Below are 70,459 nucleotides of genomic sequence, written 5' to 3' on the forward strand. Positions count from 1 at the left end.
ACAAGCTTTCCATATTGCAGTAGAAAATGAGAAGGTGAAAAACAAATGATTTATATCTTATATCTGATGGATATTGCAGAGTACACAAATATCATCATTATGCAACTTTACACAATGTACATTAGCTTTAACATGTAGTGCATTATATATGTATAACTTTCCACATAAAAATATGGAACTTGAAAGGTATTTCTAACTTCCAGAATTTCAACTAAAAAGTAGTGTTTAGAGAAAGAGGTGTTGATGGAGAGTTAACGTTGCATAAATGATGATAAGTTGAAGCAGTTGAGAGTTGACCAGTTGAAGTAAGAGGCCAGATCAACCTATCTTGTGATTGCAAATTTAAAGGGATATTTAATATAAAATATACCTCAAGAGGAGTAGACATTTGATGAAGAAGTTGTACATTCCATTGAGTTGTATCTGAATTGATTAACTGAGACATCCATTTGATATCATTAGTATTGAGATCATCCCAATAATATAAAGCTGATGTTTCACTTGGAATCCAATTGTGCTTCCATATGTTTATGCTTATGCCACCACCAACCTGTCACTTACTAAATTGCTGAACAATCTGAATACCATGTACAATACTCTTCCAAATCCAACTAGAGTTTTTATTATCAGGAGGAGGTTCATATTTAAGATCATGATAAGAAAAATATTTGGACTTTAATAATTGGGCATATGGATCATTTGTATTGTGAATGATATTTCAGGCTTTAGCTAACATAGCAGAGTTGTAATGATGTAGTTTTTTCAAACATAAACCTCTTAATCTTTTAGGGAGATTCATCTTAGACTAAGAAATAAAGTGTCTATTCTAATGATTTGAGGATCCGTTCCACCAATAATTTCTCTGGATTGATCCATTTGATGTATAATTGTATAAACAAGTTTCAGCACTTGTATATGATACATGCTCATTGTACTAAAAACAAAATTCAGTTGAGTTGACTTACCAGCTTGGTTGATAATTTTACTACTCCAACCATGAAGTTTCGCAGACATATGCTACAAGATAGGATGACAGATCTTTGCCCTTAGATGATGCAAAACTAAAGGTATTCCTAAATACTTTTCACAAAGACCCATAATTTTCACATGAAGAATGTTAGTAAAATGTTTTCTGAAAGAAGGAGAAACCTTTTTATTAAAGAAAATGGTTAATTTTTGCAGATTCACTACTTTTCCAGATGCCTTACTAAACTGATCTAGAATATGTTGAAGATTTTCTAAGATAAGTTGGAGAGGCTTCAAGAAATAATAAGAACTCATCAGTGATAAAAGATGACTCACCTCAAGCCTGTTTTTCGTAATTCTGATTCCTTTTAAGTTTTCTCGTAAGATTTGTGATTAAATAATTCTTGAGAATGATTCCACAATGATAAATAAGAGATAGTGATAAGGGATCACCTTGTCGAATTCCTCGTTATGGAGTAAAAGAAGCAAATGGCTTTCCATTGATGAGAAGCGAAATGCTTGTTGTAGTAATATATTGTTCAACCAGATAAATCCAATCATGATGAAATCCAAGTTGCAGAAGAATATCAAAAACAAAGGTCCATTCAAGTCCGTTGAAAGATTTTGTCATATCTAACTTGAGGTCAATATAAGAAACTTTTCATTTTCTTTTCTTCTTCATGGTATAACTGAGTTCATATGCAATCATAACATTGTTTTGAATATGTCTACCAGGTACATAAGCACATTTAGTATGTGATATGAGGTTTGTGAGTAAAGATTTCAATCTGTTGGAGATGACTTTCGAAATGATCTTATAACTAACATTGCATAAACTTATGGTCCTGTATTCATTTGGTGTTTGAGGATGTAATGTTTTAGGTATAAGAACTTGAAAAGTTATGTTAATATCTTGAAGCATAAATTTATGAATAAATAAATTCCAACATTGTTGGTAAAAAGTAGACCAACATTGTTGGTAAAAAGTTATTTGAAATCCATCTGCTCCCGGTGAAGCCCATGGCCTGATCAGGAAAACCACTTCCTTTATTTCTTGTTCAGAAGGTGTTTGGAGAACAACTTTGTTATCTTCATCTGTATACAAATCTGAAACTGAGATAAAATAGAAGTATCAATAACAGGATTGGTAGTTGTCGATATATTGGAGAAGTGTTGAAGAATAGTATTTTTAGTTTCATCTTTATAATCATGCCAAATACCAAATCAATATTGAACTGCATCTTTCTTGTTGTAATTTGCAGTAGAATGAAAGTAAGAAGCATTTATGTATGCATCATGAACATGATTTCCAGCTTTTTGCATGAAAAAAAATATATTTATGTATTGATAACCAGTTCTCAAGAGAGTTAGTCAGATTGGTAAAAATAAGATGAGAAATGGGTAAATTTAAGCTGGTAAAATGTTGAAGTTCTTGATGTATTGACGTGATTCTAGATTCAATGTTGCCAAAGTAATATTTTTCTAAAGTTGTAGCATGTACTTGGTATAATTGAGTTTATAATTGAACTGATATGATGGAGATCCTAAAATTTTTTGAGTCCAATTACTGTTGATTGTATCAAAATATGAATCTTGAGAAAACCAACATCTATAAAGACGAAATGGTACATGTCTAGGACCAAAATCTCGACCACTTGATAATAGAATCAGTGAGTGATTTGAAGCAACAAGTGAGATATTCTAAATAGAGGATGTAAATATGTTCATACATAAAATAATGACTAAAGCTTTGTCAAGTCTAGCGGTAGTATGAGCGTTATCAGTTTTGTGATTAGACCAAGTTGTAGTAGATCCTGAGAACCTTAAATCAAAAAACCCAATTGCTGAACAATAGGCCTAACTAACATAGAGTGTTGATGAGAGCTCTGAAATTCTGAATCATTCAGTGTGATGTTAAGATCACCAACTAAAACCCACGACAAATCTACATGAGGTTGCATGTCTTGTCAGTATTGCCGTTGTTCTTGATTTTTCAGCTGGATCATGAGCTTCATACATACAATTTATTAAAATATCAGGAAGATGCGAATGAGTATGCAAAATGGCATGTATGATATGCCTAGTTGTGTGCATTATTTCAAGGTCAATACCTAGTTTCCACGCAATTGATATACCACCAGACAATTTTTTTTTTTGATCGAGAAAGAATTTGATGCTGGCGAGTTTCAAACTCAGGTCACCGGTATCATCACCCAGTGACTTTACCACTGTACTACAGTGGCACCTGCATATACCACCAGACAAGCCAACATAAGGTGCATGCTCGAAATTAGGATATTTGAATTGCTGTAAATAAAAAATGCATCTTAGAATCATGAGTTTTAGTTTCAGATAAAAATAAAATATCGGGGTTATATTTACTAATGCAAAAGTAAATGTAGTCATGAATAAAAGAGTTTCGAAAACCCTGACAATTCCATGAGAGGAGTTTCAAAAAAAAAATGAAAACAGAGTAAACCAAGAGTTAAAGCGAAAACGATTAAAAGCAAAAACCAGATAAAAATAAGACTAAAGTGATAGAGAATACCTGCTGATCAACATAATGGGGTTATGATTAAGAAATCCAGTCCTTGCATCAATGTCCAAAGAAGTTAGCTTGTGCTTCCAAATAAAAATTTCCTCTCATGGGTGCGATAAAAGACTGCTCATCATGTTGATGACTAGTTAAAGCTTGTGCAACTACATTGTGATGATGGCTTATTGAAGAGTGATTACTAGTAGTAGCCTGATCATAATCTTCATTGGAGATAACAATATTATTCATGTTTCTGTTCTTTTGCGTTGAGTGAAAGTACGAACAACCAACTCCAAAATTATAGCTTGCACGAACCAAAGCATTGTGAATATGAGGCATTGCTCTGTCAGCTAGTGCCATTGAAGAATCAGATTGAGAATCTATAGCAATAAAGTATGAGATATGCATTTGATCTAAATGACCAAGCTGAGAAAAAGTAGGCCTTGTCATAAAGATCTTCTTTGATGACCATGTTGCATAAACAGATTAGCAAATTCTTAATGGTTTCCATCCGGTAAAATAACTAGTTCCAAAATAGGACCAAAATCCCCCACAGTTCTTCCCGTATTAAGTCTTCGATTCTTCCGGTCTACACATAGTTTAGTGTTATGAGTTGGAACTTTACACTCACCACATATCTTGTAAGGATGTTCTTCAAAAAAGAAACCAACCCATCTTGTAACTCCTGCAGCATTAGCAGCATGAATACCTTTTATCATTGTGGTAGTTACTCTGAGCATAACCAGTTCTCCGAATTTGTTGTAAGTAGTGGGGTGGACACCATTAGGTTGAACTACAATAGTTTCTCCAATAATATTACCAAATAAACTAAGGATTTCTGGGTATGTGAATTCAGGGAGAAGATATTTGTATTCAGCCAAAAGGGGAGGTGGCAAAGTTCAATTTTTGATATGGATAAGAGGGATACCAGTGCCTAAGAACAATGAGATATCCATTAAAATTCCAAGCTCCACCAAACAAGATAACATATTTTATCTCTTGTTGAAAAAAAAATTTAATGGCGAAAATATTAGGTTCAAGAGATCTCACCATAAGCTGCCCCTAGTTATCCCGTTTAAGATGAGGCCATACAAATCGAGCAGCTTCTTCAGCATTTTACCACAACATGATTCCAGGAGCAGATAGTTTACCAGTTAGACAAATTTTTCAATTTTTAATACCTTGAGATAGAGTTACAGTATAGTGAGTTACAACTCTAGCCTTTTCAGGATGATCTGCTAAATTGTACCTTCCATATGTTGAGAGATATTATTAATATGATCATACATTGCAAGAAGGTGAAACAAAAATCACGGATATAGATAACTAAAAGGTGACTGGAGAATGTAATATGAGAAGGTATTTAAAGAAAAATCAGAGCAGGTAGGTGTAAAGGTGTTGATGAGGGTTCGATGATAACTGTTAAAAAGTATTGATAAAAGAGAAGGTGAGTAATATAAAGGATGAACATTTGTTGTTGCTGTTGAAGTTATTGTGTAATGCCAATAATTAAAGTTTGCAGGACCATTCTTGAAATACCATGTATCAATTGAGAATAAAAGTTGTTTAGTATGATAATAGAGATGCATTACTGCATAAGATAAGCCAACAGACCTGTAACCAATTAAATTTGAACCAACTGAATATGATATACATTGATGCAACCATAGATGCTGACAACCAGGCTTTAAGGCTGCATAACTCTGAGGAAGACAACAAAGAAACATAAAACACATCAAAATCAATAAACAAGGGATTAGAATCAAACAACAAAAAGATAAGAAGAAAACCCCAAAATTATAAGATCTGATTACATCGAAAGAAGAGTTGGAATCAAACAAATTGACAGCAAAAAATACATATGAAAAAACTTGGGATTAAAAAGATTAAAACAGGCTAAAATTGAAATGGAAAACAACAACAAAATGAACAAAAGAAGACGAGGTAATTGAATTAAGCAATTTTTGATGCAAAGAAAGAGTGAGAAATTGGTTTTGATTAGGGTTGACTAAGGTTGACTTTTTCTTTTGACTTTCAGATATAAGGTCAAGAGAGAAAAGGGGTTGTCATGAGGGTATTGTTAGGCTCTTTTACAAACCGTATATTAATTTTTTTAAGCATGAACAATACATTTACTATTGGAATAAAACATATTCTCTCCGTCCCAAATTAGATGAGCTAGTTGTAATTTGCACAATTCTTAAGGCAAGGATGAAAAAGGAGTATGTTCAAGTATTTTTTTACATTATATCCTTATGAATAATAACTAATAAAACTTAGAAATGATTTATCTCTTAAACTATACCACGGTTTTTGATAAATTTTATACCGTTGAAAAGCATTTTAAAATACCTACGTAACGAGTATAAACACAGTTATCAACTTATAAATATTTCTTATAATAACAATAGTTAATTAAAATGCTAGTTTTAAAAATATCCTCTTGAATAATGAGATAGCTCATCTATTATTGGGACAAAATTTAAAACCAACTAGCTCATCTAATTTGAGATGGAGGAAGTATTGTCTCCACAAAATAGAAAAATATAATTGAAGCATGTCGTTGCAGGGTATAGTATGCACGAATCTTACCGTGCAAAGATTTGATTCCAAGAACCTGACCGTGGGCCAATTTTTACACTCGTGAAGCGGAAAAATTCATGTCCCACTTGCTTGTAGTTGTATGTAGCTCCCATTGCAAAAGCGACTTTAATGCAACCCGTAAATACCTTGAATAAGATGGGGACCGTCAACCGTTTTCCAAGTCGGCTCTCTGGCCCTCTGGACATAAGAAAAAGAATCTCAGTATCAAATTAATTTTTACAGCTGAATGAACGGGTTCATGAAATTCAGTAACCCCTGTAACTGGTCGGTAAATTCCCGCATTTCATTTTCCATACCATAAAATCCATGAATCTGGACTCTCACGCCTCACATTATATCTACAGTCACTTGACATGTTGTGAAGATCACACTAGTCGAGCAGGTCACAATAGCTTAGTCGAGCAGGTCACAATAGCTTTCCGATCACAATCAAATTTAAATATTAAAAAAGAAAAAGGAAAAACGGATGTGAAACTGACGTGCATTGGAGGTTGATTTAGATATTTTTCTTTCTAATTTAGTTTTTTAATAAGTAAAAAAAAAAATAGAAGGAAAAAATTAATTAAAAAAAAATCGAACAGGAAGGCCATTTGAACTGCCCCACCACTTGAATTGATATTTATTTTTGGGGGTTTCATCATCAATAAATAAAATAAAAAGGAGCAAAGAACAAGAAGAAGAAAGAATAACCAGTAGATAAACCGACACACGAAGAAAGGATAATAAGAGAGGGTCCTCCGTCCTTGTTATTCACAAATTCGTTCCTAGGGAGAGAGAAGAAGAAGAGGAAATGGTAAGTAATTAAAGCTGTTTACTCATTCATTCATTCATTCTTAAGTACTCATCACTGCTAACAGACGTTACGATTTGACTTCCCATATTCTCCCTACTTACTCCATTTTCATTTTCTATTTTGTTTTTGTTTCTTGAAAACCCTAGTTTCTTCTGTAGGTTGGAAGTAATTTTTGAGGAAGAGATAATTTGATTGAGTGATTGAAAGGAGGAGGAGAAGAAAGTAAGATGGGGTTGATTACAGGGATGATAATGGGAATGTTAGTTGGGATCGGTTTGATGGTTGGTTGGTCTTATATGATGCGGAAAAGAAGTGTTAGCCGTATTGCTAAGGTTTGTTGTTTCTTCTTCTCCTTCTGATTTTGTTGTAGAAATGCTATTTTTATGGTGTTGAATCTGTTGGAAGGTTTTGACCTAATTTTTGACTCCCTGGCTGAAATTTAGGAGTTCTTGTTTGAAAATTTAGGACTCATATATATGACCTAAATTGTCTATGGATTTTCATGTTTGTTAGATTTGTTTGGTAACTTGATTTTGCTGATGAATTTTGTTCTAGTTTTTCTCTCTTCTTCATACATAAGTTTGATGTTGATAAATGTACATTAGAATTAGGTGAATATATATTTGTTACAACAAGCTGAAACTTGTGACTGTAGTAGCTCAACTGTAACGTGAATGAGTCTATTTAAACTTTGTAGAGATTAGATTATAGGTCTAACTATCATTTTCTGATAGTTTGTCCGTTTGGTTTCTGAGGATGCGCACTTGGTCAGTAGGTGTTAGGGATTGCCGAAATGGATGTACTCGATATGACCTAGAATTGACTCTTGACTATTTTCATGTTTGTTAGATTTTTGTTGGAGCTTGAATTTGCTGATGAATCTTATTTAAAATGTCTCTTAGGGTTGTTGATATTGTTTTAGTTTTTGTCTGTTCTTACAGTAGGATGATGTTAAAATAAATGTACAATGGAATTACGTGAATAGCTGTTAGAATGACCTGAAAGATGGGAGGGTAGGGCTCGAACTTTAATGTGGAAGTCTATTTAACTTGGTAATAGGTTTAACTATCATTTTCACGATCCTATGGAAGGATGTACACTTGGTCAGTAGGTTTCAGCAATTACCTATTGGATGGCAAAACATTGTTGAAATGCTGACAAAAGTATTTGACCAACAAAAAAAGAAATTAGAAAGGCTAAGAATGTGTTCCGTTTTACTTGTGACAGTTTCTTTCTCGGGATTTTTTTTTAATATTCTCTTGCTCTATCTTTTTGCAGGCAGTTGATATAAAACTTCTTGGATCTCTTACTAGAGATGATTTAAAGAAGATATGTGGTGACAATTATCCTGAATGGATATCTTTCCCTGTGTATGATCAGGTTAATTTTCTCTCTAAGATTTATTTTCTTGTTCATTTTATCTTTTGACTTGTCATAGAGTCAATCTTTAAGTAGACAGCTTAAATAGGTACAAATGTTGACCTATCTAATATTGGTATTGAGCATATATCAGGAGGGTGCGGGTGAATATGCTGTTTCTTATATGTTCTTTTTATGCTTGTTGATTCATTCAGGTGAAATGGCTGAACAAGGAGCTAACCAAAATGTGGCCATATATAGCAGATGTAAGCTCATCTGCTTATCCATTATAAGATGTGCATGTTTCTCGACCAATAAATTAATGTTTTATTGCTGTTTTTAATATACTAGAATGTCTTGATTTCAGGCAGCGACAATGCTCATAAGAGAATCTGTTGAACCATTACTTGAAGAATATCGTCCCCCAGGAATCACTTCAATGAAATTTAGTAAATTGTCCCTTGGATCTGTGGCACCTAAAATTGAAGGTATTGTGACAACCTTGTTCTGATGCCTCCATGATTCTCTTTAACTGTCCATAGGATTTGTGTCTACTTATTTAATATATTCTTTTTTCTGTTTTTGTAAATCACAACTCGTTCGTAAGCGTTCATGGTCTCCTTTATCTATCCCTAGGATATGTTTTTTTTTTTCGCTTCTCAGTAATTTAGTTGAGGTAGTTTTGGAGGAGATAAGTAGCGGGAATGGTATGTGGTCTAAGCTGTCATCAAAGACACTACCAGTTGTGGTAGTTGGCATTTATCTGGATTGTCTCTAGTATTGGCATTTTGCATTTACTAGAAACTTTGTGTGGAAGAAATTTGATATATGGTCATTCTCAATAACAGTTCTATCATCTATTTTGTTGAACTATGAGTATGATTCATTTCTACTAGTCTTAGCAAGTCAAATTTTGCATTTCATGATTCGTTTGTTCATCTTAATTAATGATGTAGGGATTCGTGTTCAGAGCCTTAAGAAAGGTCAAATAACGATGGATATCGATTTTCGATATGGGGGTGATTCAAGCATCATTCTTGCTGTAGAAGCAGCAATGATCGCTTCAATACCCATTCAGGTTTAGTGCATCATCCTCTTTTGAGAATGTTTTATGTTTTCACAGTGTTGTTTATTGCTTTAATGGGAGTTTGTGTTTGGTTCCATCTCAGTATTTGATGTGTTGGTAATGAGACACAATCAGCTTAAACATCCTCTTTCTTTTTTTTTTTTGCAGCTGAAGGATCTCCAGATTTTCACAGTTATTCGTGTTATCTTCCAACTCTCTGAAGAGATACCCTGTATTTCTGCTGTTGTTGTTGCATTACTTTCAGAGGTAGACACACACTATGCTAGATTTTGATGTTCTGCACATTTTTAGTAGTAATTTATATCTGTGTTTGTCATCTAGCATGTAGACATGTTTTGCACGTAATCCTGCATATGTCGATGGGGCTGTCCCAGCATGAGTTATGGCTAGTATTATATTTACACGTGATATGCATGGAATGATATTGTATAGTACTGTATGGAATTGTTGTTTCACACAGACACATCACTTGCTGAGGTGTCATACTTTTTATATTGTTAGATGGTAATATACATGCAGTTAAATTGTTGAAAGTAAAATTTTGAGTTTTAGCTTATAATTGTATGTATTGTGGTATGAAGTGATACTGTATAGTCATGTATGGAATAGTTCTTCCACACAGAGACAGCACTTGCTGAGATGTTTCTGTGTTGGCGGGTGGTCATAGGTCAAATTTTTATTGACTTGTAGTCAAAATGTTGAAAGAAATTTTTTTGTTTCCAACACTTGGATAACTAATCTTAGTTTGAAATTATAAGGAGAATGCATCTAAATAAAAATTTCCATTGGTTCTGGTTCCTCCGAGCTCTTGAAGGAAAAAGAATTCAGTAATCAATCAAAGACATTTGTTGGCATAATATTTGAGAACGAGAGGACATGCTTGGCCATCTAGGTTTTTTGGGGATATCCTAGGACACAATATTTGAGAAAGAGAGGACATGCTTGGCCATCTAGATTTTTTTCGGGTTATCCAAGGTTCTCTAGTGAAATTTGTTTTCTAGTTCTGAAGGATTATATTAAATTTGGCCATAACTCAAATTATATCTGTATTTTAAGGTGCTTTTGGCAGAATGAGAATTGGCAATCATATTAAAAAAATACATTGCTCTTAATGTAAGGTAACTGATAGTGGTTCTAAATGTTTGATCAGCCAAAACCTAGGATTGATTATACATTGAAGGCTGTTGGAGGAAGCTTAACAGCACTTCCTGGACTTTCAGACATGATCGATGTAAGTGTTATATCTGATTTTAGGTTTTACCATCTGTGGTTTCTGAGTATTTATATAATGTTGATGCTTTTCATATGACAAATATGAAGCCATTTGTATTCTCATCTTGTAGGATACTGTTAATACGATTGTCACAGACATGCTCCAGTGGCCCCATAGGATTGTCGTTCCAATTGGTGGTCCTATGGATACAAGGTAAGACTGATCTTATAAGCTTCTTTTACAAGCTGTTGCGGCTTTAGTTAAGTATTACTACATCTTATTTCTGTTTGTATCTCATTAGGTCGATGTGCATGTCTTTAGATCCTTATTTCGTTAACGTGCAGAGAATTGCATTTTCCAAAATAAAGGGTATATTTATTGTTCTTTGTACAGTGATCTGTGTTTCACACAAGAATAATATGTACTTACTATTCAATATGCAGTGATTTGGAGCTTAAACCACAGGGAAAGGTCTTGGTAACTGTAGTTAAAGCAAATAACCTGAAGAATATGGAAATGATTGGTAAATCTGATCCTTATGCCGTTGTTCACATTCGGCCCCTATTCAAGGTTAAGACAAAGACCATTGACAACAATCTCAATCCTGTGTGGGATCAAAGCTTTGAGCTGATTGCTGAAGATAAGGAGACACAATCAATTATCATTGAGGTTTTTGCTCTCTTACTTTATTTTTAATCCAAGTCTTTTAATTTTTCTATTGACCACCATGATTGCGTCCCAGATTTAGTTTAATTATGTTATCATCATATGCAACCTTCAGCTTTACACTCCATCCCCTTGGCAAGCAGCTTACCACCCCTTTAGGGCCTCTCGCCTTGCCGATAACCATCCAACCGAGGCGCCCACCGATCACCATGCTTGCACATACTATTATTTCACCACTGTCATTACAACTTAGCGTGCCTCAACGCTACCCACAGCACTACCACTTCACACTCCAAAACCACCATGCCTAGCACCAAGACTGACAGATATGATCACCTCATCACTGCTATGAGGCATGAGCCAACTATCAGCACCATGGGTCCATGATCAACTAGGTGTTACTCATTCATTTTGTCTGTCTGTAAATTAGCCTTAGCCTAGGTTGCAGTTTATCCTGCTGGACGGAACTTGCATACGTAGTAAATTTCACTATTTATATGCAGAACCCTTCTCCTTGTGCATTTATGGTTGGGCTTACGGCACCATGGATGTCTAGCCCAACCCCAGTCCTGAGTGAGGATGGCTTTCTTTCTGGTTAAAGTAGTCATGATATAATTTCGGCCTTCGCAAGTTACCTGTTTATTATTACCTTGCAATTTTGTTTCTCAGGCTGTCTCCCTTAGAGAATCTCTCGGCTGGTTGAATTTGTAGGGCAAGAAATGACTATTTTTCCTGATTTCCTTTGTTAACTTTAACAGTTCTTCAATTGGATTATTAACAAGAGGATATTGTTGTAAACCTGGGTAACAGGTTTTTGATAAGGATGTTGGACAAGACACACGACTGGGCATAGCAAAACTACCTTTGATTGATTTGGAATCTGGTAGTTCAAAAGAGATTGAACTGAGATTGCTACCAGCACTTGACATGATGAGAATTAAAGACAAGAAGGATAGAGGAACTATAACACTCAAGGTACACTTATGTTGGATCAAAATTGTTGTTAGTTCACTATATATGTTTTCAGAAGTCATTTTCTGTATGTCAAATTTGCTCTACTACTTGGATAGCAACATTCGAAGTCTACTACTATGTGTTATATACTTTTCAAACTAACAGGATAAGTCATGTACTGCTTTGTTGTTATCAGTCATTTTCTGTTTGTGTCATTTCATGGACCTTTTTTCTCATTGATCGAATTGCCATGGAGATTCATGTCAAAAGATGGTTTCATCTGCATTTTGGGTTTCCAAGATATAGACTGTTTTTGTGCCATTAGCAGTCATTTTATTGAAGCCACATGAAAATATCCTAATTGTTAAGGAATAAGGATGGTAATGCTTTCCCGTATAGGAGTTGCATCATTTACCCTCTTTCATGATAATAGAAGGATGCTTTCTGTAGAAAATAAGGAAAACAAGAATAGAAAATAAATTTATATTCTATTTTGATGCACCTTCAAGAAGTTTGAGAGAAGGAATATGATTTGCAGGTTGAGTACCAGGAGTTCACCCCGGAAGAGCAGATAGCAGCCATGGAGGAAGAAAAGAGGATCCTAGAAGAGAGGAAAAAACTGAAAGAAGCCGGTGTCATCGGAAGCACCATGGATGCAGTTGGTTCAGGAGTTGGACTGGTGGGTAGTGGTATTGGAGCTGGAGTTGGTCTTGTTGGCTCAGGGATTGGAGCTGGAGTTGGTCTTGTTGGCTCAGGGATTGGTGCTGGAGCGGGAGTTGTAGGGAGTGGATTTGGTGCAGTTGGGAGTGGCCTCAGCAAGGCAGGGAAGTTCATGGGCAGGACCATTACAGGGAATTCGAGTTCTTCTAAGAGGAGCGGATCTAGCACACCTACAGCTGAAAATGGAAATGCAAAGCAAGCGTGATAACCGTGTATATAACTAGACCTTTTAACGTGACTTGTTTAGTTTTTTAACTTTTGAACACGGAGGTGTGTGCAACAGATTTCTATTTTCAGTACATATATTTAAAACCTTGGTTTAGTCTGGAAAGCCAGAGATATTTCTGAAGTTCTGCTTCAATGTCTATTGTAAAGGTTTTCTCCCGCTCGACTTTTACCTACGAAAATTTGGAGATAGATTCTCAGTGTTCAGTGTAACCTCTGCTTCAAGATGCAAGATAGAAATTTTCTTCTGCTTGTAATCTTGAAATAGAGATCTGGACGCGCCCATCTGGAATTTTGACAGTGGCACTGTTTAAATTGGCACTATCTCTAACTTTAAATTGACACTATCTCTAACACATCTTGAAGACAAGGTGTAAAAGTATTTTTGTTACTGAACGTATTCAAACAGAAGGGGGAAAAACATAAAATATTCAACTAAGAAGACAAGAAAGTAAACTATCTGACTTTAAATCAGCGAACTGCATCATCATAAAGTATCTCGGATAGTTGCTCATTCTCAAAGATGTCCGCAGACTTGATATTTTTATCTTCACTGAGGTTAGCAAGGAACTCAGCAGCCTTGTTAAATATGCTTAGCTCAGCTTCCACGTGGTATACGGTAATACCCTTACGGCGAACCATGTCAAGATCAGTGATTATAGTATTGGTGAGTGAACAGATCTCTTGGAGATCACACAAGGCTTCCGGACGCAGATATGGCATCACTTGGCGTTCTCCTATTTTATTAGAGCTCCACGCTTCTACATTCGGATTCCAAATGCGTCTCATAAAATTGCATAGATTAAAAGAAGGGACATGAATGGAAAAGCGCGACAATTCATACTCCCGAGCAATTCCTACCCCAAGTGCAACTCCATTCAACCTAGAATGTAGACATAGTGGTGTCTACACCAGAGAGACGTCTGGACCTAGCCAGTATTGGGACATACCGGGAATCACGTAAGACTGCCCCATAGCCTTTACCTGAGATACCACATATATGAATAGATAATGCCCCCTTTTCAGATTCTATACATGACCTAATAACATCATCAGGAAGATTCCAAACCTTTGACCTCTCAATCCAATCTTGTTTTGAAATCATAGTAGGGTCATCATCAACTCTCAGAGGATGATAACTATCCATGTCAGGTACACGGTGCTGCTGATCATACGAAATCTCCTCTATTTTCAGCATATCACCATCATAAGGAATTACAAAGTCGAGATCCTCCATGGTCAGGAACACTGTTACTGATGGAAACCTGATCTATTTAGTGTTGCTCTTATTATAGGCCTGCCTAAACCCTCTTTCAACAAGTGATGTTGTTCATTCTCAATTATTGTTGTAGACTCTTGCTGTTCTTGGGGATCTTTATTCTCGCTTATTGTTTTAGACTCTTGTTGATCTGGATGATCTTTAGTTGCCGATTCTTCTTCTTCTTCTGGCTTTGTTTACCAGGGTTCCTCTGCTGTTGCATGACAGATTTTTCAGAAGTATTGCCCAAGATTGTCGATGTTGGATCCTGTTGTTCTATGTGAGTTTCGTCGTTGATTGCTTTTGAGGCTAGCTCTTGTTGTTCTGGATCAACTTGGCCCTGATCTCTACTTATGGTAACTGGCAGACCCTTTTTTTTCTCTTCAAGTTTACCAAATATGGACAGAGAGACACAGATCTACATATAATAAGATCCGAAGCCGCTGTAAATAATACTCCCTCCGTTTCTGATTCCAACCGCCTTCCTTCATGCCGCCGTCAAGAAAAATGAAAATGGATCCAAATTTTTTTGGATAGCTGAAATCTGATACATTCCGTTTCATTTCAGAAAACAGTGCAGTAACTTTTCAAGTTCAAATTTTCATTTCAGTAACTTTAGACGAGTCAGGGAGCCTACTATTCTCACTCACATCTATATTAACAAAAAAGAACACCACATTTGAAGTTCAAATTTTCATGACATGGTCAGCTAAAACAGAGTAACATAATCAATTCACTTGAAACTTTCTGATGATAAAGTTAGTTTCCTATGGACACTTGAATTTAAACTTAAAGGTAACAATAGTTAAAGCACCTAAGTTAAGTTAACACATATCTTCATGTAAGTACTTTTATGGCGATATCATTTCAGCAAAATGGATTTTGAGTCCTTCATCCAAAACTGCACAAAAAAACCCAAAAGCGATATCTTCTGTCCAAACACCTTTGTCATCACTGGTTGACAAGTCGAACTTCCGCAGTGAGTCAACCGAAACCAGGGGGGAACTCAGGATCATCATCGCTAATATAGCTTGGCTCCTTGCTATCTGCTGACGACCCAAATCCAGGTGGAACACTTGAACCATTGTTCAATTGCGGTGCATCATTTTCATGGTTGGGTTCTTCTTTCACTTTTACACCGTCTACAGCAAGTTGAGATACAACTGGCTGGGCCTCCTTGTTTTCAGCCTCACCGTTGTTTGATTGCGGATTGCACATATTGAACCCTGGAGGTCCTTCTGGTTCAATTTCAGACAAATTGTTTTCTCTTTCATCGGCAGAGATTGGTAGAGAACTATTGCTAACAACTTCATTGCCACGACTTCTTGGGCCAATGGGAGAAGATGACTCATCCACATCCTTCCTTTTAGGATTCATTAACCGGTTGTATACAGATTTAACAGTCTCCCTAATTTCATCTTCCAGTCCACCACGCGATCTAATAACACCCCAAAGAGCATCAGAAATATGGGTCATCACAGTACTCCTGTCAACCAAAAGTAGATCAATTAGAACACAATCTCCCGGACTTTTTGTCTGTTTGTTTGACAAAGAGGTGCCTCCAAGATCCAATATGTATACTCATTAAGTCATTCCGTGCACAAAAGCACTGAAAAACAAAGAGATGTCAGAACATCACAAGCTTACCCAATCTCATCAAAAACAGCATCTGATAGTTGTCTAGGCTTTAACTTCTCAGCTCCTGGACGATTGAGTGCTGCTGATTGCTTCACAGCTGAAATAATGTTGTTACGTAACTCTTCCTGCAGCAATGAAGTCATAAATATGTATTCAACTATTTACAAACTAGACACAACCTGCTAGTTTTGAAGTGAAAACAACAAATTTGATTTAGTGAACCAAAAAACTCAATAGACCCAACACAACCAAAGACCTGGTAATTTGAGCCTGGGCGACACCAAAATCTACATCAATATAACCAAAGAGTTTTCCAGTTTCTTTCTTTTCGCCTGCCAGACGAGATAATCAATATACAGTTCTAACAAAGATACAATATAACAAGAAACTTGACTCACATTTTCCTTGACCGTTCGAATGATCTTGACACGAATCTTATCAAAATCACCATCATCTTTGAGCTGTGAGATAACCTCGTCTGCACCAATCTTACGCTTGTTCGCCATTCACACTATTAGCCTACCTGTAAAATCAACAAACACCTCTCAGTCATCACTCCAACATCACAATGAATTGAACACCCAAAATTCACAAAACCTCCCCAACACCTCAGCCGAACTCAATAACTATAATTTGTTAAAACCCTAGTTTTCTCAAATCATATACATATACACTTAAACTATACCATATTCATCAAATTTCAAGAAACCTAACTAAAAATCAATACCATGCCAATTTAACCCTAATTTCAGGAGATCCAACTCTGAACAATGTATCGAAGAATCAAAATACTAAACCTTAAAAAGGTTTTGAAGAATGAAACTTACTTTGATGATGATCTTTAGCAACCCTTTCTTCCCATAAGGTTCATCCCTAGTTACTGAGAGAAAGAGAAAAATAACAGAAACGAAGTTGTATCGATATAGAGGCAAATAAATATAAGATGTCCTCTAAGGGTCTTTTAGTCATTTAATTTCCCAACGGTTCTTTCCTGGCGAATCCGGGATTAAATGGACGAGAGTTCGATTCCCGTAGGACATCAAAAAAGCTTAAGGTTGAAAGGAAGGTTTCCAAGAGAATTTTTTTTTTATATATGGGCGCCTGAAAGAAAAGTCAGTTTTATAGACAACGGACTTTTTTGGGATGATACGTGACAAACAATAAGTACACAGAATTAGAATTATCCGAGAATGACATCAAATCCAGAGTTTCTGACTCGTGAATAGACAACGCTTCCAGCCAAGCTTCGTTTAGAACTCTAGATCATTCAGATACAAATGAAATGCTACGTATCTAGAGACAACCATAAATACTCGGCTATTACAAGTTCAGCTACAAATGGATGCCGCTTGTCTAGCTGATATTGTAAGCTGAAACCAACCCTGGGGTTTCAAACAGATTTACATCTTCACTTACTAAGCGGCCAAATATTTCATTTACTTAAACAGGCAATTATATAGAGATTTGTTAATTATGTATTACATTAACAACAAAGGTTCTGAAACTGTAAGAAGTACTAGTAATAGCCATGATCCAAAATTCTATATAAATCGTCTAATAATAATAAGCAGATATACAACTTAGTTATCAGGTCATTTTTATTCACCAGAACTAATGTGCTATTCCTCTTTTTGATTTCAATAATCTATTACTCCAACGCGCCACCACCTTGAGATTTCTGACGCTTCATGTTTTGATGGATGGGCTCTTTCACCTGCAACCACCATCACAACTGAATAAGTATGATTATAGAAATGCAACAGAAAAAAGAATCAGGGGCTTGATATGATTTTAATTAGTTAACACAATTGTCTAGTAAAGACCTTACAAGTTATAACCAAGGAATTTAAGTTGGAAAGTAATATGCTAAACAATGAGGATTTATCAGATTAGGGTAGAATATACACCGTGCTAGTTTTCCTGGAGCGCTTTTCCTGACTGGGACGACTACAGAAGGTATCATCACCCTCACGACAGTTAGTGAATCCTCTCCCATCCACACCATTTCGCTTATCGCTCCCTGGTATACCGCTCTCCCTTGACACTGCAGGCTGCATATCAAAACATAGAACACAAAGTTAGAAAGGTGTTTGTACTAGAAGAGCTATAATCAAAACAGGTAACAGGAGGAGGAGTTAAACCTCATTTCTGCGAATGGGTGTGTTGTTTCCAAGTTGCTCCTGAATTCTAGACGATCCATTCTGCTGAGTATCAACTGATCTTTCTCGGGTTCTAGTAAGATCAGAACCAACAGAGTGGAGACCACCGCAGGTTGATATGTTTTGAGGTTCACTTATCTCCATTGTCTGTTTAATTCAAGAAAATACGTTATGAAATGTCTAATTCAATCACAGAATCAGGAACAAAGCAAAATCGTAATATGACTTATTATTACCGATAACTTAATCTCCAAAACATTCTTGACCTCAAGTAGCTTCTTGTCAGTCAACTCAGATCGAATGACACGTTTACCTGGGGGAAAGTATATACGATTATCATAGTGAAACTTGCATTCTCAGTACTCAACTTTACAGTTACATGCTTTATTGAGAAAACTGAGTAATCCTGGTTAAAGAAGTTGATTATGTTACCTAATCTTGGTTTACTCTTGGCTTCCACATATCCATCACAAGCCATCTTATCGAGCAGTTTACGCACAGTTGCCTGATTTGCCTCTCCTTCCAGCTTACTTTGAAGTTTAGATATTGTAACATAATCCAGTGGAAGGACATGATACAGAGCCTACATTTAAAATACAATAAGATTAGACATCACAATAGAAGGACTAAGGGGGATGGCTTGGGTTTTAAACTATGCCTTATCAAACTTGATAGATAAACTACTAAGTTACTATGGTGAAGTACCTTTGATTTACAAAGAAAGCCAACTCACCTTCAAGTACAAGTAGTCTTCATCATTCCCTCGCTGAATTTTCTCATCAACTTGGTTTACTTGTACATCCATCTCTTCCTTCACAACAATTGCCTGATTGGGTTTCTGAGGTAGTTTGGTTAGTGATAACATAAGCTTCAGACAATAATGAAGACCATGACAATTAGATATTGGAAACAATTATGAACTGAAAGAGAACTAACCTTCAGCTTGCTGATGGAGTAGGAATCCTTTCCTGTTCTTGACAGTATGTTTTGGTTTACAAGTTTATCCATGATTTCTGAGGAAATAAAAAGAATTGATGTTCTGAAACTGAAAGAAAACTGCTTTCTGCTAATGCTTCAACTGTACATACGGATTCAAGTTCTTTGCTCACCTTCAGTCAGAGCCTGCAAAACGAGAATAAATTGAAACCCTTAAATTAGTCCTTTACACCAAATTACTGGAGAATCAGACAGAGATATTGCCTAATCACTGGAACAATCCCACTTAGAAAAGTGTTCGTTTACGGCTCTGTTATGGTACTAGGAATCAAGATTGTTAAATATGACTAAGATTTGCTACAATTGTCAAAGTTGTGGCTAAAGGTGCCACAACTTTGGCTTGCTAGCTGCAAAATCTGACTCCATAAAGTCACTTGGATGAATATGACATTTTCTAACTTAGCAACCACATAGTGCACTTGGATGAGTTGATTGTACTACTTACCACTGATATGTCCGGGAAGCTAGAGAGAACATCAGTCAGTTCAACATTGTCAATGTGGCGAGAGCTAATCCAGTCTCTTACACGTGTTAACTGATGTTCATCCTCTTCAGCATCCTGTGTATCATCTGTAATAGATTTAAATCATTAACTCAAGGTGAATTTTGACTAAAGTTAAGCCACTGTAACTATATTAGGCCTTTGCTGTTAGTCATTCAAAACATCTAACCTACCTTCATGATCCGTCATGGAATTGTTTTCACGTGATCGAGCTTTATATGTCATCACAAGTGTTAGGTTTTATTGTGGCGAAAATGAAATGGAAGAGGACAGGGATGAGGAAAATGCTGAAATGGGAGATAATTACCTACAGGAGCTACAATGTACCCGTCGTCGTCATTTGCTGAATGGCTCATCTGACAAAACATTTCATTGTTTTCAAATTCTATTCTCGAGCTTCAACCATGTTTCCCAACACTTTGAATGAAAATAGAGGCTGTAACATGACAAATAAGTTACGCTATAAGTGTACCTCGCTATCTGAATCCGAAGGATCAGTTGTTGGCATTGAATCAACACCCAAGCTGATTTCCTCATCATCTTCCATGTCATTGTTTTCATCTTGACATGGATCCAGGATGCTTTTGACCTGCACAGTTTCAAACTTGGTTACTCATATTACTTGAAAGATCAAAAAAACCTAAACCTCAGCTTTCAGTCATGCACAATTCGGTGTTACCAATTTACCTTGAGAGCTAGTACGAAATGTTTGCTGTTAACATTTCCGATTTCCATTTTGAGAGGGTTCTTCAACCATGGATGGTTAGCTTCTTGTTCTGAGCAGCCTCTGAAGAATGGAGGCTCATAGTCTATAGGCTGCAGGTTTTGCAAAATATAACTCGAATGTTAGAACAGTATTTCCATTCAAGATTCAAAGCATTTACAAACTCTTAATTTAATAAACAAGTATATTAACAGTACAAATACTTTTGTTCATGCATCAAAAACCCCTAGGGACAGACTCAGGATGAGAAGACAATACATGTAAGAGTTGGACGAAGATAATCAAGGGGAATTCAGTTTCAGAAGGCATCTGTAAAATTTTAGTTACAGCAGAACATAGATAATGTAGCCCATGTTTACTCTACCACACTTTTGTGCCAGTTGTTTGCATATATTAGGCCATAAATTGTGTAATTTTACTTCAGTTGGACACTGATCACTGGTAGGGTTCTACAATGGTGCAAATACGGACTAGAAGCAATATTTAGACAAAACCAGGTAAAAGACAAACAAAAAGAATCAATAGCAGATGTAAACAAGGCCAAAGAAACTCACCGTGACATCCTCATAGTAAAGAAGCTTCATCAAAATTGTACGCTGAAACAAATAAAAAAAATGAACTTATAGACATGCAACTTATCTGATCACCTAATGAAACTTCCATATGAAGATCTTAATGAATTTTCGTACCTCTTCTGGCATACGGTCCAGTGTTCGCATTAATTGAACCAGAGTTCGGACCATTTTACAAGCAGAACTCCTGCCAAAACCAAGTAAAAAGTGTTTAAACACAGTCAGGCAGTCAAGCAAACTTATCCACTGGATTTCAAACCGGAAAGAGCAAAAAACAAAACCAAAATCTAACAACCTCAAATGCTCACTATTATACCTCATTTGGTTTGGTGTAACGTCTGTATTGCCATTAGACTTGAATGTTGCTCCTTTATTCTTATTTCCAGTACGACTTATGTTCATCATCACCTCTTCATTGTCAGAATTCGAATAGCTAAATGAAACTGCACAACACAATCCATTCAAGTATGAGTACAAACTTCAATTATCAATCTCCATCCAGAATTCAAAGCTACTTTAAGAGTACACAAAGTAAAATCCAACTCCAACTTATCAATGACAAAATCTAGCTCATCAAATGCAAGATGAGGTGAGATTTAACATACAAGCATATTCTTCTATCATAGGTCCATCAATAGCTTCAGATATGCAGAACAGAAGTGTCTTAAGGTATTTCTTCTGTAATGCATCATAAACACCTGAAAAACCACAACAACAACCACAAAAAATCCAATTTTAGGTAATCTTGCTTGCAATTAAGGTATTTGTACAAATCTCTTGTGTGTGTTCTATGTGAGACTTTATACCTTTTTCCATCCAATCAATAAGTCTTCTGGATTCAGCATCTATAGGCATGAGCTTCTTGATCTTCATCTCTATTACAAATCACAATAACTAAGTTCATCACATACATGTAAAAGACAAATTCAAATAGAAATAAAATAGTAAAAATTATTCGCGAAGAAATTCTGAGTGTTTGAAGTAGATCTGACAAGAAGCTTTAATTTACCTATAGCAGGAACTGATTTATCATTGAAGTAATTTTCAGGGAAAAGCCCTCTGATGTAGCTGATGTTGAATATTGCAATACGAAGCAGGTTTCTCGTCTGTTTAGGGAGATTCAAATCAAATAACCAACAACAGGAAGAAAAAAAACGGCTAGGTATCATCACCCTAAAATATCTAATAAACAATGAATTTGAGCAGAAAACCGATTAAAAAAACGTGTATCTTAGAATCAACGAAGCAATTCTTCATTTATTTCTATTTGAATTCACGGAATAAAAACCTAACTAGATCTGATGAAATAAAATTCCAGTGATAATATCTTAAACATCGTAGGAAAAAAACACTTAATTACCTCACCGATTCTAGATCTTCAATCTTAATACTTAAGAATAACAAAAACGGAACATATAATCACGTTTTCACAACGATTTCAGCTAGAAAAACTTCCTTTCTGAGAAATTAGTTCAAAGATCTGAGAGATTAGTCCAGAGAAATAAAGATAAATCGCAAAATATTACCAGTAATAGAGAATCCTGTTCTGTAATTTCTGCTTCCTTGAGTTTCTGTGCTACAACCTAAATCAAAAAGTAGATCAGAGATCGATGAAGAAGAAGAAGAACTGAACGAAGATGAAGAAAAAACACAGAAGAAAAGTTTCTAGGGTTTCACCATTTTTGCGTAAAGCTTGAAATTCGAAATTCAAAATCTGAAATGAGTATAGAGAGAAATGGCGGGATAAAACTGGAGAATGTGTTGCTTCACTGGTATCTATCAATCTATATAGACGAAAGTAAAATGAAAATGAAAATTTCGTGAATTAGTCGGTATTGTAGGTTGAGAATACACGTGGCACTCACTCGAGTAAGTGGGGAGATTGGGAGGGGTGGGACCTTGGAGTTTGCCAGCTCAACTGATCAAGTAAGCTTCCATCCGAAGGTTCAAGAAGCAGGATTTGACGGAATTAGGAATTACCAATAGGTACCATTATAGTGTTCTTAGTTAGTGGCAGGTTCACCCATTAAAGCCCACTAATCAGAGGTCCATAATTAAAAGAAAACATGAAAATGGATAAAATTTTGTAAGCCCAGGTCCTGTACACGTGTGGAACATATGAGGACGTATTTTTAAATACCGAAAACACCCTTAAGTATATAAAGCAGTAACCAAATCCATTTCTTCTTCATTTCTCGATATATTTTTCTTCTTCTTCTTCATTTTCTCATTTGTGGTTCGGTGAAAAGCTCCGGCTATGAAGATCTTCTGAGGTGTTGATCAATTCGTGAATTCAAAATAAGATTAATCGGTAGGTTCACTTCCTTACTGTTGGTATAGTTTAGGTTTTCATTTTTCCTTTCTTCTTCAAAAGCTAATTTTAATTTTAGGTTTTTTTTCTTCTCGGATTAGAGAAATTTTTATGTTTATAGCAAAATCTAATGTTTAGGTATTAGATCTGATGTTGATTCGGTTATATTCAAAGTTTTGTCATTGTTTTTGGATTCTATCAGCGTTTTTTAATTGATTTTTGGGTTCGATCCATGAGTACGTATATGTAATACTGAAATATTTGTTTTGATTCTGAGGTATTTCGTAAGTTGATTTACCTATACTGATCTTTATTTTAAGTTTTTTATTGATTCTATCTTAATCTGAGATCCAAATCTCTTGATTTCATGGGAAAAAGAATTCAAAATTCAGATTTTAAGGTTCCGAAAAGAGGAATTAAATTCAGTTTTTTTGTGTTTATGATCTTCATGCTTGATTCGTTAATTTTTTTACTTCAGTTTTGGTAAAAATACTTTAGATCTAGATAGATAGTGATGTTTTATGTTCATTTCATTATTAGATCTGATGTTTTAACTCGGTTTTGTTGGTCTTTGGTTTGTTTTTAGTTTGCTTTTGTGTATTAATCATCAGTACATATATGATGTACTGAAGGTTTTTGATGAAAATAGTCCAGATCTAGTTATAAAATCATGTTTTACGTTTGTTTCGTTTGTAGATCTAGAATTTTAGTTTCATTTTGTTGGCTTTTGGTTTGGTTTCAGTTTAGTTTTATGTATTAACCATCAGTACGTATATAACATACTGATTTTTCTGTGTTTACTATGCTTTTATATGTTTGGTTTCAGTTTTTGCTTGTGTATTAAACATCAGTACGTATATGACGTACCGTTTTTATGAATCTTGATCGTAATTATTCGATTTTTTGGTTAGATTTTGATGGTTTTAGCTTATTTGAACTCTCAATTTGATTTTCTAGTTATTTTCTTTCTTTATTTTCTCAAAATCACACTAATCATTCTTATTAAGAGTACTAAGAAGCTCTGTGCTGTAAGTTTTGTTGATTTGAATTGGATTGTTTTAGGAATTGTCATGATCTTCGTTGTTGTTGCAGTTTTTGAATCGTTTTTTTGGAATTGCTATTATGGATTATAGAGTGAAAATTGATAATAAATGTGCATATCTGGTGGTTCACCTGTTTCAGGTTATGCTAGATACAATAGGCCCTGAATTGCAAGTTCTTAATAAAAGTGAAAAATCGATTGCACTGAAGGCTGAATCATCGGTTGTTTTGACTCCGGATCAAGATAAAGAAGCAACTTATTGCCAATCAATTATGATAGATTAGCAAAGGTGTGCTGAAATTTTGGTTAAATCATAGTGTAATTTCAGTTTGGGCTTGGGAATTGTTGTCACATAATTCGAATATGTTTGCGTTCTGTTTATGTATATCGTAAAATTGGAAAACAATGATTAGGAAGAAGGATGACAGTGTAGATGTTCCCCTGAACCTTCCAATTGTTGTCTTTGCGATACCTGTGTGACTATGTTGTCCTAAGCTATATGATTCTGTGCAGGCAGTAAAGAAAGGAGACACCATCTTTCTAGGTCAATACATGTTCACAGGAAGTGAAACTACATCAGTTTGGCTTGAGGTAAGGCACTGAACTCTGACATTTGGAGGATTCATCAAAATTTTTTTACAGGCAGTTGATTTTTATTTCATGAATACGCAGTACGTATAAGGCGTACTGATAGAAACTTCTTTCGATTCTGTTTTATTCAGAGTTTTGTCACTTTTTTTTGTTTGATCCATGAGTACGTATGCGCAATACTGAAATATGTGCTAATTTATTTATAATTGATTCTAACAGATATGTACTTTACCTGGAAGCGGTGCAGCAGATATGTACTCGAATTGTAAGCAGCGGATATATACTCGAATTTGTAAGCAGTGCGACATATATGTACTCAGATTTGTAAGCAGTGCGGCATATATGTACTCAAATTTGTTAGCATATATGTACTCGAATTTGTGAGCAGTGTGCCAGATATGTACTCAAATTTGTAAGCAGTGTAGACACACACGTTTGGTAGTAGGGGGTATTATGGTCATTTCTATTTTTTTATTAATTTTGGACTTCCGGATAAAAAAAAATTCTGGTTGGACCTTACTATAAATAACTATATGGGCTTTGGACCAATCAACAAATTTTCCTTGACGGAAAGGCAATGAGGCATACCCGACCCGACTCCACAGGCGTCAATGAGTGAAAGTGCAAGTTCTACTTTTATCGGCTGCTTGGACAGCAGAAGTAGAAGGCAGAAGCAGAAGCAGAAATCAGAAACAAAATATTTTTGCTTCATAAAATACTTACTTTTCTGCTTCTATAAATGGTATACCCAAATTTTTGACTTTTTCCTTCCAGACCAGAAATCAAAAAGCCTTCTGGAGTGACAAACAATCCCAACTTCTCTGAAGGTAAGATGTGGCCAATACAGAATTAAATGGTGTTGCACATCTTTATGCGAGGTAGTACGAGAGTTCAGTTCACGTAGGAGCGTTTGTAGAGATTTATTTTTCCTTAGTTTTCGATAAATTATTAAGAAGAAAAAGAAATTTTACTTTTCCTTTGTTTTCGATAATTTTTTAAGAAGGAAAAAGAAGGGTGTATGTTGACAACCAGAAATTGAAGCGTAGCTTTCACCACAACAGCAGTACAATGGTGATAATAATACAATACAATTTAATGGACTCATGATACCCAGGGACGGAGCCAGAAATTTCATACAGGAAAGGTTAATAGACAAAACAAATTATTTAGGGGAGGCTTATTAAAAGATTTTACGTTTAATTAGTAAGAATTTTGAAGGATCACTAATAAAGCAAAAACAGGAGGGGCGGGGGCCACTCCTGAGCTCTACGTAGCTCCGTCCCTGATGATACCGCGCAAGGCAAGACAAATAAACACACAAAAGAAGGGCTTTAACACGATTTTCTTATAAAGTCGAGCAACGCTTCATAGTTGCGGTAAGAGGAGCCGTTGCAGCTAATACTACTACTCTGTTGTGCCATCTGTGAGACTTTGGTGGTTGATTTCATTAGCTCCTGCCTCTTATCACCATCCATCATGTCTCTAACGAACTTTTCCACAGTTGATCTGTTACAATTATCTTTCATGTCCATTCCAGTTTTCCATACCTCACTCACATACCTGCTATTTACCGGTTGTTCTGCGGAATGAGGCCAGCAAATCATGGGCACTCCAGCAACCATGCTCTCTAAAGTTGAATTCCATCCACTGTGCGTAAGAAATGCACCAACAGCAGGATGGTTTAGTACTTCCTCTTGCGGTGCCCATTCCACCATGTAACCTCTCTCTTTTGTAGCTTCAATCAGCTCGGCCGACATCTGACTTTTCTCATTGTCTTTGTCAGTAAGCGAATCCGGCCGTCTAACCCACAAGAATCTGTAACTGCTGTTAACTAGTCCATACCAGAGCTCCAACCATTGTTCCCTGCTAACCATAGCAAGGCTACCAAAGCTTACATAGACCACGGATTTCTCCGGCTGTTTGTCGAGCCAAGTCATACAACTTCTGTCTTCTTCATACAAACTAGCATTCGAGGAAACCGATACCGAAGAAGAAGAAGAAGAATTGGTACTACTACTTCTTCTTAGGGTACTCAACAGGGCATTCAGAGGTCCAACTGTGTATAAATTTGGCCAGTAAGAAGATCTCAAGCGCGAGATAATTGGAGCTTCGATTTCCTCAAACGTGTTAAGAATGTGAGCTGTAGCTCTAGTTGAATAAGATGTTTCTGTAATGACGAAATTTAAGTTGGGATCGTTTGCATCTTTAGCTCTGCAGAAACTTGGTAGATCTCTACACCGGAGAAAGTTTTCCATCCCCGGGACATTCTTTATCAATCGATCCATATCTTCATCTGCAACAACAATGTCGTGTAGTCAGCTTCATTACGTCTAGCTAATATAACTAGACAATTAAAAAGTTCACCTTTGAACGGTATTTCGCCGTTGTTTATAAGCTTCGGCAGACATAAGTAACACAAGGCACCGCAAGCACTGATGGTGCGAAAAGAAATGGACGGAATCCCCAGCTCATGTGCAACATCAATGGCAAAACCCAATATACCATCTGCTATGATACAAGAAACTGGACCTCGTGCGTCAGATCTAAACCGGTGATTGGAAGTAAGTAATTCCCGGAAACCGGGTTTCATAAATTTTTCTACTCTATCAAGCAAACCAAGAAAATCTGGGAAACTAGAGAAACCACTAGAATGAGGTTGATCAGAAAGACCGTCAGGAATAGCTTCAAAACAGAATCTTGGAAAACCGCCAAAACGGGACTGAACATCAGTGAAAGTAAGGTGCCGTGAGTGGTTCCTCTGGGTGTTTACAAAGGTCACACTGATTCCGGATATACAGAGAACTTCAGCTAATTTGAGCATGGAGTTAATATGGCCTTGTATTGGGAACGGGAAGATGAGTACATGAGGTGTTGTTTCGGCCATGATTCTTGTTTTTCCTTTGCCTTCTTTCTTCAGGAAAAATATCCAGAATCCGACCCTCAAGAAAGGAGTCAACGAGATGATGACTTTAAACAAAAACTAGTGGACACTGCCAATTTAGCCCCCACCATTGTTTTATGCTTTTATCCTTCATTTTTCTAAGAGAGTGCGAAATCTCATAAAACCGACACCGACAAAAAGAGTTGAGATACCCAAATTAAAAGAAGGCCAAATATTGATTGATTTAGTGCTAATACTAGTCGTCTCCTCATCGAGCTTTAGTAACGTTTTTACCTTCTCAGCATCTACCAGAAGCGCACGTAAGATCAAGCTCAAACGCGTGTAAGTTGATACACTAGTCTTCGTCATCAATCAATCATCATAGAGATTAAACGTATACACCGTAGATTCAGTAGCATTCATAATCAATTCATCAAATTTCCCAATCTTTATGCAAGCATGAAGGTATGGTAACTGATGCTGTTGTTGCAAATCAGAGTCCTCAGTGCCCTTGACAACTATTTTGCAAAGATGATCGGAGAAGTGCACCGCTAAAGAGTCAAAAAGATTATTGCCGAGCACTATAATCTGGTTTTGTTGCACACTGAGGTAAAGATATTTTACCAAAGCTTCTACTTTTGCAATTTTCCATTGAGCTTGCCATGTAAAATTTTCCTCTTGCGCCAACCATTCACTCCAAGTAGTTTATGTTTTTAGGAAACTCATAGGTCATATCCCTCTTTCAAAATTGTGATTTTTGGGACATACTATGAAGACAATTTTTCAAAAGATTATAATTGAGAACAAAATACATTATCCACACTAGCAAAGACGCACGTGCGATGCACTTGCCGACTTGTCGTTCCATTACAAAATATAGGGAGTAAACAAAACCGTGTCTGGAGTTGCAGCAAACCAAAAGCACTTATGATGAGTCTTGGCAGACTCTTCAGGGATGGATCTATACCAAAATATGTAGATGCGATCTAGAAGCAAGATAATTAACAGCAAATTGTAGTACAAAGAAAGAAATTGGAAAATTACGCACAGAAGCCATGATTTACACTCTATTTATTTCAATGAAACTCTGGAGTGTCTGTTCTACTAAAAGTACATATATTTGCTTATTTCGCTGTAAGTGTCATATGGTGTAAATTTCCAGAAACAACCTAATTTCGCTGTAGTATAATTTTCTGCCCTCATAAAGGAACCGTCAAGGAAGACTCGTCCCCCTTTGTAGGAGAAAAGTATGTTCTTCTGCACAGTCAAGAAATTATAATTCGCCATAATATTGACCATATCCACAGTTACTAACTTGTCTATAGCCTTACGTGTTGAGTTGATCACTGATATTCGTCATCGCAACAATGAAGTTCAGGACATATAACGCAACTAATGGTGTCATGTTAAGATTTACTATTTTTCTTTTGGCATGCATTTTTTTCACCCTTATTATTAAACACCAAAACACATTTTAAGAACTCAGCTAAAGAGAAAAGGTTGAAATCCATACATGCAGGAACCTAGCCAAACAACACCCATCGTCTTATAGCATCAGCTTCACTATCTTTCCTATTATCTGCAAAATGAAACATGGCATAGAGAGGCTATAGATAGCAGTTAAAACCTATAGACTGGGAGAACACTTAACATGTAAAGTAAATAATATGGCAGCCTGTTATCTAAAATACGATTTTCACACTTAAATGATCCAGCATACACGACTATATGTGAAAGTGTAAGTAGTCCAAGTAATGGATTTTCTTCTGCTCTAGATAAACTCGAAAACTTAGATTGCATTTAGGTTTAACATAAGCTAAGGTGGGCAATATTTGCAGTTTCCTGAAGCTGAGCGTATTGAGAATGAGCAATTGCTAAGACCATCGTGACATTTAGCATGTGCATTTTAGATTCTTCTGAACTAACATATCGAGAGTTGTTAAAATCAAAAGAATTTTGATTAGTTTAAAAAAAAATCACTTTCTTTTGATTAGTTTAAAAAAAAATCACTTAGAAATTTGGAGACAGAAAATAACCAACATAAACATATAGAAAAGAACTTACCACACAGTTTTATAAGAATGAAGTCAAATCAATGGACTCATAGCATTCCACTGGAATAGTAATTTTAATTTCATATGGACTGTGGAGTACTGCGGGATTCCTCGCCTGAAAAATTTAAAAATCAATTCGTTAAAATATAAGAACATCAACTAAAACTGGAGTTCATTTGAAATTCAAATTTTGTCTCATAGGAATTTTATCGATCACCGGATAGTCATAGCATTACAAAACCAATGAAGCGGAAAAAAGAGGTGAATTGTGTTCTAACATGTTCTACGAAGATAGAAAACGTTGTAGGTGATGCCCATGATGAAATCCAAATTTCAGTTGTTTAATTTTATTTGGATCCTGTTGGTGATTTTTTTCTGGGGGAAATAATAGTGTGATGGGTTAGATTTGAAATTACAATTCGATGGGTTTTTGAAAACAGCAAATGTCCCTCAAATCACCCCCAAATGTATCGCTTATAACTGCGATTTTGATTCAGTCGTCGGTGATCTTAATCTTGGGAACGAGTTATTGGGAATCCGTCTGCTTTTGATGATGACGCAACAGGAAAATATGAAACACGGAGGGGTAAATTGGTATTTTCCGTTCGAAAGACACCTTTTCTTTATTATATAGTAAGATGACTATTCACATAATATCTAAACAAAACGTTATCTTTCTTAGTTCTTCCTGGTTGTCAAATATGAATGAATGGTTTTCATCTTAATTATTACAAGTGACAGACAACCATGTCTATTAAAGTTATAATTCTCTTGTTATTTTCTTGCCTTCTTCTCAGAATTTCAGCTCAAACAGAAGCCGGAGCTCTAATAAAATGGAAAACCAGTTTAAATTCTCATTCTCTCACCTCATGGTCTCTTACGAATGGAAGCACCAACCCTTGTAAGTGGTCTGGTATTAAATGCGGCAGTTCAAACAGTGTTGTAGAGATAAACCTCGATAGTTCAGGTGTCGACGGAACGCTCGATCACTTCAATTTCTCAGTGTTTCCCGACCTTGTCTCTCTCAATCTCAATCTCAATAATCTGGTTGGTGATATCCCAACTCAAATCGGGTCTCTTCCAAAACTTACTTATCTTGATCTGGGAAGTAACAACTTCACAGGAAAAATGCCATCAGAAATCGGGAACCTCGTAGAGCTTCGTGTTCTTCGACTAACCAACAATACTCTTACCGGACCAATCCCGTATCAGGTTTGCAACCTTCAGAAGTTACGGCATCTTGATTTATCTGGAAACTTTTTAACAAATCCAGATCCAACTCGGTCTAAGGGCAGCATGTCATCATTGACTCATCTTGATCTCAATTACATTTCTTTGGCATCAGAAGTCCCACCTTTCATCTTCAACAGCCCAAAACTAGTCTATGTTGATATTTCATACAATCCTGACATAGGAGGTCCATTTCCAATTCAGTTCATCAAGACTTTGAAGAATATTCAGTTCCTTAATCTGATTGGTAATTCTTTACAAGGACCAATTCCAGCAGAAATCGGAAACCTTACCAAACTTCAAGACCTGAGGCTGAGTCGAAATCAGCTAAATGGTTCAATACCATCCGAGATTGGTCTGTTGGCCAACCTCAGAATTCTTAAATTGCATAAAAATCCATTGGAAGGGCCAATTCCATCTTCTATAGGAAACCTTAAGATGCTGCAAACACTAAGCCTTGCATATGTCAACTTGAACTCCAGCATCCCAGACGAGCTTGGCTTATGCACCAATCTTACCTTCCTGGAATTATCGTCGACCAATCTACAAGGTACTCTTCCGCCTTCGATGTCTTCCCTAATCCAACTCACTGACTTTGCAATCTCAAGTAATCAATTATCTGGTGAGATTCAACCATATTTACTGTCCAATTGGACCCAACTAGTTTCCCTTCAACTTCAAGGTAACTTCTTCACAGGAACTATTCCGACTGAAGTCGGTTTGTTGAGAAACCTCAATGTGCTATACATGCACAAGAATAAATTATCAGGTCCCATACCTTCAGAGATTGGAAACTTGTCGAATCTGATCGAGCTCGACTTATCTGAGAATTTTATTAATGGCTCAATTCCATCAAGTTTAGTAAACTTAACTATGCTTGAAGCCGTGCAGTTCCACACCAACCGACTCAGTGGAGTGCTTCCTGGAGAAATAGGTAACATGGAGAGCTTGATGATTTTCGACGTGAGCATGAACAAATTGCAAGGAGAGTTGCCTTCATCAATAACTCAGCTGCAGAAGTTAATACTCTTTCATCTCCATACCAACAAATTTACTGGTAGTATCCCCGAAGAGTTTGGTCCCGGGTCTTTAAAAAATGCAATCTTCTCTTACAACAATTTCACCGGAAAGCTTCCTCCCAACATTTGCATAGGAGGGAACCTTGTATACTTGGCAGCCAACAAAAATAATCTAGACGGACCAATTCCTGAAAGCTTTAGAAACTGCGCAAAATTATACAGAGTTCGGCTCGAGGACAACCTTCTTGAAGGAGACATCACAGATGCATTTGGTGTTTACCCAGTTCTGGAATTCATTGACTTGAGTAGAAACCAGTTATCGGGTGAATTGTCACCGAACTGGGGAGCATGCACCCAGCTTTCGTACTTCAGAATCTCGGAGAACATGATTTCAGGTGAATTCCCACCAGCTATCGCAAGCTTAAAATCTCTGGAAGATATTAGCCTTTCTTCAAATAAATTGTCAGGTCAGATTCCAGCGGATATGTTCAAGTCAGATTCAGTTATATTCAATCTAAATCTGAGCAGAAATAAGTTCTCAGGTCAGATACCCATAGAGGTTGGGAAATTAGCACGTCTGCGAAATTTGGATTTGTCCGTAAACAATCTCAGTGGGCATATACCTGGGGAAATTGGGGACTGCAAAGACATGATATCCTTGAAACTCAATGGCAACAGGTTAAATGGACCAATTCCATACCAGGTTGGGAATCTGGGGGCTTTGCAGTCTGAATTTGATCTCAGCCAAAATGAACTCAGTGGAGAGATATCACAACAGCTTGGGAATTTAAGAAATTTGGAGAGCTTGAATCTTTCTAACAACAAGCTATCTGGTTCAATACCCTCTTCTATACAGGGTATGTTAAGTCTTACATCTATTGATCTTTCACATAACGAACTTGAGGGCCCAGTTCCAGATGTAAAAGCAATCGAAAAAGATCCTGTCAGAGCCGTAGGAGGTAATCAAGGTCTGTGCAGCAATGAATTCAAGGGTTTGAGCCCTTGTAGAAGTACACCATCATCAGATAACCGCGGAAAAATCAATAAATGGAAATCGATAATTTCGGTAGTTGTTCCAGTTGCAGTATCACTGGTGATTCTGTTCGGAATTTTCTGCTGCTGTCATAACCGCAAAGGTGGCTCATATGAAGAAGAAAAACTAGATTCAGGTGGTGGAAGATTATTCTCAGTGTGGAACTACAATGGAAACGTGGTGTTCAAGGATATTGTAAAGGCAACAGAGAATTTCAATGACAAGTACTGCATAGGCAAAGGTGGACAAGGAAGTGTATACAAAGCAACCCTTGAAAATGACATAATTCTTGCTGTAAAGCGCTTCCATGATGCATCGTCATCATCCAGTGAATATGCATCCTCAGAGGCTACGCGCTACAAGAGTTTTGAATCTGAAGTAAATGCACTGACAAACATACGGCATCGAAATATTGTGAAAATGTACGGTTTCTCTTCGACCAAGGGATGCATGTTTTTGGTATATGAATATGTGGAGAGGGGTAGTTTGGCAAATGTGTTGTATAATGAGAATGAGGCAAAGATGTTGGACTGGTCAATGCGGTTTAAGATCATCAAAGGTGTGGCGCAGGCCTTGTCTTACTTGCACCATGACTGCACCCCGCCTATTGTGCACCGAGACATAACCGGAAATAACATTTTACTGAACCCGGAATATGAAGCTAAGGTCTCAGACTTTGGGACCGCAAGGTTGCTGAAACCAGATGAGTCTAACTGGACAGTACCAGTCGGCTCCTATGGCTACATCGCTCCAGGTACATTTCTTCTCCTTTGTCTAAATTTGCATTCCATATATATATATATATAAGGTGACAGTTTATTTCATTGAATCAATTCCTCTGCTACTGTTTTCAGAGCTTGCATCTACAATGAAGGTGACAGAGAAATGCGACGTATACAGTTTTGGAGTTGTTTCATTGGAAGTCTTATTCGGGAAACATCCTGGGGAATTCCTTTTGCACTTGCAATCTGAAGGACATGATCTATTTCTAGTGGATGCATTAGACAAGCACTTAACTCTCCCAACTGGAATAATTGCAGATGAATTGGTGTTAATAGTTACCCTTGCTTTGGCATGTACGCGTATATCTCCAAATTCTAGACCAACCATGGATTTTGTAAATCGTGAGCTGACAACAAATACAGTTCTTCCTTTGGATGAGAATTTTCACTTGCTCACGTTGCAGAAACTAATGAAGGTTTATTAATGTAAGCAAACTTGCTCTTATAGAAATATGAAAGCTTGCTCTATGTTTATTAATGTATTAGAAACTCAAAACCCCACCAATCATCCTTAGAGTTGGAAGTAGGTAAGGTGTCCGATGATTCGCTCATTGCATTATTCTTCGTCTTAATGTACTCTTCTAGTAGAAAATCTCTTAAAGCAGCTTCAATCTCATTCCATTGATTAAAATTAAAAGAAGGCCAAATATTGCTAGTGGTAATACTAGTCGTCTCCTTATCAAGCTTTAGTAACGCTTTAAACTTCTCAGCATCTACCAGAAGCGCACGTAAAATCAAGCTCAAACGCATGTAAGATGATACACTAGTCTTCGTCATCAACCAATCGTCATAGAGATTAAACGTATACACCGTAGACTCAGTAGCATTCAGAATCAATTCATCAAATTTCCCAATCTTTATGCATGCATGTAGGTATGATAACTGATGCTGTTGTTGCAAATCAGAGTCCTCAGTGCCCTTGACAACTATTTTGCAAAGATGACCGGAGAAGTGCACCGCTAAAGAGTCAAAAATATTTTTACTGAGCACTATAATCTGGTTTTGTTGCACACTGAGGTAAAGAGATTTTACAAAAGCTTCTACTTTTTGTTGGATTAACTTCAACATAGAAGTCACTAACAAGCTGTTTAGGACAAGATTAGGAAATTGATGTAATCCTAAGGGAATTAGAAGTCATCTAGTTCTAAGAAAAGGAAAGACATGTAATAAGGTAATAGGACTAGGAAAAGGAATTCATAGTTCTATATATATATGATCACCAAAGTTGTGGTTGATCATATGAGCAAGATTAGAGCTTGTGTTTAGTTTTGAGAGATTTTCTAAACATCAATAAACAGAGTTATCTTTATATAAGCTAAGTTTCATCTTGCAGTTGCCATTAATTGGTATCAGAGCTTGTTTCTGAGCCATGGCAAACGAAACCACCATTGTGGGTGCAAAACATTTCACGCCACCATCAATACAAGTTCCAATCCTCAACGCCACAAAGTACACAGTATGGGCCATGAGAATGAAGGTACTGATGAAAATCTACAAAGTTTGGGAAACAATTGATCCTGGTACATTGGACCCAGACAAAAACAATGTTGTCATTGGATTACTCTTTCAAGCAATACCAGAATGTCTTTTTCTACAAGTTGGTGAACAGGAAACTTCAAAGAAAATTTGGGATGCAATAAAGGCACGTAATCTTGGAGTTGATCGAGTTAAAGAAGCCCGTCTGCAAACCTTAATGTCTGAATTTGAAAGAATGAAGATGAAAGACACTGATACTATTAATAGCTTTGTAGGAAATCTATCAGAGATAACCTCAAAAGCTGCGTCACTTGGACAATCCATTGATGAAGATAAACTGGTAAAGAAGTTTCTCAATAGTTTACCAAGATCCAAGTATATTCATATCATAGCTTCTCTCGAACAAGTCTTAGATTTAAAGAAGACTAGCTATGAAGATATAATTGGAAGATTGAAAGCATATGAAGAGAGAATCCTTGATGAAGAAAACAATGGAGAAACTCAAGGAAAACTCTTGTACACAAACTCTTACCAACAAAACTCTGCGACAAGAGGAAGAGGTCGTGGAAGAGGTGGTAGAGTAAACAGAGGCCGAGGAAGGGGAGGAAGGTTTAACTCACAAGATAGAACAACAAGTCAGAATGATCAAAACCAAGGGAAAGAAAAGAAGGATAGATCAAACATTATTTGTTACAGATGTGATAAACCAGGACACTTCTCCTCTGTATGCCCTGAAAGAATACAAAAGATGGAAGAAGCAAACAGAATGAAACAAGGGAAGCAGATACAACTCTTTTCATGCACGAAGTTGTATTCTTAAACGAAGGGAAACTAATACCAAAGAACTACGAATCAAAGGATGGAGAAGAAGGAATCTGGTATTTAGATAATGGAGCCAGCAATCACATGACTGGTAAGAGACACTACTTTTCTGAACTCAATGAGAAAATCAAAGGACAAGTGAAGTTTGGGGATGGATCTTCTGTAGAAATTGAAGGGAAAGGATCAATTCTATTTCAGAGCAAGACCGGAGAACAGCTTGTCACAAACATCTACTTCATCCCAAACTTACAAAGCAACATTCTAAGTTTAGGACAAGCTACAGAAGTTGGATGTGATGTTAGAATGCGACAAGATTATCTAACAGTTCATGACCCAAGTGGAAGACTTTTAGTTAGAGTCTCACGCTCACAGAATAGACTCTACAAGATAAGTCTCATGATTGGAAGGCCATTGTGTCTGAATATGAGACTGGAAGATCAGACATGGAAGTGGCACGCAAGGTTAGGACACATAAGTTTCAGAACCTTAAAAATATGTCTCAGAACAAGATGGTTCGAGGGCTACCACAGATAAACGATGAATCAAGGATCTGTGAATCATGTTTAGTTGGGAAACAAACGCGTCAAGGTTTTCCAAAAGCAACAACATTCAGAGCCTCAAAGCCATTAGAGCTTCTTCATGCTGATTTATGTGGTCCTATTACACCACAAACCCTTGCAAATAACAAATACATATTTGTTATTATAGATGACTTCTCAAGATATATGTGGTCTATTCTTATGAAAGAAAAGAGTGAAGCATTTGACAGATTCAAAGCTTACAGATTATTCAATCCAACAAAGAAAAGAGTAATAGTGAGTCGAGATGTGGTATTCGATGAAAAAGCGAACTGGAAAGAAACTAATGATGGACCAAGTAGGGATCCAGGAATGTTTCACATGAGATGGGGTCAAGTAACTGATGAAGGCGAAGGACCCATAATCATCAATACCAATGGAAACAATGATGTTAATCAAGAAGAAGAAGAGAATAATGAAAACACTGAGAATAACGAAGAAGAAGAAGAAGAAGAAGAGGAAGAAGAAGAAGAGGAGATCGATGAAATAACTCAACCCATTCCACTGCGAAAATCAACAAGACAGATACAAAAGCCACAGTATCTGGAGGATTATGTTCTTCAAGCTGCAGAAGAATGTGAGATTGTGCTACTTTCTGTTAATGATGAACCAAGGAATTTTCAGGAAGCAAAGGTCTCGACTAAATGGACACAAGCATGTAGAGAAGAAATTATTTCAATCAACAAAAACAAGACTTGGTTTCTAGTTGATAAGCCAGAGGCAGCATCAAACTCATGGGAAATTCACCTCTAAGACGTTAAGACAGCATTCTTACATGGTGAATTGCGAGAAGATGTGTATGTTTAACAACCAGAAGGTTTTGAAGTAAAAGGACAAGAGCATAAGGTTTATAAGTTATCAAAAACTCTATATGGTTTAAGACAAGCTCCTCGAGCCTGGAATACAAAGTTATATCAAATCTTAAGAGAAATCAGATTTGTTAAGTTCTCTAAAGAAACATCAGTATAAGAAGAGAAGAAAAGGGAACGCTTCTTGTGATTGCAGTCTATGTGGATGATCTATTTTTGACTGGCAACTCCCTTAAGGTGATCAATGAGTTCAAGAGAGAAATGTCATCAAAGTTTGAGATGTCAGACCTCGGAAAACTCACTTATTACCTTGGCATAGAAGTCCATCAAGGAGTAGATGGGATTCAGATTAAACAAGAAGCTTATGCAAGGAGAATTCTGAAAGAAGCAGGACTTGAAACTTGTAATCCAACTAAGATACCAATGGAGTTTAGACTTAAAGTTTCAAAGGCACAAGAAGAAGCAGAGATTGATTCAACGAGTTATAGAAGAAATGTTGGATGCCTAAGATACTTATTACACACAAGACCAGATTTGGCTTTCTCTGTGGGAGTAGCAAGCCGTTATATGCAGAGTCCACGCAAGTCTCATGGTGATGTAATAAAGCAGATATTGAGATATCTAAGAGGAACAATCAGCTGTGGATTGAAGTATGGTCGAGGAGGATCAAAAGGAATTGTTGGGTATAGTGACAGCAGTCATAATATTGACCAAGATGATGGAAAAAGTACAACTGGTCATATATTTTATCTAGGAGAAGCACCTATTACATGGTGTTCACAGAAGCAAGACACTGTAGCCCTCTCATCCTGTGAAGCTGAGTTCATGGCCGCAACAGAAGCAGCTAAACAATCAATATGGCTTCAAGAACTGTTGGGTGAAATCAAAGGAAGAGAACCTGAAAAAGTTCTCATCAAGATTGATAATAAGTATGCAATTGCATTCACTAAAAATCCAGTGTTTCATGGGAAGACGAAACACATTCACAAGAGGTATCATTTCATACGAGAATGCATCGAGAAGGAGGTCATTAACGTAGAACACATACCTGGAACTGAGCAGAAGGCAGATATATTAACAAAGGCATTGGCTCGGATCAAGTTTGAAGAGATGAGGAAATTAATAGGAGTACAAGATTTTTCTCAAGCACAGTTGAAGCTTAAGGGGGAAAATGTTGGATTAACTTCAACATAGAAGTCACTAACAAGCTGGTTAGGACAAGATTAGGAAATTGATGTAATCCTAAGGGAATTAGAAGTCATCTAGTTCTAAGAAAAGGAAAGACATGTAATAAGGTAATAGGACTAGGAAAATGAATTCATAATTCTATATATATATATGATCACCAAAGTTGTGGTTGATCATATGAGCAAGATTAGAGCTTGTGTTTAGTTTTGAGAGATTTTCTAAACATCAATAAAGAGAGTTGTCTTTATATAAGCTAAGTTTCATCTTGCAGTTGCCATTACTTTTGCAATTTTCCATTGAGCTTGCCAAGTAAGATTTTCCTCTTGCGCTAACCATTCACTCCAATGAATGACATTCAGATACAGTGTCCCAGTTGTAGGATTGAACATAAAAATTGCACCATTAATGTTGGTTTTGCGGACATTATAGACGTACGTGTCATCGAGAAACCATGTTGTTCTTTGTCTGTCTTTGTTGAAGAAAATCATGTCTTCATTGATATGGGATATAGTTTCTATTGATTCATAAGAAGCAAACCTCTGTAGTGGTATTTCCATAATAAGCAACAGATGTGAAGCTTCAAAAATCGCATACGCCCACCCTCCTTTTAAGTAGTACAAAAAAAGAAAAACCTTTCAGAAACAGAAAGTCTTCTAACGAGAAGACAGTAGTGTTGTGTATATATAACCTGAAACGAATAAGTACTGTTGTGTAGGAATTCGAAATGCAATAGGATTTGAATCCGAGCGGTCTTAGGAAATTTCCGAGGTTTTTTTATTCCTCTTTTCTAAATTATGATTTTTGGGACATACAGAACAAAGCATTACTCTGAAAATAATATTTCAAAAGATTAATACTCGGAAGTTGATTGAGAACAAATACATTGAAGAATTGTAGTAGCACATTAACTCGGATTGTCTGGAAGTAACAAGGTCTTATGCGTCCCCTACTTTCTCAATAATTCAATTCCTAAAATATAAAGAATCACAAGTAATCTGGTATCTAATATCGGCTTCAAACCTCGGTGTTTCTTTGATAAAACTATTTACAATCCCTTCCAGTGTTCTGTAAATACCTTTTCTGACTCTTTTACTTTCATTTATTTTCCGAACAAATTCAACAAAAACCTCTTTTAGACGTATGTTTTTTTTCTTTTTCTTTACTGATAATCCCCCCTATGTTATAAAATGGGCTTTTGATCCCCCCTTACAACCCTCTCCCCGAAGAAAGCCTTTTATGCCTTTGCCTCAGGAGTCAGGAAACTGACCTGCTTGTATGTCTCCAAGATCTCACCCTCAAATCAAAACTTCGAGACGGCAGTCACAATCCAGCAACTAATTTCATCCAACGAAGAGGTTGCTGCAGCCTAAATAACTTTTGATTGCCATCTCAGGAAAACAAAACCTGGTGGAAAGAAAATTTGGTAATTTCTGTACATGTATATCACTCTTAGTCATCTGGATCCATTTCCTCATCTTGCGTTGAAGGTGGGCTTGAATCTGTTCCGGTTTCATCAGATTCTTGCTGCCCATCCAAATCTGTATCATCTTCCTGTGACTCACTTTCACCTGCATTAGCACTTTCTTTTGAAATAGTTGTTTTCGAGACTGTTGCAAGACTATGCTTCATCCATTTAGGACACTCATCTTCACCTCCATATAGTAACCGCTCACTTTTGTCCTTTACTGGAATTGGAATCTCAGCGGATTCTGAGGTTCTACACGAACACTCTGGAAGTGGGTGAGAAAGGAAGGAGGTTGGTTTAGACAGGCGGGATTGCCTTACAAGGCCTTCCTCGGTCAAGCTCCTGTTAAGATGTTCTTGCACTGCAATGGTCCAGTTGCGCCTTGGATGGTACAAATGATCACTGATGTTACTTAATAGGTCGATAAGAACTTTTCTGCCCAACAGAACATAAAAAGAAAATCAGAAAAGATTTATAGATCAAAGAATGACAGAATAGCCAAAAAATGTAACTGCTCTATGTCTAATTTCTCAACCTTGCTATAGTTTAAGCTGCAGATGCAGACAATGTAATTTAACTCTCTTATTTTCTCTTGTTATCTTTCACTTTGTCTTTGAGATTGAACTAGAAATTAAAAGAGATGAACTATAATTGATTCGGCTGCCAATAGAAGATATAAACTAAAGATTAGCAGGTAAGTTTACCTGTCAGGTCGATAAGTTCTAACTGATGCCATCTCATACAGCCGGTGCCCCATCACTAAACTTGAAAATTCTGGCGAGCCAGTACCGTCATTATTAAAACCAGGAAAGAATGCATCTGCTTCTAGTGACACAATGTAATCGAGGGCATCCCAAAGTAGCCTGTGGGCCTGCGACCTCAGATCTGAAAGTGAAGGGTCTGGTTCTGTGTCTCTCTCAGTAATCCACCCATACCAACCTTCTTTTTCATGCTTATAAATAGGTCTATCTGGTGGTGGAGGAAGAGGTCGAGGCCGAGGACCAGCCTTTTTCCACTCTTCTTCAAGTTGTTTCTTACTTTTCCTTGGAGGGGGCTGGAATTCATCTGAAGGAAGAGAAGTTTCAGGGCCGATCAGGCTGGACAGCTCTTCCTTACTACACAAGGAAGTACGATCAGCTATGTTGGAGTACATGGCACGCAGAGGGATTAAAACCCGTTGTCCTCCAAATATTTCAGAACCTGACACGTATATTATTGTTTTAGGAGAATAGCTCATGGCACGAAGGAGAAGTCCCACCTGTAAAAGTTAAAAAAGTTTGAGTGGTTTGTAGCAGCTTTCGGAGAGTGAATCTTTTAATCAGACTGACATAGAAATATGTTTCAGCAGATTTTATGGTACTAGATGTAAAAAAAAAAATTGAATCAGGAACTCATAAAAGGTTGCAAATGTCTTATAAATTTTCCAGGCATTTGCTTCGTTTACCTCTTCAGGCATGAGGGGGCATGAACCATTTGCTCTTTTCATATGTGAATCCACAACCAGATCATCTTTTAAAATCCCTTGATTAATCATCTGTGCTCTTCGGTACTGTATAAGTTCAGTATGAATATCCTAAACAAAATACGTAGGTAAAAGCTGGAGTCAGGAAAGGGTGAAAAGAAGACAAGCGACAGATGATGTTTTCAGATTCATACAGAACAAGCAGCGTCAAAAATATAGATGAACCAACTAATCTAACTTCCCTGATAGCATGTCCGAGATGATCAAAAACAAGGTATGACAAACACAATCTCTTCTTAACAAACAAGTACTGTATAGAAGGAAAACTAGAAGATAGAGGAAAGATAACAGTAAACAATAAAGATACCACAAGTACAACATCTATAAAGAAATACAAGACTAACCTGAAAAAGTTCTGCACAGCCATGATATGCTAAGGCATCTCGTGTAAGACCAGGATGAAAAGAAAGGAAAGGTTGGCCCCAAGCTCTTAACCTATTCATGAGAGAAGAACTGTTACGGACAAAACCCACAGTTCCACCAGGCAAAAGGGATTGCAAATACACATAACATAGGTGCTATAAATTGGGATAGAGTGCATGCTACCGCCAGTAAGAGTTTCTAAAAATCATAAAACATACCTTTCCACCATCCGGTGCCCAAGTGCCTGTATTTCTGGCCGGAAATGAAGTGCATGAAAAGCTACTCCGCATCGCAGTCGCTGATACTCGCCCATGCTAGGTGGGAGGATAGACTGAAGAGAATAAACACACTATTAGGGAAAACTTCCACTTTTATTGTCCTTCAACTCAAAATACGTGATAGCTGAAGCTAAAACATCTCAAAAAGTGCCTGGGTATTATGTCTAGCTAACGAGTGTTGAAATGTGCAGAAAAAAGAAGAAGGAAAGACATTGCACAAAAGGTAACATAATTTGAATGTAAACTATAATATTCTGCATTTGAGCGTACTTGTAAGCCTCCACCATCAGTAAGCACCAGCCCTACAACTTTACTGTTCCTTAATTTGGGTAAGACATCTTTGATATAGAAATTTGGAGTGGCAGAACTTTTTGGTTTGAATATAGGAAACTTGTTGCTTTTTCTTGCGTCCTTCAGATTATTTGGCAGGCTCTTCACAACAATTACATCTTTTGCAAGAGCTGCAATGAATTGATCCTCATCGTAAAGATAAGAGAAGCTCTTGAATTTGGAACTGCACGAAAGAGGAGTTGAAAGCAACTGGTTATAAGCTTGAAACTTTTACTCACATTTATTCTAGTAATTCAAAACGCAAAGAAACATGAAGAATCAACAAAAGAAACTATGAAAAGCAACCTGATTCCTTTGGAACGAGTACTTTCTTGAATCTCTGGAAGCACAAGAGTAGCATTAAGAAGCCTGGATATGCTGACAAGATCACAAATCTAGCAAATTAACAAACATGTTACAAACTCTCGATAGCAATTACGAGATATTGAACTTTTGACGAGATATTGAATTTGTGAATATGAAAAGAAACCTACCGAGGATCTTATCTTCTCGAAGCCACCAAAAATTTTAGCATATATAAATCCATTATTATGTTCATTTGGCTCTGCAACAAGTAAAATAAGATATCTGTTATGCTTCAACTGCATAACTTAGTAACTTAAAATGCTAAAATATTATAAATGATAGATAAAACAAGTTTCGGGAAAAAAATGTAACTGAAACTATTTTTCTGAGTAAAATTGTCATATTCTGATCCCGTGGAAGTTAATATTTCTGTAAACATTCACAGATCAGCTGTTGAAGACCTAAACTTCTTAATTAGCCAATATTATAAAGATAGAGTAAGATAGTTTGAGTTTTCTCCGGGCAATGGACAAAATAAGATGGCTAATGCACTTATCTCCAAACACTAGGCGAACTTGATCGAACTAGTAGATGGGTTAAGCAAAATGATTCGAAAGTGTTTCTCTTTAATTATTACTGGTTTCTTGAAATATCATTAAAAAAAAATCGTTTTTATGTACATACATATGTTAAGCTTCTTGTGTAAAGAAGTAAGCAAATCCTGAAGATTCTTCACATTGATAGATGGATAATGATTTTCCTAGAACTGTGTATCATTGTTGAACATGACTAACAAAGGCGCCAAGAGTTGTAGCACCATGATAGTATTCAAGACACGTGTTATAACCATATGCAATCTGAAGAGAAGATTGTATTGCAATGAACGAAATGTAGGCACAAAAGACACAGTTAATGATGAATACATCAAAATTTCATTTAAGAAAATTCATGATGGAGAGATTTTGGGTTACATACTGCAAGATAAGCAGATACTAAATCCTAAGGTGAGTTGTTCAACAGAATCTTACCAGGATATTTGATCCTTGGATTTGCATATGGCTGCAAAGACTCCAAAGGTTTGACGTTCCCCCATAACCTTCTGAACCGCGGGCTCTTTAAAATTACGAATTGGAAAAGATAATAAAAACAAGGTCAATATCAACAGCAGTACATCAATTGGCTAACAACAAGGGAAGACAGTTGCTATCTGGAGAACTGCCAAGAAGCTAAAACACCAATTGGATAAAATAGTGAGATTAAACAACTACCTCTCTGTTAATTATGAGAGTAACAGCTTCAGTATTACCCGGCCATGCATTGGACCGTCTTAAAACAGCGGTTGAAGTTGAATTATTAGCAAGAAGAAGATGCACCAGCAAAGACAGCAAAGATAAGATAAGTCCACCAAGTGCTGCCCATTTAATTTTGGATCTTATCATCTTGGTTTGTCACCAAGCCTACCACACCTCCAATCTACACCTTACAAACTAGCAGAGTTACCGATTTGTCAACACTTTTTATACCACGACATCCAACTTGAATAGGACATCGTAAGAACAAATCTGTAAAACACAAAACAGTACCTAATCAAAACAAACATAAATCAGATTCAAAACTCAAAACAGATCATTCTATCAGACATTACTTTCCCTAACCTCAAATTCTAATCAAGTCAATGCTAATCAAATCTGGAAAGTATTACTTGTATTGCAGCTTCCATAAACATGCACATTATTCTAATTACTTTAAAGAGAAACAAATAAATTTCGTTCTCAACACATTCATGGCATTGATTACAGTAAGAACCTAAGAATCAAAATGTTCTAATCTAATCACTCACGACATGGGTTTAAGTACTGTTCAAAGTGAAAAGCACAGAGCAAGACAGACAGGCAGAGTTTTCTCAATCAGATTCAGTATTCAATTCACTCAACAAAAATAGAATCATTCATGTCAGTTCAAACTTAGTTGCATACATTTATTCACAACTTACCATCATTATCAACCAATCAAATCAATCCTCATTATCAACAAAACAAGAATTCCCACCTCATGATCAGAAAAACCAAATTTACCTAAGATTATCAAAATTTGAATAGAAAAATCAACTGCGATAGATCAAAATCGACTGTAATAGATCTAATTGGAGATCTTGAATAGTAATAACAAAACAGAAACAATAAGAGGAAGGGATCTAGGGTTTATAGAATCAAACAAAGATTAAGAGACAAAAGCATTGAAGATTCGAACCTTGGGTGAATCAAGGTTTTCGAGACTCGGATTCAATTAAAAAATTATGTAATTTCAAAAGAGAGAAGAAGAAGAAGAAGAAAGCAACGGGAGAAGTTTGAAGAAGTGTAATGTTTTTCTAGTTAATACTGTTTTTGTAAGGTCACTACTAAAAACAAAATCTGGGCCTATTTTTGTATTCTTTACCATAAAGATATAATTGTTTATTTTATTTTTCTGTGGGAAAATTAAATTTTATTATGGTTTTTGGTGTATCATGGGGGAGTTTGAGAGTGATATTCAAGTTTTCTCTGACTGACTACCTCTGGTTATGAATTCAATTTATGCAGTGAAAACAACAGAGAGTTTTCTTAAAATGTTATTCTCTTCTGTGTCTTAAAAACAATTTTACTTCCAAAATGTCTTTTTTTTTTGTAGGGTAGGGGTGTACTTGTTTTTGAGAAAGACTGATTTACCCATTGGGACTTTTGTTTTGGAGAAAACTTTTGTCGGTATTGAGATATGCAAATTTTTGTTTGCGGGATATGTACCCTTCGACAGGAATCGGGAGTTCTCTCTCTGTGGTGATATGGGTTGCAAAGGCCATACGTTAGTACATACTAGTAGCATCCTCAGCTACTTGTAAAGTAAGGTTAATAGGAGGAGCAGATAACCATACTTCCTCTAATCTATCAACTCTAGCTATTATTCTTGACAGAACATCTGCCACCTTACTCATCTCTTTACGCACATAACTACAATGTCAAGAATTAAAAAGCTTAAGAAGTTCTTTGATATCTCTAATTAAATTATGAAGCCTCCGATCAATGTTGAATGAATCTTTGTTAACTGCATCAACCACCAGCATGGAGTCTAGTCAGCGACAGAACCAGGAATTTATGCATGGGGTGGCTTAAAAAAAATCTCAGTTTCCGAATACTTACTAGTTTACTACACCAGGATCACTTTTTCGATGGAGTAAACCTTTCGTAAATATAGATTACTGGGGTGTTAGTCCGTCGAAAAGACTATCATAAATAAGGGTGTTGAATCTTACAGTATGCTATCTGTTTTGTAAAAGAGACACTTCCTTTGATGGCAGCACAAAGTTACTTGGAAGAAAATATCTTACGACGATCAATCATTCAAGAAAGTAGATAACAGTCATAATGACACCACTCAATCTAGTATGGATTCAAAAAAACATACTGTGATCGGAGAACTACGGCAAATGGATGGAGTAATGCAGATGCAATCGAGTGGAACTGATTAGTATTTCACTTTTTGTATTAGTAGTGTCCTACCTCTAATTTTCAAACTAATCTGATTAGTAACAAAATCTCTTCAATTACAATGTCTTAGTCATGAGATTTTCTTGTAACTAACGGGCTCATTCAAAACCTACCTGGGGTAAACATTTTTTCTCATAAATTAAAACGTCCAACACAAGCTTTTACACATGTTGGGGTGGGCTACAGCCTACGTGAGCCACCCCTTGCTACCGTCTCTGAGTCTAGTTCAAAGTATTCATCCATCATCTTCAAATCCTTAGCCCATTTTACTTCCTCGCATAAACTGCTACACTCTGCATGATCTGGTCCAAATGATTCAGATAGATGGATGCACCGAGATCCTTTGTGGGTACCTGCAAAATCGCAAATGATTGGTCCAATACCACCTGTGTTATTAGTATTAAGATGTGAACCATCTGAATTAATAGTAAAAGATCCTCTCAGAGGTGGATGCCAATGTAAATTGGATCTATTCTACCTAAGAATGTTAATAGGTTTCTGTGAGACATCTCTAGAAATTCAGATATATATTTCTTGTACTTGTGAATTAGGGAATCTGGAGTTATATGCACTCTCTTGAATATTTTTTCACATCTTTCTGCCCAGATACACCATGCCACGATAGCTATTTTACATATAATTTCTTCTTGAAAAAAGCCAGTTAGCAGCTTGTCAAAACAGCTACAAATCCATTCTACCAGATTGGTATTAGGTTGAATATGAATGCCCAGCACATCAAACCAGACTGATTGAACAAAAGAACACTTCAGTATGCAATGAGAGGAAGTTTCAATTCCTTGAGCACATAAAGGGAAGTTGTAATCTCCATTCTGAATTATATGAGTTCCCTTGTCTGTGGATGGAAGAATGTCCTTTACACACTTCCAAGGAAATTGATTAATTCTTGGAAGCAGTGGCAGCTTCCATAGTCTCTTTAAGATACTTTTCATCCTTGTAGTAACTAGAGGATTTGTGTTTTGCTCTTCAAACATCTTCTTGTACGCTGACTTGACAGAGAAGAGCCAATTTTCTCTAGAGTCCCAACCATGTTGTCCTCATAATTTGGATGAATCGAAATTTTGAGAATAAGGTTTGCAATTTCAGCTTTAAAGAGAGAATACACTAGAACATGGTTCCATATGGAAAACTCTAAAGAGAAGAGTTGGTGTACATACTTGTATTGAAGATGGTTAACGACTCCAACCTTTGGAACTGGAGGCTCATTCAGACCAAGTACCCATTTATGTTCCCATATCAGGATCTTTTTGCTATTACCAACACACCAACAACTGTATCTGTTAATGAAGTTTAACTCAGAATTGATGCTTGTCCAGGACCAAGTTATGTTTGCTTTCTTCTTACTATTAAATATTTGACCATCTGGGTAGTATTTAGCTTGAAGAGATTTAGCACAAATAGAGGTATTGTCTGTGCATAATCTCCAGGAAGATTTTTCCAAAAGAGCTTTGTTAAACAAATGCAGGTCTTTAAATCCCAAACCACCCTCCTCTTAGGTACATTTACATTTTTCCATGTAATGAGTTGGTTACCTTTGTTTGAATTCTTTTTCCTCCAAATTTTTTGTTGTGATGAGTTCATATCTTTCTAATAGTGGAATCTGGGATCTTGAAGCTTGTCATATGATAAACTGGGATTGCATTTGTAACATTCCTAACCGTCACAGATCTACCAGCTTCAGACATATTAATACACCTACATCTTGTCAGTCTTGTGTCCATTTTATCAACAAGGACAGAGAAATGTATTTTCATGTTTCTTCCAACAAAGAAAGGCAAACCTAAGTATTTTTCCTCATGTAAATTCAGTTGTCTGACTTGGAGAATACCACAGATAATCTGACATAAACTTGGACTCATATTTTTACTGAAGTAAACTGCAGATTTGCTGAAGTTTATAAGTTGGCATGAAACACCCACTCTAATATGTCAAAAGCCTTTCATGTCCATTTTTAGTGCCAGATGACCAAATCTTCCCTTCTTTTTTTTTCATAGCTTGAACTAGTTCTTGCACCATACATATATTTTCAGAGATCAACCTGCCAGGTACATATGTTGATCGCATTGGAAAGATAATATGATCCATGTGTTTCTTTAGTCTTAAAGCTATAAACTTTGAGATTAACTTATAAACTATGTTGCATAGAGCAATTGGTCTAAAATCTTCTGTCTTTTGAGATGAAGTAGATTTAGGAATCACAGTGACTCTAGTATTATTAAGTTTCTTCAGAAGAAAACCAGAATGAAAGAAATCTTTAACCATTTGGCACACATCTTCACCTACCACCTTCCAGTGTGATTGATAAAAACCTAGAGGAAAACCATATGGTCCTGGAGAAGTCCATGGGTCTATTGTCATTAGTGCACAATGAATCTCTCTATCGCTTGGGATAGATATTAAATCATCATTATCTTATTGATTAATGATAATGTATATTTGTTGAAGAAACTGAAAAGTGTCACCTGTATTTGAAGTATAACTGATGTTTTTAAAATGAAAGACAAGCAACTGCTCCATAGATTGCGTATCTTGACACCAATTACCCTGAGGATCTTTAAAGAATCAATTCTGTTTCTAATTCTTCTTTCATTTGCCCTGATATGAAAATATTTTGCATTCTTGTCCATGTAATTGTAAAATTCGTCTCTAGCTTTCTGCATGTTTGAACTAGCTTGAGATTCATTGAGAGCATTCATTTCTTTCTCCAGAAGTAAGACTTGGGAAGTATGATTGCCTTGAGTATCAGCAGCTTGAAGTCTAGATAAATCTTGTTGAAGATCATAAATTTTGTTTTGAATATGCCTAAAAGTTTATTTACTCCACTTTGACAACAAGTGTCTAGTGTTGGCTTGTTTATCAGTTAAGACATAAACATGTGAACCTGAAATGTTAGAACTCCATGCATTTATGATTTCATTTTCACATGAATCATTATGAAGCCAATGATCAAAGAACTTTCAGTTTCTATTAGTGTTACCAGCTGAAGATTAAAGAGATAACATAATAGGGACATGATCAAATCCTAATTGAGTAAGATGTTTAATGGTAGCCTCAGGATAAGTGATGATCAATTCATTATTAACTAGAGTTCCGTCCAGTCTAGACTTTATCTTACCAGTGTCATGACTATTACTAGTCCAAGTATATGGATTTCCAATAAAACCCATGTCTTGCAAGTCAGGTTGTCTAGTGAGTTCTAGAACTTCAGAGGGAGTAAGTTTTGAGCTGGTATTTTTATCTAATGCATTCATGATTATGTTTAAGTCCCCTATAAGAACCCAAGGAATAGAAACTGAAGAGCTAATATTCTTAATATATTCCCATTGGGCTGGTTGTTCATCTATATAAGGAGAACCATACACATAAGAATGGAACCAATCACCTAAGGCAGGGTCATTATTCACTATCACATGAATCAATTTCTCAGAAGAATTTACTATATCTAGCTTGAATCCATCCTTATATAAAACAATAATGCCAACAGCCTGACCAACTGAAGGCACAAAACATTTATTTGGAAGACCAAGAAATTTGTAAGATGAACAATTCTATCGTCGTTTATTTTGGTCTCGCATAGGAAGACTATATCTGGCGAATGCAAGCTGTTTGAATGATTTAGATGATCTCTAGTAGATTTTCCTAGAAAGCCTTGACAGTTCCAACTGATCAGTTTCATATTATAATTATGTAGGAAATAAGATAACTTGAATTAATACTGACGGGAAAAAACTCAAGTCAATAACTTTAGAAGCAGGATTAATAGCAAAAGCAGGAAATAACATATGATAAATAAGAGACGAACTATAGCAGTAGGGAAAAGATATTACCAAAGGAACAATGGCCTCATTCATCTCATGAGAATTCTCTCTTTCATAAGATCGTCCTTCTTCAATCAAGTCATGTTCTATACCATCAAAGTCATTTGTAATGGGTGGGTTTTCAGTATTACTCTCAATGATAGTTTTTTGGTCATCTACCCTAGTTCTCTTGTGACTTCTGCTAGCTTCTTCATCTTCAGACTGAGTTTCCTGCTTCTTCAAGCTTGCCTCACAAATTTGTTTTAATAAAAGGTCCAAATCATCTATAATATCCACTCCATAATCCTTGGATAGTTCATGGATATAGGAGATACATTATTCATTTACGAACCATCCAATCATTGGGTCATCCGATGTATTTAGATATTCCTCATCATTATGATCGACAATAAAACATTTTGCACACAGACTATGGGGTTGTCTTTCCCAATGAAAACAAATCCATGTTTGACCACCTACTGCAGTGTTCCACCATCCTCCTCTATAAAGAGGTTTAGACAACTTGATTGATTCTCGGAAATCGTACTGCCATAAGTTGGTTTGCAGTTTTCCAGATCTGTCCAAATCTTGGTGCCAAGTTCCTCTATAGCTTCATTTACAAATTCCAATGAGTGATGTTCAAGAAGTATATGTTGGAATTGCACTGCCCATTCCTGTTCATCAAAAATCCAGTCCTTCACCTGAATAGCCGCATCATACTTTTTCAAGTTTAAGTGGGACTTGAGAAGATTCCATGGTCCCTTCTTCAAAACTGCATTCATAACTTCCACTGTATTGAACTTGAAGAGAATATATTTCTATCTATATGTCTAACCTCTTTAGTTATATAACAATTCCATATGGATTTGATTTCTTTTTTGATTACATTAGTTTCAATGGGAGCCTTGGTGAATAACCTTCCTATAAGAGTAGTGCTCCATTCATCAGAGGCTTCATAAATTGCTGACTTGGCTCCTACAGATCTTCTCATATGTCTTGCACAAATATCCCTATTTTTTGCATTTTGCATCTTGTTTGTGATAGCCGAGACTTGAGAATTTTATAAGGAGGCCATGTTTGGATGTTGAAATCTTGAATACAATGATTTAACACTATGTGAAGACTTGATACAAAGAAATTGTTCCTTAATAAGATTATTATGGGTTGATCATTTTCACAGTACTATAACTAAGGTAGTTGGCCTCGCAAATGAGTAAATTTGTCCAACCCACAATGGAACAGGAAAATTGACAAACTGGGGCATGTAAAGGCTTCAACTGATCATTTATCAATTCTGAAAAAAAATATGGGTCTAACAACCACACCCAATATTTTGTTCGTCAATCAGAATAGACAAACTCCAATATACTTTCAAGAGAATCAACTAGACAGTTAGACTCAATCTATAGAAAAGTATATCAAAGAGTTATATCTCAATTTCTCAATTCAATCTGCAAACAAACAAATAGGAATTTGCGAGTCTGATTGAATAAGAGAAATAACTTGGACGGTATCACAAACCAATATTCAAGTATCAATCAATTCAATCAACAACCCAAAGGTCAGATTTAAGAACTGATTGAACTTAACGCACAACCTGTAATATTTCTATTATATAACCAAAATAAACTGCGGAAAAGAAATAACACAGACACCAGGAATTTTATTAACGAGGAAAACCGCAAATTTAGAAAAACCCCTGGACCTATCCATCTTTGAACACCACACTGTATTAAGCCGCTACATACACTAGCCAACTACAAATGAACGTCGGACTGGAATGTAGTTGAGCCCTAATCAATCTCACGCTGATCAAGGTACATTTGCGCTCCTTACGTCTTTGAACCCCAGTAGGATCCTACGCACTTGATTCCCTTAGCTGATCTCACCCACAACCAAGAGTTGCTACGAGACTTGATAAACAAATCTGTCTCACACAGAAAAGTCTATTGGAATAGATAAATTTGTCTCCCACAGAAATACCTACGAGTTTTGTTTCGTCTTTTGATAAATCAAGGTGCACATGAACCAATTGATAAACCAGACTTATATTCCCGAAGAATGGCCTAGTATTATCAATCACCTCACAATAATCTTAATCGTATAGAAGCGAAACAAGATATTGTAGAATCACAAACGATGAGACGAAGATGTTTGTGACTACTTTTAATCTTACCTATCGGAGATAAATCTCAAGCAAATCTTAGCAAAGATAATACTCAATCATGATAGTAAAAGTAAGATTAGAACACGCAACTACAGAGAAAATAGTTGGGTCTGGCTTCGTGAAAAACCTAAGGTTAAAGGAGAATCGACTCTAGTCGCAACTAGTATCACACAAGAGGTGTGGGGATTAGGTTTCCCAGTTGCTAGATTTCTCCCTTATATAGTTTTCAAATCATGGTTTGCAATCTAAGTTACTGATAGGCGCATTTATGTGCCTAAATTGTCCTCAATGTTTCGTATTGTTGGTACTCGTTTTCGTCCTTATTATGGTGTTTTGTGTATTTTTAGGTATTTTTCGAAAATAAATATTGTTGGAAAAATTGGCTCGAAAAATCACTCGGAACACCCCCGGATGACACTTGCTATACGGAGCCCAGATTTGGCTAAGGGGCACCCTAAAACAGGCAGCTGTTATTCGCACCCCACATCTTGTTAGGGGGACACCACCTTCTTCGTTTGAACTTAAAAATTGGCGGGAAAAAGAGCAGCTCTCTGGTGAATTTTTCGATCGAAATTTGAAGGATTTCTGGGTAGACTAAAGGGCTGAAACTTAATGGGTAGTTGTGATATGTCCTAACAAAGCTGGTATGGGTGTTTGTTTCGATCAAAATTGGCTGGAAAATCCGTGACAAGAAAACAGGGCAGCCTGTGCATGAGAAGAATAAATCACGAGTTTTTGAAGATTTATGCGTGTTCTGCTCGTGTATGATGACTCTAGCAACACTCTGGAAATAAGGAAGGTTGGACAGCTGCAGATGCTCGGATGAAGAAAAAATATCCGGAAAATATTTTCTTTAACTGCGGAGTTTAATGAAGAATATTGAGAATTTTGGCGTAATTAAATGGGTCTAAGGAGTATAAATATGTTGAGGGGATCATAGAGAATGGAGGGGGAGAGATTGGGAGAAGTTTAGAGCACCACATAGTCAAAAAAATCGAATTTGCAGAGAGACCACCTGTTGCTGCTGCTGCCATTGAAGAACACTGAAGAACACGAAGAACGGACCTGCACCAGCAGTCGTTTTCCTACAGTAATAACGACTCACACATGTGGGTCGTACATCAGGCAGACTTATTTGCTACAACGTTTGCGACACAACTTCAGCAGTCTTATTTTGTCACTGAGGGTCGTAGTTCTCTGGTTTGTAACAAATATAATTGTTACAAACCCGGTTTTATTGTATTTCTCATATTCTCATCATTTGTAAACCATTTTTGAGCATCAATGAAATTATTTGAGAGGTTTTCCAACATGATGAGCGGCTAATTCTCTCGTAACCAAGGCAATGGATGAAGCTATTCACACATGAACAATGGGTAACTATTTCATTTTCTCTAATATTTAATTATAATTCACTCAATCACTGCTTTTGCAGAGTTCTTAAAAGTTTACATAATTTTCTTCATTAGTTGTGATTCAATTAGATAGGTTATGCTTTGGTTAGATAATCTATGCTTAAGGGATACAATTAATTTTTGAGAATATGTTTGATTATTTGTGGATTAAGAAATAAAGGATTAAAAGGATAATTAGAGTTATGAAATATTTGATATGTTTAATAGTGGATTCTAGTGTCTTGGTTACCTCTCTCCCACTTTGTTAATATTTTTGTATATAATTTTATTAAATCTTTAAATTCAATCTTCACAAGTCCGAGAGTTTGAACCTCATTACTACAATAACAATCAACAATCATTTTGGCGCCGCCGACGCGGATTTGTGCTTAGGTAGAAATTTTAGGTTCTTTTTATTTCATTTTTTCTTTTTACGTTTCTTTGGATGTGTCTTTGTATTACAGGTTTGAAGTTGGATACTAAAGACTTGGAATCAAAGCTTAAAGCTAAAAGAGAAGGAAAAAGACAAAGCAAAAAAAAAAAAAAAGCGAAATTAAAAAAAAAAAGAGAGAATTTTTTTTTAGAGACCTTCCATTTTTTGTAATTATTATTTTATTTTATTTTTTATTTCTTTTCTTTTGCACTTTATTTGGACTTTGGACTTGGACAATTATTTTATTTTTTTTAAACCCTAAGGAAGGGTACATTAAATATAAAACTGTTTGCAGGGAAGGACGACGATTACAATATCGTCTCCGCCCCTCGGGTTCGCACATGACATAAGAGTCGTGGCCCGAGTCGACTTCAGCGGTTCTGCGCCCGTCTGGTACGGGAGGTAAGCTTTCGAAACACCCGTGAATCCCCTGTCAGCGGGTTTATTGTATGCCTTAAGGTGAATATATGCTGAGGATTTGAATACGGTTGTTTTAATTTCCTATTAAAGGGCAAGGCTTGGCCAAATTAAGATGGACTCGGATTTCATCGCCGTTTCCTTCTTGCCCGCTTTAGGAAAACGAAACCAAACGCGAACCTAAGCTTAAAATTTTGACTAGAACGAGACCTCTAGGGTAACGAGCTTAGTAGGAAAGTCGTTCGAAAAATATTGGTTAGTCTTTTAGTATACTTCGAAGTTCATGATGGTTTCTGTGAGTTGAATGCGTGACTGCGCCGCCTTGTGATAGCTGTGAGGCCTTGGGTATCAAAGCTCCACTGAGCTTCCCTCGCCTCAATTCAACTTACTTTGACTGGGATTGATTCCAGAGGGGTTTGCTTAAATTGTAACGAAGTTCCTTTCGAAGGATTAGAAGCTGGTCTAGAAACAATCTAAGTGGAGCCATCATGCTTGTTGTTTGCTAGATTTTATAGGTTTGATTTGGTCGAGTTAGCCTTGTTTGTGATTGTGTAGAATTCCCTTGCAATTAAGAATGTCGAACTGGTATGATAGGCCAATACAATGATTATCGACCTGAATTTGAATATGGACATCATCCTTTCTATGACCATGTTGGGAATAGTGGTTGGGAACGCCATCCTTTGGAAGGATATGGGTCATACCCTGGTGAACCCAATTACTATCCACACATGCATCAGTCTTACGAGCAAGAAGATTACAATACTAGTTCTTCGTCTCTAGAGGATACAATCAAACTATTGAAAAGTAGTCCTTTTTATGATCCCTCTGTTCCTATTCCTCCTTTAGAAGAGTCCCTCATGGAGTTAGCTGAGTCGACGCGTAAGTTAGCTGAGATGAATAGTGTAATTATAGAAGAAAGAACTACAATAATGAGTGAACTTTCTATAGAGGAATCCCTCAAGCTGATGGCTGAGACGAACGAAAGACTTGCTCGAAATAATCTTACTTTCCAATATAGTGTTTCCAATAATACCCTTAAAAATGAGGATAGTTATTTGCATAATCAAGATGACGAGGTTAGAATTGGTAACACTACTTGTTTTGATGAGGGTCGATCATTTTCATGTTATTATAATGATGATTATGATGAGGATAATATCGATGAAGAACATGAAATATGTAGGCATAGTGATCAGGAAATGGTTACTCCAATTGAGCTTTACAATGATAATATTATTTCTAGTTCAAATCCAAATAATTTTAATAATTATTCACCTATTCAAAAGGACGAGTATTTGACTAGAGATACCCTCGTTTTAGACGATGTAGTATTTCCTGTTTACAAAGCCGACAATGATTTAGAGGAACGAGTTTATTCTGAGAATAATGTTTTAGAGTCTAGCGATTTAGAAACAATAGTCTTAGACGAAGAAGATGAACTCGTAGAGATGAGTGAGGATGAATCTGACTTAGAAGAATCAATTGACCATTTCCAGGAATCTGATGACCTAGAAATTAGGGCAGTTGTGACTAGTCTTTCTAGAGAGACAGAAAATTCTAAGTTTGGGGGTGATTATCATTCTCCATGTGCTTTAACTCTTAGAAAGTTCCCTCGTGTAGGAATTGACATTTATGCCTCAACCATATTACAAGATTATCTTCATACATGTTTTCCCGAACCTAATGATATCCATAGAGAAGCTCAGTTGTTAGAAACCCATCCTCTGGTTGATGTGGTTAACCCAGGCTATGATACCAAGATTGACTTTGTTTTCCCACCAAAAACTTTTCTTCCAATTGTGGGAGCATATTATTTTCAGATGTGTCGGATGTTAAGTTTTGAGACTAAACCTAATTACTTTATGATATTAGGGTCGACACATTTTCTTAAGAATGACCATTATTATGGTCAACTTTGTGAGTCAAATCTAATTGACTTAGAGGATCCCCAATTATTCAGGTTGTTGTTATGTGCTTCTAAGTTCTTAGTTGAGTTTTTCCATACTCTAATACCTGAACCAGATCTTAGCTTTGAGGAAATCCAACCAATGAAAACCTTTTATTTAGACCCTTTTATAGAGCCTGAACCTGAACCACAACTAGATGTAGTTGTCTTAAGCAAGGGTATGTTCGGTATCTTCTTGGTCTGTTGTAGTTTCCTCTTCTTGTGGGTAACACTTTTTTATCCAGATGACCCACAGTTATTCCGGCTACTACTATATGATTCTACGTGGTGACTAATCCTTGCTTAGTCTGGCTGAAGACTTTAAACTTAGCACTTCTTGGGGGTAACCCAATATTCATGTGACACGGTAATATCCTTCCTTATCTCTTTTGCTTCATTGGTAACAATTTCTCCTTGTTCATGCTTTTAATTTCATCTTTAGAACATTGAGGACAATGTTAGATTTAAGTTTGGGGGTATGGGAGAAAGTTCTTAGTTGCAATAAATAAGCTTCAGAGACTAGAAATTTATGCTTATTAAGGTTGGCACTAACTAATCTAAGTGGATGGAAGCATTTTGGTTGTAGGATTTGAGGAACCAATTTGATTATATGGAAACATCTAAAGAGTCTATTCATAAAAGCACAGATCTCAGGTGTTAGAAAAAAAAAACATGGTAGTTTCGCCATATCCTCGTGATGGAAACATCGAAAGAATCTTGATCACTTTTTTTTTTCTTTTTACCATTACTAGGGTGAAATAGAGTGACTGAGATGGAAAAAAAAAATTGAGACCAGACCACCAGACCAACCGAATAAATACAATAAAGTCGACCACTGGTACCCTTGTATATGCCAGCTGAGTTGACCTAAAGTTAGGATTATCGACCACTGGTTCCCTTGTATTTTCCAGTGTGTTGATATTACTCCAGACCAGTATCTCAGTCCATTAGGATAGGTTCACCTTTGTCAACATCATCCACATTTTTCTCTACATCCATCTTCTTAATCTATCCATGTGATTGGTTGACTCCGGTTTATGATGTCCAGAAACTATCTGAGTAGAGCTCTCTCACTTTATATGAATTTTAGTATGCTTGAGTGCAAACTCGTGTACAACAATTGGAATTTCGCATCAGGGTACTTCCTCTTGTAGTCAATAAGTATGCTAACCAAGGAGATTCTTTAGTGCCTTCCAAGGTTCAATATAGATAGTTAGGGTCTGGAGTAATGGTTTTGTGGGAACACCTCTGGTAAACTCTCCCGAGATTAACTCGGTTTTATTTATTTTTTATTAGTTTTGCTCGAGGACTAGCAAATAATAAGTTTGGGGGTATTTGATAGGCGCATTTATGTGCCTAAATTGTCCTCAATGTTTCGTATTGTTGGTACTCGTTTTCGTCCTTATTATGGTGTTTTGTGTATTTTTAGGTATTTTTGGAAAATAAATATTGTTGGAAAAATCGGCTCGAAAAATCACTCGGAACACCCCCGGAGGACACTTGCTATACGGAGCCCAGATTTGGCTAAGGGGCACCCCAAAACAGGCAGCTGTTATTCGCACCCCACATCTGGTTAGGGGGACACCACCTTCTTCGTTTGAACTTAAAAATTGGCGGGAAAAAAGAGCAGCTCTCTGGTGAATTTTTCGATCGAAATTTGAAGGATTTCTGGGTAGACTAAAGGGCTGAAACTTAATGGGTAGTTGTGATATGTCCTAACAAAGCTGGTATGGGTGTTTGTTTCGATCAAAATTGGCTGGAAAATCCGTGACAAGAAAACAGGGCAGCCTGTGCATGAGAAGAATAATTCACGAGTTTTTGAAGATTTATGCGTGTTCTGCTCGTGTATGATGACTCTAGCAACACTCTGGAAAATAAGGAAGGTTGGACAGCTGCAGATGCTCGGATGAAGAAAAAATATCCGGAAAATATTTTCTTTAACTGCGGAGTTTAACGAAGAATATTGAGAATTTTGGCGTAATTAAATGGGTCTAAGGAGTATAAATATGTTGAGGGGATCATAGAGAATCGAGGGGGAGAGATTGAGAGAAGTTTAGAGCACCACATAGTCAAAAAAATCGAATTTGCAGAGAGACCACCTGTTGCTGCTGCTGCCATTGAAGAACACTGAAGAACACGAAGAACGGACCTGCACCAGCAGTCGTTTTCCTACAGTAATAACGACTCACACATGTGGGTCGTACATCAGGCAGACTTATTTGCTACAACGTTTGCGACACAACTTCAGCAGTCTTATTTTGTCACTGAGGGTCGTAGTTCTCTGGTTTGTAACAAATATAATTGTTACAAACCCGGTTTTATTGTATTTCTCATATTCTCATCATTTGTAAACCATTTTTGAGCATCAATGAAATTCTTTGAGAGGTTTTCCAACATGATGAGCGGCTAATTCTTTCGTAACCAAGGCAATGGATGAAGCTATTCACACATGAACAATGGGTAACTATTTCATTTTCTCTAATATTTAATTATAATTCACTCAATCACTGCTTTCGCAGAGTTCTTAAAAGTTTACATAATTTTCTTCATTAGTTGTGATTCAATTAGATAGGTTATGCTTTGGTTAGATAATCTATGCTTAAGGGATACAATTAATTTTTGAGAATATGTTTGATTATTTGTGGATTAAGAAAAAAAGGATTAAAAGGATAATTAGAGTTATGAAATATTTGACATCATTCATGTGTAATAGTGGATTCTAGTGTCTTGGTTACCTCTCTCCCACTTTGTTAATATTTTTGTATATAATTTTATTAAATCTTTAAATTCAATCTTCACAAGTCCGAGAGTTTGAACCTCATTACTTCAATAACAATCAAAATTAATATCAGTTACCTTGGTAACAAAGCATTCAATATTCACCGTTAGATGAAAACCTGATTAGACTCAAGCTAATATCTTTCAACCGTTAGATCGAACTTAGATTGTTATACACAAATGAAATGTACCTTCATTTAGGTTTGAGTAACCGCACCTAGACGTGTACACTAGATTGGCTCAATAGTAGTTAACCGAGGTTAGCTATATAAACACTCTCATATCAACCTTATTCATCTTAACACAACTAGTTCAAATGACTCAAATAAAACTAGTTATAGAGTTGTTTAATTGTTATATTCTCATAGAAGTATACAAGAACATAATTGAAGCAAAATCAGTTTGATTCACTCGAATCAGTTCATGAACATATTAGCCACAGTTTGAAAAGAATGCATTCCTTATTATATAAATGTATTAGTTCATGAACAAACGATTTTATAACTGTAACACCCTGTGTTTTTAGCATGGCACATCTAAAAGCTTTTGTTGCTTGGTAAGAGATAGATTGGATTAAGGCCAATATCATGCCAAAATAGCGCATTATGTTTGGCAATTGGCTAAGGGTCAAATCTCGCATCAAATGATGCACTAGGCCAGTTGGGTAGGTGGCCTCGAGATTGCAGCGTAATCATTGCGCATTATGAAGGCTATTGGCCTAAAGGCAATATCGCACAATCATTGTGCAATACGCTAGAGAGAGTGTCGTGCAATCATTGTGCGACAGCCAGTACGAATAGCCAGAAAGAGTAGTGCGCAATCATTATGCACAATCACTATACGCAATCATTGTGAATGAATAGTGAAGAAAGCATGTCAATTTGCTCACGTTTCCATACTTGTAGAAATTGCAATATAACATATATATAGAGGGGTAGTTGGTTGAAGGTGCATATGCGGACTATGTACCAAATAAGCTTCATAGCTTAGCCGGAAGAGTATAAATGATGCCTAAGTCTCATTTATAGTTGCGTAGCCTTGCGAAGAGGCATTTGATGCTTAGGCATCACTATGCCATATTGTGGACCCGATGATGCATAATCATTGTGCATCTTGACGGAATGACCTATACGGACGAGGCCATTACAATTATTGCTAGGCCATGGCCTTGCAAACAAGTTTGTCTTAAGTTGTGGTCCCTTCGTGGATGAACTACGGTCTGTGCTTGATCCCTTTAGAGTAGGGAAGGGTACGTAGGCAGCCGCAATGAGTTGCAACATTGCCGGTCCAGCATGTTGGCCCCTCATATCATCTAAGATCGGTATCTCGATACAAGAGATGATTTTTTGCAAGCTTGATGAGGCTTAGTTGCATGCAAGCAAGTGGGTGCTCATACTTCCTATCAAGTTACACGAATTGGTAAGCGAGGTAAGATAAGGAATGGCAAAAGGCTTAGAGCGGCCTACGCCTAAGTCCAAGGCATAAGCCTTATGCATGGACAAGATTCGGTAGTGTGACGATTGCTCAGCTAAATAGGAAATTCAGTGATGAGTTTCCTATATTGAGGTAAAGACAGGGATGCATGAAATATGCATTAGCCTTGGCCTTATACCCTTTTGCTGAACAAGGGTAAGTCTGGAACGGTGTGGAATCTAAGTTAGATGCATCATGCTCCTCGAGCATGCTTGTAAGGGCAAATGGACGTGCATTTTCCTAGAGTTAAGGCCCGGATCGTAGCATCATCATGGCGCATCGGGAAGATTACGACCTACGGGGCAACGCGCCAAAGGCGTAATTTTTCGATCCGTCACAATAACTTTAACCACTCAAGTATGCAAATGGGTACGCATACTTAAAGTAGCCGGTCTGAGTTTGGATTCGCCAGTATGCAAACGGGTACGCATACTTCCAAACACAACAGAAATTCTCGGACCCAAACCCTTCGCCAGTACGCGTACAGGTATGTGTACTTAGGTACTCGGAATTTTACAACTAACAGGTACGCATACGGGTATGCATACTATAGTTCCGGTCATGGACCACATATATGCAAGAATATATACTATGTTTATAATCCAATGATGGTTAAGTGTTATAAACTCTATTTCAATCATTGGAGCATTCTTAGAGGATGAGAATAGTTGTTTTCATGAACTATTAGCATCAAAGCAATTTTCAAGTTATTGAAATAATCATAACGAAACATTCCAAGTCTACACCAAATGATTGTATCACACAAACCATGTAAGATGTTACTCGGAGATTTTCACATGATCATATTTTGACTTTTGTCAAGAATATAAGATGAACTTGGTTGAAGCGAAATCTTACCAACACATATTTCGAGAAATATGTAAGCGAATTAAACTCAGGTTGAAATCTCAAATGTGCATCATCGAAAACTATAGTAATACGACTTTTGTCTCAATATAGGAGATATAGAAGAAATAAACTTTCCAAGTGTTAGATGAGTTTTAATCTCCACATAATTTTTGTTGATGAAGTTCCACAAGCTCTCCTTAGTAGTTCGTCGTCTTCAATTGATGAACGTCGTGAAGTTTAATGCTCAACTACACAATCTATCCTAGTCCGAGACATCACTATAAGTAGACTAGAAATCAAGACTTATAGTTTTGATCACTAACATTGACAAACAAGCTTGAGATAAAACGCTTGCGAGTTCGACCGAGCAGTGTTCTAACACATTCCATTTTAAGTTGAGTCAATCGGTAAGATAAGATCGATTCAATTTTTGTTGACCGGCTTAACTTGAGACGATCTGCCTAGACTGCGAATAACATCTACTTCATCCAATGGCTCTAATTTCATCATCTTTAAATTCAACTCCTTTCAGTTCCAAAATAACGGCTTCCCACCTTTTACGCCCATAGTTTTTCTTTTATAATTTCACTTTTTTTTTTTTGCTAATCTCACTCTAATTACGAAAAATGCCTCTTGGAGTTCAAGAAGAGGATTCAAATATTTGTAGATCTTATGTTTTCAAACAAAAAAACTATACATGATGACCAAGTTGTGTCGAATTAGCGTGTTGGCACAACATATTTGTTACGTTCGCAGAAAAAGCGGGTTCCGCGAGAATGCATGATGCTTAAGAATTTCGCACCAGTTTCAAGTTTTTAACAAGGAAGTCACACAATTTGCTACTCTCGCAGTGCACAGTGACCATATTTTGAATGATGAAATTGCTGAGAAAGTGATTTGAAAACATTGAGCTTTTTTAATGGAACCGATACTTTTAACTTATACTGATATTTAATTATTATTTTTTGTGTTTGTGAAGTTGCAGCTACAAAGAACTCTATAGGTACGATAGTTATCTAAAGCCAGACCTTTTGCTTATGTTACTTGTTTCAACTCTTACAATGCTTCACATATTCAATCACTTTTTATTGCAAAATGTTACACCACCTCTAGATAAATGAGGATATTCATTGATGAGTTATAATTTAGTTTAAAATGGAATGTAATGGATTAGTGTAATATTGATTCTAATAAAACTAATGGAATAGTTTAAATATATTTGTAGTTTTCTTTAATCCAATGTAGTTTTCTTTTAAATAAGATTCAAATTATTTATGATAGTACACTGATGGTGCAAAGACATAGACGTTTTTATTGGTTAAACATAATACAACATAATACAAAACCAAAACATAAAACGACACTTAATCAGATCATAATAAGTCTACTACTATATTTTTCACAAAGGACATTTCCAGAAATGCTATTCATGTGCGTCTTTTTCAGTAGAAGTGTTAATGTGCATACAAGCATTCCAATCAGGAATTGAGCATTCAAAAATTCTCAATGAACTACATTTTTTTTGGTGATTTTTTTCTCCACATTGGTCGAACTATAACTTCTTCAATTTGGCCTTAAATTTCAAGTTTTAGCATAATGCTACTACCTTTACATCTCTTTAGCTTTCACAACATCATCTAGCAATTTTTCTTCTTCAAGACTATAAGGATATTATCATTGCAAATACCTAATCTTTTTCGTTTATAATTCAATGACCATTTTGATGCCAGAACAACTTACATGTGAACCTTTAGAATAGATCAAAGGCATTGCATCAGACTATAATTATCCATATAACATATTTTACAAGCTTCTTGTTCTTATATAAGAGCTTAATAAGATTCTTGGACATTCTTTAGTCTCCTATTTATCTAAATTTAACTTCTATCTGATGCTCTCTTGATAACACTTTCTTTCGTTTTTATAGCTCCGGTTGTTAAGTTTCAAAACTAGACATTTTCTTTGCCTTGTAGTACCAAATTTTCCTAGGTTAGCTTGTAAACCTTGGTCCTTGAACTCTTTTTTTTTTCTTTCTATCATGCTATATTTTTTTTAAACCAGTACATCTCTATCAACAACAACTTCAAGTTTGGCTTTAAAAAAATCACAACATTGTTACTGATTGGCAACTTGGGATGCAATTTGAGACATTTCTCCTAAAAAATTTAGAAGAAATATTATACGAATCAGAAGAAATTTAAGTAGAGAAAGATGATATATAAGAGTAAATTTCAATGTGAGTTGTGTTAGAGTACTGCTCGGTCGAACTCGCAAGCGTTGCTATCTCAAGCTTGTTTGTCAAGTTTAGTTGATCAAAACTATATACTTAATTTCTAGTCTACTTATAGTTATGTCTCGGATTAGGATAAAAGTGTATAGTTGAGTTTTATACTACACGGCGTTCACCAATTGAAGAAGAAGATCTACTGAAGATCTTGGAGGAACTTCATCGACAAAAAGTATGTGGAGACTAAAACTTATCTACCACTCAGAAGTCTATTCTATTTTTATCTTCTAAAGAGACTAATTCGTATAGTCATATAGACTTTTACATAATACAAATTTGATATTTCAAGCTGAGTTTATCTCGTTTATATATATCTCGATATACGTGTTGGAAACTTTTTTAGCTTTAGCTAAAGTTCTTCATCTACTTGACGAGTTTAGTTGGAAACAATTATTTGTTGGAAACTAAATATTAAGTCAAGATGATCATGTGAAAATTACCTTGAACATATTGCATGATTTGTGTGAGACAATCATTTGATGTTAACTTGGGAAGTTTCGTATTGATCGATTAATCACTTGAGAATTACTTGAAGCTAGTGGTATGTGTAAAATTACCAATGTTGTCTTTTAAGGATGTTTCAGTGATTAAATGAGAGTTTAGAACGACTACAAATGCCTGGATATAACACAACATGTATACTTTGTATGCGCACCGTGTAGCTCTAGTTCAGGTCCGGAACTCTTGTTTGCAAATTATGTTTGCGAACGGATTTACCTGTGAAAAGGTACGGAACTGTTGTTAGCGTCATTTTACCTATTTGCTAATACTTGGAGTACCTATTCCCGTATAGCCCAATCATCGTATATCACGATGATTTTTACTTGCTCCTAGCATTGTGGTTAATTTGCTTGAACTAGTATTGAACTTTTTCAAGTCATCTTCCAACATCTTGATTTTATCAAGAGCAACAGTTAAATCAGCCTCAATGCGTTTTTCTCGAAAAAGATAAGCGCTTTCTCTGTCATCAAAACTTGTTTGCTGCGAGTTAATCCTTGCTTCAGTTGCTGCAAGTTTTTCTTCCAACTTAAATAAATCTCTACGAAGATTATCACATTCAAGTGATTTTTTACTTAGGTCATTCTCACGATCTTTGAGGATCGAATCGTTACTGGAATTCCATATATAAAGACCTTGATAAATTATTCTCAATTTCTTGTTTTTGCGACAGAGATTGGTCAGAAAAGGTATGAAATGAGAAGTTGTCGTCTTTTTCTTTTCCAACAAAACCAATAGCTTAACATACTCTGAGACTTCCTCATCAACATCTCTATAATATCTGAGTCACCTTCGTCAGAAAGTTCATCCAACTGTTCTTCTAGGCGTGTTTCCCAATTATCAACAGTTTCTACAAGAGAATATTTAGATATTGACTTAGGTGTGACAGTTCTCTCAAGTGAATCCAAGCTTTGAAAATCATCTGGTAATTTCTGAACTGGTACGTTGTTAGAGATAGTCTCGTCCATAATAACCAGATTGCTTCAAATACAGATTTATGAGGTCTTAACATGTTTGCCTGCTCTGATACCAATTCAACAAGCAGGGGGTATAACAACCACACCCAATAATTCGTTCGACAGTATGTATGGACTAAACTCCAATATAATTCCGAGAGCACCAACTTAAATGTGAGACTCAATCAAAAAATATATTAAAGAGCTTTATCTCTTTCGCAATACAATCAGCAAATCGAACAGACAGAAATCCATGAGCCTGATCGATGTGAGAATAACTTGGACGGTATCAAATACCAATGCCCAAGTGTCAATCAAGTTATATCCAACAAACAAGGTCAGATTTATCAATTGTGATTGAACTACGCACAACCTGTGATGTTTTAATTATATAAACAAATATAATGCGGAAAAAAATAACACAGACACCATAAATGTTGTTAACGAGGAAACCGAAAATGCAGAAAAATCTCGGGACCTAGTCCAGATTTGAACACCACACTGTATTAAGCCGCCACATACTCTAGCCTACTACAAGTTAACTTCGGACTGGAATGTAGTTGAGCCCTAACCAAGTCTCACACCGATTAAGGTATAGTCGCGTTCCTTACGCCTCTAGAACCACGCCGAATTCTGCGCACTTGATTCCCTTAGCTGATCTCACCCACAACTAATAGTTGATACGACCCAAAGTCGAAGAATTATAAATAAATTTGTCTCCCACAGATATGTCTATCTTTTATTTTTTTATCTCGTCTTTTGATACAAAGATCAAGGTGAACACGAATCAACTAATAATCCGATAATACGCAACTACAGAGAAAATAATTGGATCTGGCTTCACGAATCCCACATGAAGTCTTCAAGTCGCTAACCTAATAATGGTTTTGGAAAACCTAGGTTAAAGGAGAATCGAATCTAGTTTGCAACTAGGACACACGGAAGTGTCGGGATTAGGTTTCCCAGAGGCTAGAGTTCTACCTTATATTGCCTTTCAAATCAGGGTTGCTTACAATCAAAGCTAAGATAGCTTAGTAACAAAGAATTCAATATTCACCGTTAGATGAACTCCTGATTTAAGATTCAAGCTAAGTCTGCTTAAAAATTAAGCAATCAATCTCCACCGTTAGATGGTATTAGCTTGACATACACAAATGAAATATACTTATATTTAGATATGTATGAACCGTACCCAAACGTGTATACCTTGTTCGCTCAATAATAGTTAACCAAAGTTAGCCATATTTGTTAGAGCACTGATCGGTCGAACTCCCAAGCGTTTCTATCTAAAGCTTGTTGTCAAGTTTAGTTTCCAAAACTACAAATCTTTATTTCTAGTCTACTTATAGCTAAGTCTCGGATTATGATAGAAAGTGTAGTTGAGCATTAGAGTTCACGGCGTTCATCGATTGAATACAAAGAACTACTAAGGGGAGCTTGTGGAACTTCATCAAAAAAAGGTATATGGAGACTTGAACTTACCTATCACTCAAAATCCTATCTACTCTATCTCCTATTTGTGACAAAAGTCGTATAGCTATATATACTCCGATTATAAATATTTGATATTTCAAGCTGAGTCTAACTCGCTTACATATTTATCGAAATATATGTTGGCAAGCTTTCTCTTTAACCAAGTTTATCTTATATTCTTGACGAAATTAAGTCAAAAGATGATCATGTGAAAATCACCTGGTAACATCTTACATGATTTGGGTGAGACAGTCATTTGATGTAGACTCGGAAAGTTTCATATTGAACATTTGATCACTTGAAAATTGCTTTGAAGCTAATAGTTTGTGTGAGACAGTTATTGTCGTCTTACGAGAATGTTTCAATGATTGAAATGGGAGTTTAGAAAAATAACCATGATTTGATATAGCACAGTATGCGTACTTGTATGCTAACTGTTGCAAGTTATTCCAAGTCCGGGACTTTACTGAGTTGGTACGCGTACCCGTTCGCCGGTACGCGTACTGGCATGAGGTTCAAGTTCCGGGACTTTACTGAGTTGGTGGTATGCGTACCCGTTCGCGCACCGGTGAACCCAAACTTAGTCCGGCCACTTGGGTATGCGTACCCATTTGCGTACTTGAGTGGGATATGTTCTAAAATCGGTTTGGTCATGAACTAATACATTTATATAATAAGGAATGCAATATTTTGCAAAAATGTTCATGAATTGATTCGAGTGAATCAAAATCGATTTGTCTTCAATTATGTCTTGTATACTTCTATGAGAATATAAGCAATTGAACAACTCTAAAACTAGTTTCATTCGAGTCATTTGAACTAGTTATGGTTAAAATGAATAAGGTTGATATGAAAGTATTCATATGGCTAACTTCGGTTAACTATTATTGAGCCAGCAAAGGTGTACACGTTTAGGTACGGTTACTCATATCTACATGAAGTCACTTTTCATTTGTGTGTAACAAGCTATGTTCGATCTAACGGTTAAAAGATATTAGCTTGAGTCTAATTTAGATTTTCATCTAACGGCAAATATTGAATGCTTTGTTACCAAGGTAAAATTGATTGCAAACCCTGATTTGAAGACTATATAAGGGAGAACTCTAGAAATTGGGAAACCTAATCCCCACACCTCCTATGTGATACTAATTGCGACTAGAGATGATTCTCCTTTAACCTTAGGTTTTTCTAAAACTATGTAGATTAACGACTTGAAGACTTCATTGGGATTGTGAAGTCAGGCCCAACTATTTTCTCTGTAGTTGCGTGTTTTGATATTGCTGTTTTCAATCGTGATTGAGTACTATCTTCTCTAAGATTTATTCGAGATTTAATCTCCGATAGGCAAGATAAAAAGTAGTCACAAACATCTTCGTTTCATCGTTTGTGATTCCACAATATCTTGTTTCGCTACCATACGATTAAGATTATTGTGAGGTGATTGATACTTATAGGTTGTTCTTCGGGAACATAAGTCCGGTATATCAATTGGATCATGTTCACCTTGATTTATCAAAAGATGGATCAAAAATCATAAGGTATATCTGTAGAATACATATTTATCTATTCAATAGACTTATCTGTGTGAGACAGATTGGTTTATCAAGTCTTCGACTTTGGGTCATAGCAACTCTTAGTTGTGGGTGAGATAAGCTAAGAGAATCAAGTGCGTAGAGTCCTGCTGGGATTCAGAGACGTATAGAGCGTAATTGTACCTTGATCAGTGTGAGATTGGTTAGGGCTCAACTACATTCCAGTCCGAAGTTAACTTGTAGCAGGCTAGAGTCTGTAGCGGCTTAATACAGTGTGGTGTTCAAATTTGGACTAGGTCCCGAGGTTTTTCTGCATTTGCGGTTTCCTCGTTAACAAAACTTCTGGTGTTTGTGTTATTTCTTTTCCGTATTATATTTTTTTATATAATTGAAATATCACAGGTTGTGCATAAGTTTAATCAATTTTGAATTCAACCTTTGGTTGTTGATTGAATTTATTGACACTTGGATATTGGTTTTTGATACCGTCCAAGTTGTTTCTTATATTAATCAGGCTCACGGGTTTCTATCTGTTTGATTTGCTGATTACATTCAGACATATAAATCTTTGATATACTTTTCTTAAGATTGAGTCTGACTGTCTAGTTGATTCTCTTGAAAGTATATTGGAGTTAGTCCATACAGATTGCTAAGTGAAATATTGGGTGTGATTGTTAGACCCCCAATTTTTCAATATTAACACTCATAACTTATCCATATTCATCTAAAACTTCTAGATCAAATATGATGATCAATCAATCATGATAGATAATCAAATGAATATAAATGTGTTTCAAGAGAGTTGTTCAAATGTTCATCAGCTTATAGAAATATGTATATGAACCATTTGAAGCAAAATCAGTTTGGTTTGTAATTTTACAAAGTACTTATACAAGAACAAATTCATGAACATGATGCCATGGTTTGTAAAACTAGTTCACATACCTTAATACATTAAATTTCCAGGGAATTTAAGTTCGCAAACAAATCCTGAGTTCATGAGTATGAAAGTCACACTTTATCGATTTTAGAACATAACCTTTATGTTCGCAAACTGAGTACGCGAACCAGAGTTCTGGACTTTGGCTTTATCCAGCGTACGCGAACAGGAGTTCCGGACTTGGCCTTATCTAGTCCGTTCGCAAATAGGGTACGCGAACACAAGCTCCGGAACTTTTCACAGGTAAACCAGTTTGCAAACAGAGTTCGCGTTGATATCTCAAGCTTGTTTGTCAAGTTTAGTTGATCAAAACTATATACTTGATTTCTAGTCTACTTATAGCTATGTCTTGGATTATGATATAAGTATGTAATTGAGCTTTAGACTTCACGGCGTTCACCAATTGAAGAAGAAGATATACTGAAGAGCTTAGAGAAACTTCATCCACAAAAGATATGTGGAGACTAAAACTTATCTATCACTCAGAAGTCTATTATATTCTATCCTCTAAAGAGACTAAGTCGTATAGTTATATAGACTTTTACATTATACACATTTGATATTTCGAGCTGAGTTGATCTCGTTTATATATTTCTCGAAATACGTGTTGGAAGCTTTTAGCTTTAGTTAAAGTTCATCATCTACTTGACGAGTTTAGTTGGAAACAATTTATTTGTTGGAAACTAAATATTAAGTCAAGATAATCATGTAAAAATTACCTTGAATATCTTACGTGATCTGTGTGAGACAATCATTTTATGTTAACTTGAGAAGTTTCGTATTGATCGATTAATCACTTGAAAATTACTTGAAGCTAGTGGTATGTGTAAGATTACCATTGTTGTCTTCTAAGTATGTTTCAATGATTAAATGAGAGTTTAGAATGACTACCAATGCCTGGATATAACACAACATGTATACTTTGT

The 70,459-nt window shown here is 36.3% G+C and overlaps 6 protein-coding genes across 13 annotated transcripts; 2 read left to right on the plus strand and 4 right to left on the minus strand.

The window, feature by feature from the left end:
• Positions 1–6,750: 6,750 nt before the first annotated feature.
• Positions 6,751–13,256, plus strand: LOC113304544 (synaptotagmin-5-like). Of its 2 annotated transcripts, none has more exons than XM_026553680.1 (12): positions 6,751–6,899; positions 7,058–7,231; positions 8,178–8,279; positions 8,474–8,524; positions 8,626–8,746; positions 9,215–9,336; positions 9,493–9,591; positions 10,496–10,576; positions 10,689–10,771; positions 11,002–11,227; positions 12,035–12,199; positions 12,717–13,256. In XM_026553680.1, exons 2-12 carry the CDS (start codon positions 7,127–7,129, stop codon positions 13,101–13,103), a joined length of 1,542 nt encoding a protein of 513 aa, XP_026409465.1. In that variant the 5' UTR covers positions 6,751–6,899; positions 7,058–7,126; the 3' UTR covers positions 13,104–13,256. The 2 variants fall into 2 exon arrangements, with proteins under 2 accessions (XP_026409465.1, XP_026409464.1); XM_026553679.1 differs by having other exon boundaries at positions 6,752–6,899; positions 7,046–7,231.
• A 1,752-nt stretch (positions 13,257–15,008) lies between these two features.
• On the minus strand, positions 15,009–17,005 carry LOC113304749. Its single transcript, XM_026553891.1, has 4 exons — positions 16,847–17,005; positions 16,418–16,542; positions 16,029–16,144; positions 15,009–15,867 (listed from the first exon to the last, which is right to left on the minus strand). The coding sequence occupies exons 2-4, from the start codon at positions 16,523–16,525 to the stop codon at positions 15,366–15,368; spliced, it is 726 nt and encodes a 241-aa protein (XP_026409676.1). The 5' UTR covers positions 16,526–16,542; positions 16,847–17,005; the 3' UTR covers positions 15,009–15,365.
• Positions 17,006–17,653: 648 nt separating this feature from the next.
• On the minus strand, positions 17,654–22,760 carry LOC113302704 (meiosis-specific protein ASY1-like). 3 transcript variants are annotated; one of them, XM_026551650.1, is made up of 21 exons: positions 22,650–22,760; positions 22,499–22,555; positions 21,982–22,078; positions 21,779–21,847; positions 21,578–21,670; positions 21,289–21,415; positions 21,090–21,159; positions 20,955–20,996; positions 20,364–20,492; positions 20,149–20,265; positions 19,984–20,032; positions 19,850–19,888; positions 19,620–19,744; positions 19,288–19,300; positions 19,115–19,191; positions 18,912–19,004; positions 18,611–18,761; positions 18,415–18,491; positions 18,161–18,325; positions 17,927–18,070; positions 17,654–17,733 (listed from the first exon to the last, which is right to left on the minus strand). In XM_026551650.1, the coding sequence occupies exons 1-21, from the start codon at positions 22,650–22,652 to the stop codon at positions 17,668–17,670; spliced, it is 1,803 nt and encodes a 600-aa protein (XP_026407435.1). In that variant the 5' UTR covers positions 22,653–22,760; the 3' UTR covers positions 17,654–17,667. The 3 variants fall into 3 exon arrangements, with proteins under 3 accessions (XP_026407435.1, XP_026407434.1, XP_026407436.1); XM_026551649.1 differs by having other exon boundaries at positions 18,912–19,016; XM_026551651.1 differs by lacking the exon at positions 19,850–19,888 and having other exon boundaries at positions 18,912–19,016.
• A 3,177-nt stretch (positions 22,761–25,937) lies between these two features.
• LOC113304545 (7-deoxyloganetic acid glucosyltransferase-like) lies at positions 25,938–30,382 on the minus strand. 2 transcript variants are annotated; one of them, XM_026553681.1, is made up of 4 exons: positions 30,130–30,382; positions 29,862–29,966; positions 27,281–29,376; positions 25,938–27,209 (listed from the first exon to the last, which is right to left on the minus strand). In XM_026553681.1, the coding sequence occupies exons 3-4, from the start codon at positions 27,798–27,800 to the stop codon at positions 26,248–26,250; spliced, it is 1,482 nt and encodes a 493-aa protein (XP_026409466.1). In that variant the 5' UTR covers positions 27,801–29,376; positions 29,862–29,966; positions 30,130–30,382; the 3' UTR covers positions 25,938–26,247. The 2 variants fall into 2 exon arrangements, with proteins under 2 accessions (XP_026409466.1, XP_026409467.1); XM_026553682.1 differs by lacking the exon at positions 30,130–30,382 and adding an exon at positions 30,069–30,093.
• Positions 30,383–30,525: 143 nt separating this feature from the next.
• Positions 30,526–34,462, plus strand: LOC113304547 (MDIS1-interacting receptor like kinase 2-like). Its single transcript, XM_026553683.1, has 2 exons — positions 30,526–33,887; positions 33,988–34,462. The coding sequence occupies exons 1-2, from the start codon at positions 30,599–30,601 to the stop codon at positions 34,338–34,340; spliced, it is 3,642 nt and encodes a 1,213-aa protein (XP_026409468.1). The 5' UTR covers positions 30,526–30,598; the 3' UTR covers positions 34,341–34,462.
• Positions 34,463–39,611: 5,149 nt separating this feature from the next.
• On the minus strand, positions 39,612–45,637 carry LOC113304548 (protein EMBRYO SAC DEVELOPMENT ARREST 30-like). Of its 4 annotated transcripts, XM_026553687.1 has the most exons (12): positions 45,303–45,637; positions 45,046–45,127; positions 44,321–44,614; positions 44,081–44,165; positions 43,241–43,311; positions 43,053–43,141; positions 42,687–42,930; positions 42,357–42,469; positions 42,120–42,210; positions 41,698–41,826; positions 40,958–41,511; positions 39,612–40,688 (listed from the first exon to the last, which is right to left on the minus strand). In XM_026553687.1, exons 3-12 carry the CDS (start codon positions 44,489–44,491, stop codon positions 40,238–40,240), a joined length of 1,998 nt encoding a protein of 665 aa, XP_026409472.1. In that variant the 5' UTR covers positions 44,492–44,614; positions 45,046–45,127; positions 45,303–45,637; the 3' UTR covers positions 39,612–40,237. The 4 variants fall into 4 exon arrangements, with proteins under 4 accessions (XP_026409472.1, XP_026409469.1, XP_026409470.1 ...); XM_026553684.1 differs by lacking the exon at positions 45,046–45,127; XM_026553685.1 differs by lacking the exon at positions 45,303–45,637 and having other exon boundaries at positions 45,046–45,278.
• Between the last annotated feature and the right edge of the window lie 24,822 nt (positions 45,638–70,459).

The sequence above is a fragment of the Papaver somniferum genome, chromosome 8 (assembly GCF_003573695.1).
Source record: "Papaver somniferum cultivar HN1 chromosome 8, ASM357369v1, whole genome shotgun sequence".
Lineage (NCBI taxonomy): Eukaryota > Viridiplantae > Streptophyta > Magnoliopsida > Ranunculales > Papaveraceae > Papaver > Papaver somniferum.

Excerpts from the sequence above, each read along its gene's own strand:
- LOC113304544 (XM_026553680.1), top strand. The coding sequence starts at position 7,127 with ATGGGGTTGATTACAGGGATGATAATGGGAATGTTAGTTGGGATCGGT. Across the intron at positions 8,280-8,473 it reads CTTTCCCTGTGTATGATCAG|GTGAAATGGCTGAACAAGGA; the intron begins GTTAATTTTCTC and ends TGATTCATTCAG. Across the intron at positions 9,337-9,492 it reads TCGCTTCAATACCCATTCAG|CTGAAGGATCTCCAGATTTT; the intron begins GTTTAGTGCATC and ends TTTTTTTTGCAG.
- LOC113304749 (XM_026553891.1), bottom strand. The coding sequence starts at position 16,525 with ATGGCGAACAAGCGTAAGATTGGTGCAGACGAGGTTATCTCACAGCTC. Across the intron at positions 16,145-16,417 it reads TTCGAACGGTCAAGGAAAAT|GAAGAGTTACGTAACAACAT; the intron begins GTGAGTCAAGTT and ends TCATTGCTGCAG. Across the intron at positions 15,868-16,028 it reads GCTGTTTTTGATGAGATTGG|GAGTACTGTGATGACCCATA; the intron begins GTAAGCTTGTGA and ends TTTGGTTGACAG.
- LOC113302704 (XM_026551649.1), bottom strand. Across the intron at positions 20,997-21,089 it reads TGGACCGTATGCCAGAAGAG|CGTACAATTTTGATGAAGCT; the intron begins GTACGAAAATTC and ends TATTTGTTTCAG. Across the intron at positions 18,492-18,610 it reads CAAGAGTAAACCAAGATTAG|GTAAACGTGTCATTCGATCT; the intron begins GTAACATAATCA and ends ACTTTCCCCCAG.
- LOC113304545 (XM_026553681.1), bottom strand. The coding sequence starts at position 27,800 with ATGGCCGAAACAACACCTCATGTACTCATCTTCCCGTTCCCAATACAA. Across the intron at positions 27,210-27,280 it reads CGGCGAAATACCGTTCAAAG|ATGAAGATATGGATCGATTG; the intron begins GTGAACTTTTTA and ends TTGTTGTTGCAG.
- LOC113304547 (XM_026553683.1), top strand. The coding sequence starts at position 30,599 with ATGTCTATTAAAGTTATAATTCTCTTGTTATTTTCTTGCCTTCTTCTC. Across the intron at positions 33,888-33,987 it reads CTATGGCTACATCGCTCCAG|AGCTTGCATCTACAATGAAG; the intron begins GTACATTTCTTC and ends TACTGTTTTCAG.
- LOC113304548 (XM_026553684.1), bottom strand. The coding sequence starts at position 44,491 with ATGATAAGATCCAAAATTAAATGGGCAGCACTTGGTGGACTTATCTTA. Across the intron at positions 43,142-43,240 it reads TCGAGAAGATAAGATCCTCG|ATTTGTGATCTTGTCAGCAT; the intron begins GTAGGTTTCTTT and ends TTAATTTGCTAG. Across the intron at positions 41,827-42,119 it reads GCTGTGCAGAACTTTTTCAG|GATATTCATACTGAACTTAT; the intron begins GTTAGTCTTGTA and ends TATTTTGTTTAG.